The following is a 72089-nucleotide window of genomic DNA, read 5'->3' as shown; positions in this document are numbered from 1 at the left end:
CTGCAAAGAGATATACACTGGTTAAGTGAGTGGGAAACAAAGGAGCAGGTGGATTATAATGTGAAGTGTGAGTTTATTCACTTTGTTCTTAAGAATAGAAAAAGAAAATATCTTTTTAAAAGCATGAAACTTGTAAATGTTGATGTTCAGAGACTTTGGCATACTTGTACAAGGAACACAAAAAGTCAGGTACAGCACTAGCCATTAGGAAAGAAAATGGTATGCTGGCCTTTATTACAAGGAGATTTGAATACAGGTACAAGGAAGGCTTGCTATGATTGTTCCAGGCTTTGGTGAGACCACATCTGGAATACCATGTGCAATTTTGGGCTCCATATGTAAGGAATGATAAATTTTCATTGGTGGTGGCACAGCGAAGGTTCACTAGGTTGGCCCCTGGAATGAGACGATTGTCCTATGATGAGAGGCTGAGTAAATTGAGTCTATATTCTCTGGAGTTTAGAAGAATGAGAGGTGATCTCATTGAAACATTCAAGGATATCAAACAGTGTAGATACTGAGACATTGGGCTGAATTTTTCCGTAAGTGAGAAGGGGGCGGGGCCTGCTCGCTGGCGCAGGATGATGTTGGGGGCCAATTAAGGCCATTGACAGGATAATTAAAACAATTAAAGGACCTGCCCGTCCAACCTTAAGGCTGGCGGGCAGGCCAGGAGCCCCAGCGAGCTTCTGAAAAAACATGAAACCTCATCCACCGGCGGGATGAGGTTTCATGTCGGTTTTAAAAAAATTTAATAAAGTTTTTGTGCATTTTATTAACATGTCCCATCTCAGGTGACATTGTCACATGAGGGAGACATGTTAATGATATTTTTATTTTTCTATTTTTAGGCTTTGAAAACCTTTCAGCGATCGCTCTGAGGGACCACTTAGCCTCAGGGAAATGTGCGCTCTTTCGCGCACTCTCGCTTTTGGGGAATCCCCCCGCCTGCACAGGAAGCGCATAGCGCTTCCCGTTGGGCATCATGCTGGGTGGGCTTAATTGGCCTGCCCACTTAAAATGGCGGCAGGGCCCGTTTCGGTGGCGGCGATCAGCTGCCCACCTGACGCCGAGTCGGTCGGGCCCGTCTGCCCGTCAAGGGCAAAATTCAACCCATCGTTTTTCCCTGGTTGGGGAATCTGAAACAAGGCACAGTTTCAGCATAAGGGGCTGATCACTTAGGACTGAGATGAGAAATTTCTTCATTCAAAGAGTTGTAAATCTTTGGAACTCTCTGTCTCAGAGGGTTATAGATGCTCCATCATTGAATATATTTAAGACATGATTTTGGTCTCTCAGGGAATCAAGGGAAATGGACAGTGGGTAGGAAAGTGGCGTTTGTTGCAATCCCCCTAGAGACCAATGACATTTAAAAAGAAATTTGAACTTCCGGTTAATCGCTGGAAATGATGTCACAACAAGATTTCATGTTTTAAGATTTTTACTGTACTGAGTGTCAATGCTGCAACACTGGAATCTACCCAGCAATTTGGAAAATTGCCCAGGTATGTCCTGTCCACAAAAAGCAGAATAAATCCAACCCAGTCCATTACCGCCCCATCAGTCTACTCTTGATCATCAGCAAAGTGAAGGAAGGGATCATCAACAATACTATCAAGCAGCATTTGCTCAGGAACAACCTGCTCACTGACGCTCAATTTGTGTTCTGTCAGGGACACTCAGCTCCCGACCTCATTACAGCCTTGGACCAAACATGGACAAAAGAGCTGAATTTTAGAATTGGTTAGCTAACAGGAAACAGAGAGTAGTCATAAATGTGTCCTTTTTGGGTTGGTTAGATGTAACGAGTAGAGTGCCACAGGGATCAGTTTTGAGGCCTTAACAATTTACAATTTATATTAATGACTTGGATGACAGGATCAAAGGTATGGTTGCTAAACTTGTTGATGACACAAAGATAGATAGGAAAGTAAGTTGTGAAGAGGACGTAAGAAGTGTGCAAAATGATATAGATAGATTAAGTGAGTGGGCACAAATTTGGCAGATGGAGTATAATATGGGAAAATATGAACTTGTCCACTTTGATAGGAAGAATTGTCACGAACACTAAGGACTAAGAGCATTCTGGAAGAATTTGTATTTTAAAAAACACTCCTTCTTAAAGGGTTAATGCAGGACCCTGACTGCCATTCTTGGAAAAAGCAGCCATTTACAAGAACTTTATTAAGCGATTTTAAAGAAGCTGGAAACATTTTGGCCCTGGCAGACAGTATGCAAAAGGGGTCACATGGTAGTTTGTGGCTCTGAAAAAAACCATGCCTGGAAAAATTGTGTTTAAAAGTTGGTTTGGCTTTGCTTTGAAAAGAGAAAGGACTAACTGCTTGTAAAAGGAAGATAGCAGCCTTTTTGCAGTCCACAGCTGGAAGCTATAAGCTGCTCCTAAGTTGCTACATGCTGGAATAGAGTACCTGCAAATGTTCCTCGAGTCCGCCTGAAAAGCAGTGCAAGAGTCATTGACTGTTTCACAAATCAACGCTAAGAGACCAACCGTATAATCCAGATGTAATTTCAAGGACACCACCATCTTAACCTTTCCCTTCAACCATTGACTTTTAACCTTTGACAGAGTCCATCTATTTTTATTTATTTATTTTTGTATGTGTGACATAGGGTTTCTCAAAAGTTTAATTTAGCGTGTTTTCATATTCCATACTGTATGTTAATAAGCATTATCTTTCTATTCAACAAGACTGGTTTTATAATAAACTGATTGAAAGAAGCCTGGTTAAAGTCTAATTTATTCTGGGCAACAGAAGTGAAGGTAAATGATTGGCCATTTTGGTGAGTGAATCAAACTTTTAAATCAATGGTGTGACCTGTGGAGTAGTGGGGCTAGATTAACTGCGCACTCCTCCCATCCAAGTCGTAACAGAATAAAAAAGCAGTATGTTATTTAAATGAAGATAGAATGCAGGACTTGGTCATATAGAGGGATTTGGGTGTCCTGGTACATGAGTCTCAAAAAGTTAGCATGCAGGTATGGCAAGTGATTAGGAAGGCAAATGGAATTTTGGTGTTTACTGCAAGGAGAATGGAATATAAAAATAGCGATAAAAATACCTGGAAAAATTCAGCAGGTCTCGCATCATCTGTGGAGAGGAACACAGTTAACGTTTCGAGTCCATATGACTCTTCAACAGAACTAAGGAAAAGTAGAAGAGAGATGGAATATAAGCTGGTTTAAGTGGGGGGGTGGGGGGTGGGGTGGGGTGGGAAACAAGTAGAGCTGGATAGAGGGCCAGTGATAGGTGGAGATAGCCAAAAGATGTCATGGACAAAAGGACAAAGAGGTGTTGAAGGTGGTGATGTTATCTAAGGAATGTGCTAATAAGGGTAGAAAGCAGGACAAGCAATGTACAGATAGCCCTAGTAGGGCTGAGGTGAAGGAATCGAAATAGGCGAAAAGGTAGAGATAAAACAATGAATGGAAATACATTTAAAAATAATGGAAATAGGTGGGAAAAGAAAAATCTATATAAGTTATTGAAAAAACAGGGGGGATTTGAAAGGGGGTGGGGGTGGAAGAGAGAGTTCATGATCTAAAATTGTTGAACTCAATATTTCCAATCCCCCCTGTTTTTTCAATGATTTATATAGATTTTTCTTTTCCCACCTATTTCCATTATTTTTAATGTATTTCCATCCATTGTTTTATCTCTAGCTTTTAGCCTATTTCAATTCCTTCACCCCACCCCACCCCCAATAGGGCTATCTGTACCTTGCTTGTCCTGCTTTCTACCCTTAATTAGCACATTCCTTAGATAATATCACCACCTTCAACACCTCTGTCCTTTTGTCTGTGACATCTTTTGGCTATCTCCACCTATTACTGGCCCTCTATCCTGCTCTACTTGTCGGCCCCCTCCCCCCCCCCTCCCCCCACCGTCCTCCCCACTTAAAACATCTTATATTTTACCTCTCTTCTATTTTTACTTAGTTCTGTTGAAGAGTCATACGGACTCGAAACGTCAACTGTGTTCCTCTCCACAGATGCTGCCAGACCTGCTGAGTTTTTCCAGGTATTTTTATTTTTATTTTTGTTTTGGATTTCCAGCATCCGGAGTTTTTTGCTTTTATATAAAAGTAGGGATGTTTTGCCACAGTTGTCCAGGGTATTGGTGAGACCATATCTGGAGTATTGTGTACACTTTTGGTCTTCTTATTTAAGAAAGGATATAATTGCATTAGAAACAGTTCAGAGAAGGTTCACGACTGATTCCTGAAATGAGGGGCTTGTCCTATGAGGAAAGATTGGATAGTTTAAAAGAATGAGAGGCAATTTTATTGAAACATATAAGATTCAGAAGGGAATTGACAGGGTGGATGTTGAAAGGATATTTCGCCTTGTGGGAGAGACTAGAACCAGGGGACACAGTTTCAAAATAAGGGATCTCCCATTTAAGGGATGAGGAGGTTTTTTTTTTCACTTAGAGGATTGTGGGTCTGTGATTCTCTTCCCCAGAGAGTGGTGGAGGCAAGGTCATTGAATTTTTTTTAAGGCTGAGTCAGATAGATTATTGATTAACAAGGGAATTAAAGTGTAGAGGGGGTAGACAGGAAAATGGAGGTTAGGCCACAATCAGATCACCCATAATCTTAATGAATAGCAGAGCAGGCTTGAGGGGCTGAATGGCCTACTCCTCCTAATTCATATGTTTGTATGCATGTTCATAGGCGAGGTGAGAGCGACTGCCCTTGACACCAAGGCAACACTTGACTGAGTGTGACATCAAGAAGCCCTAACAAAACTGAAGGCAGTTCAAATCTCCACTGGTTGGAGCCATTCCTAGCACAAAGGAAGATGGTCGTGGCTATTGGAGGTCAAGCATCTCAGTCCCAGGGCATCGCTGCAGGAGTTCCTCTGGGTAATGTCCTCGACCCAACCATCTTCAGTTACTTCATCAATGACTTTCCTTTCATCCTAAGCTCAAAAGTGGGAATGTTGATGATTGCTGATGATTGGGCAATATTCACCATTTTTGATTCCTCAGATACTGAAGCAGTCCAGGTCCAAATGCAGCAAGACCTGGACAATATTCAGGCTTGGGCTGATAAGTGGCAAGTAACATTCGCACCACACAAGTGTCAGGCAATGACCAACTCCAACAAGAAAATTCTAACTATCTTCCCTTGACATTAAATGGGATTAACATTGTTGAATCTCCTACTGTCAACATTCTGGGGTTTACCATTAACTCCGACCAGCCATATAAATAGTGTGACTACAAGAGGAGGTCAGAGGCTAGGAATTCTGCGGCAAGTAGCTCACCCCCTAACTCCCCAAAGCCTGTCCACATCTACAAGATAAAAGCTAGGATTGTGATGGATTATTCCCCACTTATCTAGATTAGTGCAGCTCCAACAACACTCAAGAAACTCAATACCGTCCAGCCCAAAGCAACCTGCTTGATTGGCACCCCATCCACCACCTTAATCATTGGCACTGACCTCTACCACTGACACACAGTGGCAGCAGTTTGTGCCATTTACAAGATGCATTGCAGCAACTCACCAAGGCTCCTATGACAGCACCTTCCAAACCCGTGACGTCTGTCACCTCAAGAAAAGAGTGGCAGATGCATGGGAACATGACCACCTTCAAGTTTCCCCTCCAAGCCACACATCATCCTGACTTGCAACTATATTGTCGTTCCTTCACTGTTGCTGAGTCAAAACCCTGGAACTCACTTCCTAACAGCACTGTGGGTGTGCCTACATCACAGGAACTGCAGCAATTCAAGGTGGCAGCTTACCACCACCTTCTCAAGGACCATTAGGGGTAGGCAATAAATGCTGGCCTAGCCAGCAATGCCCACAACCTGTGAATGAATAAATTAAAAAATGACTAAAGACACTATTAATTAAACCCTATTTTTGTAGCCAACTTATACTTTAAACTACAGAAAGGAATGGTCTTTTATATTTATCCCCACAGAATTGCAGTCCTTATAGTAAACAGTTTACAGTCACTTTCAATGGGTTCACATTTTTCCCATTTCATCAGCAGTAACTTTGAGTGGCCATCCTCAGGTATTTCCCTCAGTTTTTGGACAGCTTCCACTCCCAGAAGTAAAGCCCACTTTGATAATTCTTCTATGCCCCCCTGCCACCGCACCCCCCCGCCACCCGATTCTCACCCATCACACCCCACCCCCACTTCCCAGCCATACCAAGAGGAAAACTAACATGCAGCTGCAGCAAGCAATTAGGAAGGCAAATGGTATGCTGGCCTTTATTGCCAGAATATTTGAGTGCTGGAGTAAAAATGTCTTTGCTGCAATTGTATAGAGCCTTAGTGAGTCTGCACCTGGAGTTTTGGTTTCCTTGCCCAAGGAAGGGTATACTTGCCACAGAGCGAGTGCAGCAAAGGTTCACCAGACTGATCCCTGGGTTGGTGGGATTGTCCCAAGAGGAGAGATTGAGGACACTGGGCCTATCTTCTCCAGAAGAATGAAAGGTGATCTCATTGAAGTATATAAAATTCTTACTGAGCTTGACAGGGTAGTTGGAGGAAGGATGCTTCCCCTGGCTCGGGTTTTGGTTGGGGGGGAGGGGGATGGTGGTGGGGAGTGGAGGTCTAGTACCATGGGACACAGCCTCAGAATAAGTGGTTGGCCATTTAGGACTGAAATGAGGAATTTCTTCACTCAGAGGATGGTGGATCTTTGGGATTCTCTACCCCAGAGGGCTGTGGAGGCTAAGTCATTGAGCATATTCAAGACAGCGATCGATAGATTTCTAGATATTAAAGGTATGAGGGGATATGGGGATAGTGCGGGAAAATGGCATTGAGGTAGAAGACCAGCCATGATCTAGTTGAATGGTGGAGCAGATCTGTGGGGCCATGTGGCCTACTCATGCTTCTATTTCCTATGTTCCTATGAATCTCCTGGATTCCTGAGAAAGCTGTGGAATGTGTTTCTTCAACTGAAGGCTGCCTCCTTCCCACATCCAGCTATGGTAACTAGCAAAAAACCTCTTCTCCCTGACCACACCAACTGATGTTCTTTTCCTTCATCTCTTCCCTTTTTACCCCAAAAGCTTGGAGCTGGCAAGTCTATTTACTGTTAGCACATCTGCCCTTGCCTTTTGTTCCCAGGGATGAGAACTTCGCACGAGGTGTTGCCAATTGATAGGCTACTTCACCAACGTCCAGACTTGGATGAGCTTTACTTTCCTTCAGTTAAATATTAGGCTAAATCCATTATCACTATAAAGTCAGTTTCTCGCTACCAAATCCATGCCATCCCCGATCACTTTTCACCATACAATTTACAAACTTAATGTCTCACATGACTGAGCTTCTGATCCCAAATCATCTCCATCACAAAGTCCATCTACTTCCACCTCCAAATTACTGCCCATTTCTACCTCTAACTCACTCTATCTACTGCTATAACTCTCTTTCTTGCCTGTAACACTTTAATATTTGATCAATCTGCTGTCCTTTTGACTCCCATCCATCACCTATCATAATTTCCAGCTTGTCAGAAACTGTGCTGCTTATATCCCATCCAGAGCCAAGTTTTGCTCACTCATCAATCCCATTCCCACTGATTTACATAGACGCTTGGTCATCCAATGCCCCAAACTTAAAATTCTATCCTTAAATGTATTCATGTCCTTGCCCCTTCTTATGACTGGTAATCCCTCAGCCTGAGCACTTGCCTGACTCCTGCTTCTTGTGCATCTTCCTAATTTTGTCCCATTATTTTAAACTGTGACTTCAACTACCTTGGTTCCACTGTCTCAAATTCTCTTCCAAACTCCTAATCTTTCCATCTCCTCTCCTATTCAAAGAAGGGCAAGGAATTTTCCAGTTGCCTTATCCAATATTCCTCCCTCAGCCACCATAAAAGATAGATTATCTGGTAATTTATCTAATTTGCTACCTGTGGGACTGCTGTTTTTTCTGCATTCAGCTATGTAATAACAATTACACTTTGAAAGCAACTCAATGTACGTGAAATACTTTGGAATGTACCTACAATATGATGAAGTACTGTTTAACTACAAGCCTTTCAATCTATTGGTGCCCCTGACAGTGCAGCATCCATTCTTAGTGCAGAATATGAATTTGTAACTTTTTGGCCCAGAGGATACAAATTGAGTAATGCAGAATGAATTTTCAATAAAATGGAGGAACATTTTTTTCTGTAGATAACATTTCTTCTCTTAAGGTAACAATTAAAATTCTAGTAAAACCTTTGTGCATCTTTACTCGAGCTTTCTCAAGGTGTGAGATGGTTTAGGTAGGCCTGGGTAATTAGGATTTAGTTTCACTTGACCATTCTTATACAATATTTGCTGTAACAACTAACAAGGTCATGGAAGCCACTTTAACACTAGCATGTGGCCATTTTTTAACTTCATCCACGGGATGCGTGCTTCGCTGGCTGGGCCAGCACTTATTGCCCACCCCTAGTTGCCCTTGAGAAAGTGGTAGTGAGCTGCCTTCTTGAACTGCTGCAGTCCATGTGGTGTAGGTAAACTCACAGTGTTGTTAGGAAAGGACTTCCAGGATTTTGACCCAGCAACGGTTAAAGAAAGGCGATATATTTCTAAGTCAGGATGGTGACTGACTGGAGGGGAACTTCCAGATGGTGGCGTTCCCATGTATCTGCTGCCCTTGTCCTTCTAGATGGTAGTGGTCATGGGTTTGGAAGATGCTGTTGAAGCAGCCTTGGTGAATTCCTGCAATGCATCTTGTAGATGGTACACACTGCTGCTACTGTGTGTCAGTGGTGGAGGGAGTGAATGTTTGTGGATGTGATGCCAATCTAGCAGGCTGCTTTGTCCTAGCCATTTTGTATCCTGAATTTTGTATCTTGTATTAACCAAATGTGTTGATAACATTACTGCATTGAGTAGTAGCCAGTTATGAAACATGATTCAAAAAGTAATGAGCCTTGATTATGTTATAATTAATTAATCAATGTAATTAATAACTATATTCTAAACTATCGTTTAGAATATTAATATATAACAACTGTATAAGTTGAAGTCTTGAGAAAGTGCAGTTTCAGCCAGCACAGACATGATGGGCTGCATGTCCTCTTTCTATGCTGTAACTTTTCTATGGTTCTGTGGTTTCAGCTAAATACCGTTTAAACAAATGAATCTTTCTGAGGTACATTACACCATGGCCTTGTAAGAGTCTATCTTAATTAAAAGAGAGTTGCTCAAAATCAGCTTAAAACTGAGAGAGTAAAGAAGCCAATGTTCTTCATGGATGATACATTGCCCCCCTTTTGAACCAAGTGTTATCAACCTGAAGCTGTAATTGAGAACCAATTAAATTTACCTAACAACAGCAAGAATGAATCATTAAGTCAACAATAGCGTGACTCTGATATAGTGTGATGGTCATCTGGAGGTTAAAAGCAGGGTTTCCAAAGGTTTCAATAAAAACAGAAAATGCTGGACAAACTCAGCAGGCCTGGCAACATCTATGGAGAGAGAAACAGAGTTAATGTTTCAATTCTCTTCTTCAGGGCTTTATTTCATATTTCTAGCCTCCGAAGTAATTTGCTTTTACCATAGGTTTCAATGCTAGCCAGTATTTGGAAATTCCAAAGTACGAACCACAGGTCAATCTCCACAGGAGGGTTTGAGAGTGAGACCAGATACCTGAGAGGGTGAACGTGATGTATACTTCAACGGACTGCACAACTGGCTGAAGCTGTAGAAGTTATTGTCCTGAGCTTGTTGAGTTTACCTGTCATGAAGCTATTAATGCATATAATATTTTGGAAAATATTTTTCTTTTAAAATAGAGACTTAGTTTGCAGGTATGTCTTAATTGGATTAAAGCCAGTCGGTCTGGGGGCTTTGATGCACTAGTTTGAGATGTAACCATGGAGATAGTGTGCATTTGCATTTTTGAATAAAGCATTCAAGAAGCGGGGTGAAAACTTGACACCTTCCTAGCAGATCCAAGCCCTATGTCTATATTACTAATAAAATTGGTATTGTGAAAGGGGTTTCATTGTTTAAAGGTAACGTTCAAAGAGGTTGTTTATACAATGAGAATTTGAATTCATTCAGTGGTGGTAGGTATAACTTTAGCAGTTTTCAGGTGTGCAGGCAGAGGCAATGTAAGATCAAAAAGCAGCTGTAAGCCTCTAACTAGTCCAACTGGTTCCAAAGTGAAAAGAACCTTGGTCTGAATTCATAAGGTGAAAATGCTTTGCCTGGTGTGTGGGTAAGTCTATGGGTTGCTGTTGCCTTAATGGAGATTAGTTTGGGAATTTGTTAAAAGTTATGATAGTAGTAATTTGTAGCCATGTGTACATGTATTTTAACCTGTGTAAATTAATAAAATGTTTCATTTAGTCTTATGTAAAACCTTGAAAACTAGTGGTCTGATTCCTGAGTTTCGAGTCGCATCTCAAACATAACACTTAAAATTATTGATTATGGCAGTTGTTTAAAGTTTCCCTCTGGGATTTTTAAATAACTCCACTTTACCAACTGGATCGCTCATAACAATACCTTTCCTTTAAAGCCTCGTCTGAGCAAAATAGTTTTATTAAGTCACTTACAAATTACTGGCACATTGGAGTGGCTGAAATTAATGACAAATCAAGTTTTCTTTCATATTTGAGTTTTTCACAGCTGTGTGATGGTGAAAGAGCTGTGCATGAAAAGTGAGGCCATTTCCTGACTCTTTCATTTTGGCTGTATTAACCTTCCCTGATATTGGAAAGCCAGCAGACTTTGTGGTGTATTACAAACTTTATTAATATTTGAAGTTTATTCAAGATCTGATGTACCTTCTGTTTAATTCCCTTCAACTTCAGTCAGAGGGAGCCAGACCCAAAGACACATAATTGGGTTATGAGCCCTGCTTGACCTCTGAATGAAGGAGTGAAATCAACCAGAATTATTACATTCTCCTTGTCAGACTTCTTACAACTATTTCTTAAATAGATCATAATTTCCTGGATGTTATCAGGATCCGGGCAAAGCTCCTTAGTAAATCTTCTCCCACCACAAGAGGACTGGTGTGGGGGTTCCTGAGTCTTTGATACAGAAGTCTAAATGAGACAATTGAAGTTTTAAGCATGTACAAATTTATTATAATAAAAAAGCATGCAATTACAGTGGTTATACAAAAGGTATAAATAGCAAGTTAGATAAATCCTGAAAAGTAAAGATAACTCATTCTTATTTCTACAAGAGAATCCTACGTTTATACTTTACTTGTTACAGATACAACAAGTATATATTTCAAAAGATAAACTTTCTTTTGTAAAGTTTCAAAATAAAGTAAGAATATCCATTAAATATTAAAATAATATTACCTTAACCCCCTAATATGTGAGATTCGCTAAATTCAAAACAGGTCTGCAGTCAATCTACGAGAATCTATCGAATCTAAAAATTCGAGTTTGGGCTGAGATATTTATAATGAATTTTGGGGTTGTATAATAAATGATTATTTAGAAGATGATCATTTGATCAACAATAGAACGCCCCTAATTAGTATCCTATATTTGATGAAAGGACAACCTATTATAATGAGAGTGCATGTTCAATTCCTATGAAATGTTATTTGAATTTATTCCTGAAAACTGTGATGTTGCTTAGTATTAGTGTCCAGTAAGATAATCAGACTTGAGGCCTAGCATTCTTTTATCTGATTGTGGTTTTAATTATCAGGGGTAGCATTGTATGTGCTAATGTAATGGCAGAACCATAGAATACCGTTTTTAGGTCTGTGTATTTCTTATTGGTGAACTCGCATTGTTGCGAGGGGAGTTAACCTCACTGTTTTGGCAAACTAGTTTTGACTTCTGTTGACATATGTTTTACTGTGAGTTTACCCAAAGTAATTTTTAACCTAATATTCAGGTATTAATTCCATATTATTTGACCTCATTTTCCTTCACAATTTCACACCTTAATATTGGTAACTTTCCTTCTTTCTCCAGACACTATCGGTCAGTGGGTAACTGCTGTGCTGAGCTACATAGACCAAAGGATGCCAGTCTGAATTGCCCAACCTGTGCTAACTTAGATGCTCTCAGGATGGGAAGCAGTTCAGGTAAAACAACCGACCACAACATGGATGGTTGAAAGAAGAGGGACCAAATTCAGCCATAGTTCCCAATCCTGCTAAATAGAATGTTGAGCTGGACTGTGATGCCTCCCCTACCCACCACCACCACCACCCCCCACCCCCACCCTGCACCCCCAATCCCATGAGATCAGCTAAATCAACATGGAAGAATGATTAAGTCTGAGCTCTACATCTAGATTTCCTACTTTACTATAGTCACTATACTTCACTGGCTGTAAAGCGCTTTGGCACATCCTGAGGTTGAGAGGTGCTACATAAATGCAATTCTTTTTTCCCTCTGGATTAATCTCAACAGGCAGTGTATTTACCCAATGAGCCATCAACAGAGCCATTCCAATGGTTTGTGATATAAAAACTTTTGATTCTGCTGTGTTATAACCTACAAATATTGATCTGCTTTACTGGGAGCAGATTGCTGGGCAGCAAGTGAAGTTGGGGAACATTAAATGGAAAAACAGAAGTGAGCGTTTTTTTATCTGTATCTTAGTTTCACTTCCGCAGGTTTGTGTACGTGTGTGTTTGTGTCTCTATATATACTTCCTCTTTTTTGAAGGGACCAGCAGTAAACTATTTTTCTTACCACTGTGACAAGTTGGGAGCCTATGAATGATTTATAACCAATGTGGAGCTGAACCAGCCAAAGTCCCACATGAGCATTATCTGAACCGACAGCTTGGCAGCTTCCAGAGCAGTTAACCAAAGGCAAGTTTTTAAAATCCCTTTAAAGTTAGAAAGTACTAGAAATATTCAGCAGCTCTGAAAAAAAACATGCAGGTTTTCGGTGGAAATCTGAAGGGTTCTGATGTGTAATTGCAGCATTTTATATTTTTATTTTGGAATTTGAAGCTTTACTAATTTTCTGACATTTTAAAAAATTTCAGTTAGTTATTTTCAGATTCCTTGCCTATTGTAATTAGAATGGAGTGCTGTTTAATAATGAACGTGCAATTCTCATTGCTTAGGAGTGACACGTTCCTCGTTTTCAATGGCTCATTTGTACTTCTTGAACATTTGTAGTATAGTGGCTGTAGATTGTTACCTAGAGAATCTGTCAGACTCCAGGATCAGTTAATTACTAATGTTCTTGTCTGTGCTGATGCTGACTCTTGAGCTGAATCTCATTTCTCTCCCCTTCCCTGTGCATGCACCCTTTTATATTATTCCTTTGTGAATACGTATCCCATTACCTTTTAAATGGTCCTAGCCTTTGTATGAATAGCGAGTCCTTACAAAGCAGGATTCTAATCGCAATATGTGTGGAAAAATAATTCTTCTAACTTCCCCCTTCATTTTGCCAAGAGTGCCTAATTCAACAATCAATGGAAGTAGTCTTTCCCTGTTCTTTTTTTCCATCTTTTGTAGTTTGAATTGGATCCCAGTTAGAGGACTGATTATTCCTACTCAGGCTGTGCTTCAAGTTTCTTTCTCTCCCCCTTACTCATTGTTTGCTTGGCGACACAGCTACCCCCATTGCCCATCTGCAATGCACTTCCAGCAATACTCGGCATGATTTTGAAAAGTTGAAGGAGAAACTATGGACCACTGGAGTTTGCCTTTAAATAATCTTGGGGAAGCAACACTAAGGAAGCTTGGTGTATTTCTGGATAACTGCACCAAGAAGGGATGGCGGAAACTGGCTGAAGTTATTGGCACAGACAGACGGTTTAAGTGCAGGTGAGCACACATTTACTATCCCACCACAGGACTGTTAGAAATGGTGACACAAATCCCCAATTTAAATATAATTTTACAAACTAACATTTTCTCCTGAAGGTGTGAGCCTTTAGTGGAAAGTGGGCACCAACAGCCGCATTCTGTAAATTACCTAAAGTGACCATTCTTCATGTGTGAACCAGATCATGAATTAATAGCAAAAACAGAACTACCTGGAAAAACTCAGCAGGTCTGGCAGCATCGGCGGAGAAGAAAAGAGTTGACGTTTCGAATCCTCATGACCGACTCGAAATGTCAACTCTTTTCTTCTCCGCCGATGCTGCCAGACCTGCTGAGTTTGTCCAGGTAATTCTGTTTTTGTTTTGGATTTCCAGCATCTGCAGTTTTTTGTTTTTATCTCATGAATTAATAGGTTGTTTTGCCAATGTGGAATCATCACAACTGAGCCCAAATCTGTCTGTCCAACATGAAGGAAATTCCTAGCAAATGTCACTGGAGAGTAGTCAGAAATAGGAACCATGGTTAATTTAGCCCAGGGATATTTAAGGCCAATTGTATTCGTTACCACCACCCTGTTCCAAGAACAACGAACTCAGTACAGATTGAGATTGGAGTTGTACAGGGTGCCACATTTAGCCATTGAGGATGACCACACAATTTACTTTTATAATCCCACAATAACTTAGGTCCTTATTAAATTGTCCCTCACCCTCATTGTAACTCACTTCCAGCTACCTATTGCAAACTATGTAACTCACACACAGGTATTCATTACAAACCATGTGACTCACTCTCCAGGTAAGTTGCTTGAGTATCTTTAACTTTTCATGTAGCTCACTTTTCAGTACCCCTCACTTTCATTACAATCCACTCCAAGATATGTGTTATTCTTGGAGTCACTTACTCCTAAGGCTCAGCTATTCTTGGTGATTGTGGAAAAGTGTCGGAAAGATTCAGGCAGTCGATGAAAAGATTCTCTGTCCTGTGTCAGCTTTGTTTAGTTGGTAATCTGACTTTGACTCAGAACATTGCAGGTTCAAATCCCATTCCTGGTCATAATCTAGACTGATAGTTCAGTGTGGTACAGAGAGTGTGATGCATTATCAGTGGTACGTACCAACCTTCGGATAAGATGTTAATTTAAGGCCACATCCATCTCGTCAAGAGGATACTAAAAATTCAATGGAGTTTTCCTATTGTGCCAGCCCTTCCTCAACCAACAGTACCTAACACAAGTGCTTCTCATTGCTGTTTGTGGCTATTTACAAGATGTCTGCTGTGTTTGTGCAAGACATTGACTGTATGTCTAAATAACTAATTATTTGAGTGTGTTGGGGTGTGGTGACAGGCATTACAAGGTAGTGCACAAATGTAGGCTCCTTGATTCATCAGTTGGAACGAGAGATCTCAGTGGTAAACAGCAGATGTGCTTGTGATCTTGAGGTTCTCCCTGCCGTCATGTATGTGAACAGCAAATCTAGCGCAGGATTCTGTCCACATCATTAGCACTTCATCCCTGGGTGTTCATCAAATACAGTAAATTCACAACATGGCTGCCTCAATAATAACAAACAACGCTTATTAACATCCCACAGCACAAAAACAGCAGTGTTGGAAGAAGGGTGAAGGGTGCTGACTGAAAACATGGTCAAAGAGGTTGATCTTGAGGCTTATGAAGGAGTGGAGAGAATTATCAAGGAGAAGGGTTAGGGAAATGAATGTAGAGTATGGGTTGTTACAGCTGAATGCTCTGCCCATGTCAACCACTTCCCCTGGCCACCAATGTCATTCACCCCCAACAAAGTAGATCATCAGTATGTTGAAAGAATCAAATCCCTGCACACAGACTAAACAATGTGAAAGTTAAAAGTAAGGGAAGTTTTTCACACAAAAGGTAACAAAATTTATCAGTAAGAACATGAAATGGACAATCTTAATAGGGATAGAGGAGGAGAGAGAGAGAGAAGACATTGAGGAATTATGGTAGGTATATAGGCCTAAGGAACATGGTGGGAAGGTGGGTTAACGGATGAGGTGGGTAGATGGGATTCATATCTAGATAAGGGATAGTTTTGTTGGGCTCAATAGCCTTTTCCTATCCTAAAAGTTCTCTGGTTGTATTTAGATCATAGAATGTTACAATACAGAAACAGACCACCTGGCCCATAATTTGTGTGAAAATCTATTGACAGTGAGAAGGAGTTGGAGACTTGCTCGCTGAAGGTTCTGGAACCAGATGGAAGCTCGGGCCGATATTTTATCCAGTTAATGGCAGAGCGTGGCTGCACAGTGAACCATCTAATCAGCTGTCTGCATAAGATGGGACATACAGAGGCATTGAAGTGCCTGTTGTCAGTGGGTGAGTAAGATAATGGAGATAACAGAGGATGAATCATTTGGAGGAGAGTCTGGAAACTTAGGGTACAGCAGTAATCAGGATGCTGCAGTTCATTTTTACCTCACTGTTTATTTCAAGAATGTCGAACAATGACACCTTGCACCCTAAAAAGGAAACCTGCCTAGCAGAATAATATATTGTATTTAACATATCTGCCCTTATAGAACAAAGGATCTTCTGATTTATATTGAATAATGCCACAAGATATTTACTCACAATCTTAAAAAAGTGTTATATTTGGGCGGTGGGGGAGTTGTGGGGGTGGGAGGGGGGGGCGTGGGGGGTTGGTGGAGTACTCCTGCATCCTGGCCCACAAGCTGTGCTGGAAAAGCATTTACCTATTTCACGCAACTGACCTCACCTTTTAATTGCTGTGTTCCCTGAAGCACTAGAACAGGTCAGGCAAGATTTAATTAAATAGCAGCAGAAGCTCAAGGAACTGAATGGCCTACTCCTGTTCCAGAGTGAGATTCAAATTCCTCAGCAGAGGAATACAATCCTGTCCTTACGTAATACATACTAGATCAATATTATAAACAGCTTCTCTTTGGGATTGACGTGCCTCCAAGACAGTAATTGAAATTTGAGACCAAACAATTCACCTGTGACAGACATGTTAATCTGTCACCTAAACCTAGGCAGGTCCATAGGACTCCAGGGTATACAAATGGTGAGTAGTATGGAATTGTAGAACTGGTACCGAGGATGCTCGCCATTCATCTGCCGATAACCTTACTGGCCAAAGCCTTATTGGATTGCGTTGGAAAAGCAGCAGGAAACCTAGCAATAATTAATTTCTTAGCCTGTTGAATCCCAGCAGTAGCCCAATGCATACATGCACCCCTAAACCTTGGTTGTGTGGACCTGTGCCTATTCTCTGTGCAAATTATCTGGTCATTATCACATTCCTCTTTGTGGGACCTTGTGCTCAAATTGGTGCATTTCCTGCATCACAACAGTGACCACATTTATAAAAAATAGTGCTTAACTGGCTGTGAAGTGCTATGGCAATCTGAGGTCATGAAGGGTGCTGTATAGCTCCAAGTTTTTCTTCATTTCGATAAGTGGAGAGAGATGTGTGCACCAGGCAAACAGAAACGCTACCTGAGTAGATTTCTCAGGAGTCTAGTTCAGAGACCAACACATGACCTGCTGGGTTGCTCCATGTGCTACACATCATCATCCTCGTGAGTTCTCTGCCTGAAGGCAGGTCCTTGGCGATTAATCAATGAACCGCAGCTCTATATATAATATATATATTCCACATTATATGCTGTGATTTTTGTTATAGTTATGGCAAGGAGACAGACTACCTCAGCTAGAATGGGGATCGAGTTGATGTTAATCTGAACTACGTTCTAACCATCTCGACAACTGAGCTAACCAGCCCCAACAACCCCCTGCCAGACATACGGCATACAAAAATAAATTACAAATAGAAAGTTAAAGACACTCAGAGGAATTGAAATAACGTCAAGAATGTGTCCAGAGAGTTTGTAAGTTTTTCCATTGAAAATAGGAATTGAAACTTTGCTCATGGGCATACATTGAACTATGTACTGTACAGTTAAAGTAAGTCAGGAAAGTATAGTCGGAGCACAGTGTGAGATCAACTCGGCTGAAAGCCTTTAAGCCTATTTGGTCCCACCTCCTAGAATACCCGCTATTCCGTCTTCCTTACAGGATGGAACTGTTTCTTAAATGACTGGAACTTTGGCCTCAGCTACCCTGCCTGATAACATATTCTAGCTGCTGAACACTTGTTGGGGCTTTTGCCTTCACCCTGCCTTTCATCTGGCTCCCATCTAGCGTTGCTCCCAAACTGTCATATTGGGCTTGAAGCTCTGGCTCTGTTTCTCTCTCCACAGATGCTGCCAGACCTGCTGAGTTTTTCCAGCACTTCCTCTTTTCAATTCAGATTTCCAGCATCTGCAGTATTTTTCTTTTATTACTATTAAGTGTGGTTGTTATGTGGACTAATAATACAGGGGTAAAAGCAAAATATTGCGGATGTTGGAAATCTGAAACAAAAACAGAAAATGCTGGAAAAACTCAGCAGGTCTGGCAGCATCTGTGGAGAGAGAAACAGAGTTAACGTTTTGACTCTGTATGGCTGTTCTTCAGAGCAATAATACAGGGTACTGGGCTACCAATCCAAGAAATGAAGAGTCCAAATCCTACAATGGCATTTTGGGAATTGGAATCAGATTTTTAGAAATCTGGAAATAAAAGTTTGATATCTGTAAAAGTGGCTTTGAAATTGTTGGATTGCTGCAAGACTACAATTGGTTCACTTTTCCTGGGAAAGAAACCTGCCATCCTTTCCTGGTCTGGCCTATATGTAAATCTCGACTCCTAATTGGCCCATGTGGTCAAGAAAACCACTCAGTTTTATCAAAAGTGATGCTAGAAGGGAGCCCACAACCACCCTCCCTGCAAATAACAATGAGAAAGAAATGAAGACTTGCCATGATGCCTGCATTTCAAGAATGGAAAAAATATGATACAGATCTGTCAGCCAAAGAGTAAGAAACATATGGAATAATCTGTCAACCAGGGGAGCAGAGGCAGAATGTTGGGGGTACTCAGAATAGAATTATAGGGCTTAATTATCCCCCCATTGGGGAGGAAGTTGATGGGTGGGTGCATGCGGGCGCAGTTCTGATCGGCAACCCCAATTGGAGGCGCGGCGCCATTTTACATGGGTGGGCCAATTAAGGCCCGCCCAGTGTGATGTCTGCAGGGAAGCCCTATGCGCTCCATTTGCGGGCAGAGGTGAGGGGGGGGGTGGGTGGGGTGGGGGCGATTCCTAAAATCGAGAGTGTGCTGTTTCGTGCATGCGCACGAAAGAGTGCACTCATCTACCTGAGGCTAAGTGCAGCCTCAGGGAGATCGGCTCAAAATGTGAAAAAGCTCAAAACAGAAAAATAAAATTTCTCTTACATGTCCCCTCATGTGACAATGTTGCATGAGTTGGGACATGTTCATAATTTCTAAAAAACTTTATTCAAAATTTTAAAGCCCTACATGAAAACTCATCCCGCCCGTGGATGAGGTTTCATGTTTTTTCTATTTCCCGCTGGGGCTCCTGGCCTGCCTGCCAACCTAAAGGTTGGACGGGCAGGTCCACTAATTACTTTAATTTCTCTGTCAATGGCCTCAATTGGCCATTGATAGGTCAGCAGGTGTGCAGCTGATTTTGCTGCTCCCCTGCCTTCCTGAAAATTTAAATGGAGCGTGGTGACGTCAGGAGTTCCGCCTAACGTCACCGCCCATCATTTTACGCATTGGCGAGCGCCCCCCCCCCCCGCTCGCCGACCGGGAAATCCTGGCCTTGGTTTACTTGAAGTCAAGAGAGTAAAATCCAGCCCATATAGTGCTAATAGCTTGATGCTTGATGGGAAGAAGGTGGTTAAGGGGGATCTCATTGAAGTAGATAGTATATTGTTATGGTGAGGTCTACTTCTTGATATCTCCGTTCTTGCTTTGTTAGGGTTGCTGATGTCTGGCTTTCCCTCAACCCCGGATACTATACGTATCATTGTGCAGCCCAAACAACAAGATGCTACTGTTGGAGATAGGGTCTCTCTCTGCTGCCAGGCCATTGGGCCCCCAGGTCTCGGCTATCAGTGGTTTCGAGGAAAGCAGGAGGTAAGAGTGGTGACTTCAGCCATCCTCTTATCATGGTAGACATTCACAGGACATTTGTTTAAAATAAGTCTTTTATATTGTCTGGAATGCCCGATGAATGCCTGGTCCCTTTAATAAATATTGGGACAGAGGTACATCTCATTAAAGTGGGACAGGTAAGGCAACCAAAATTCTGGACTTGCGAAGGGCCAGCTGCGGATAATCTACAATGAGCATTATTGTGAGACATTTGGCCTATTTTCTACAGGCTGGTAGAAAGTTACTGGCTGAAGGTGATGTAGGTGGGATAAAGGCCATGGTAAGGGGGTTCATGTTTGAATCCTCGCATTCAGGTTTCAGCCTTGCCATGTATTGAAATTGACCTATCCAAAGTCACAAATGACATTCAATGTGACTGTAACATGTGAACAATCCCTCCTCTTGACCTAAGTGCAGTCTTTGACAGGATTGGTCACACCATCCTCCTCCAACACCTCTCCATTGTCATCCAGTTGGGACTGCATTCACCTGATTCCATTCTTATTTAATTGAATCCATTAATTGAACTGCACTGACTTCTCTTCCTGTTCTTACCATTGGGCCAACTCCCATTTCTCATTTACATGCTGCCCCGTCGGCGACAACATCCGAAAACACAGTATTAGTTTCCACGTGTACACTGACCACACCCAGTTCTACTTCACCACCACCACCTCCTTCACTGCCTCTAAATGATCAGACTGCTTCTCCAACATCCAGCACCAGATGAACAGAAATTTCCTCCAATTAAATATTGGGAAGACTGAAGCCATTGTCTTTGGTTCTTGCCACAAACTCCATTTCCTAGCCACTGACTCCATCCCTCTCCCTGGCAACTGCCTGAGAATAAACCAGACTTTGCTAAATTGCTGTAATATCTGACCCTGGACTTCCATTTGAACCATCGCTAAGGCCGTCTATTTCAACCTTTCCACTTTTCTACATCGCTTTCTTCCTTTAAGATGCTTCTCAAAACCTACCTGTTTAATCAAGCTTTTGGTCATCTTCCTTAATATCTCCTTGTGTAGCTTGGTGTCATATTTAATTTTATATCGCCCCATGAAGCACGTTGGGATTTTTTATTACATTCATAACTAAATAACTGCAAGTTGTTGCTTGTATTTTGACTGTGGATAGGATAAAGGGTATTGTACATGAACTGCGTGTGGGGGCTGGTGAGGGCGTTTAAATGGGTGGGGTAGAGTCAGTGATGGGATAGATTATATGTAGGTTATGGGAGGAACAGGATTGATCAGCAAAAGATTGTTTCTCATGCCTTTTCTTCATGGACTGTTTGTTAAGCGGCATTGTCACCCCATTCAATCTCGCTACGAACTTTCTTTTGTCTAGGTCAAGGGTGGAGACTCCTCGGAGCTTCTCTTCAACTCTGTTGACCTTGATGATGGTGACTGGTATGTCTGTAGGGTTCACTGTGGAGCCCACTATTTGTTTTCCAAATGGGTCCGGCTCCGAGTTGCCAGCAGCTCAACAACAAGTAAGTTAAAAATTTTGTAAGAGTTGAGTTTCCAGAATCAGGAAATTGCTCTGGTTAGGTTTCACTTCAAATTTCCACTAAAATTCATTTCCACAAGCACAAGAGCAAAACCTTCCATCAACCAGGGCACTTAGGCAGTGTAACAGAACATATTTTTTCATTAGACTATGCCTTAATGCATTTAACTGTGGAAACTTGGTACAATGGGTTTATCAGCATTGAAAAATGTTTAAAAATTAAACATTTTAGTCCAGGTTCTCAATTCTCCACCTGTGAGTAATCAATACAAAATCACTAAAAATGAATTTAGAAGATTAAATTGAACCTTTTACTGCTTTCATTGGTGTGCATTAGTCAGTTTCTTAGTAAATGAACTATCATTTTACAGGAAGAACTTTTAAGATGTGCCTCCCAGTGTCTGTGTGCCTAAGAAAATGAGCACAATTGGTGTTCTTTTACTCTTTCATGAGACGTGGGTGTCGCTGATTAGGCCAGAATTTTTATTGCCCTTTGCTAATTGTCCTTGACAAAATGGGGGTGAGCTGCTTTTTTGAACCGCTGCAGTCCATGTGGTGTAGGTACACCCACAGTGCTGTTAGGGAGGGAGTTCCAGGATTTTGACCCAGTGACAGTGAAGGAGCAACGATATATTTCCAAGTCAGGATGGTGTGTGACTTGGAGGGGAACTTGCAGGTGGTGGTGTTCCCATGCATCCTCTGCTCTTGTCCTTCTAGGTGGTAGGTGTTGCTGGTTTGGAAGGTGCTGCCGGTGTAAGCTTGTAAATTTAGTCAAGCATAGTCAGTTTTGTGCACGGGGCCTGATTCATTCAAATTTGAATCTTGAACCAATGTAAAAGATCATGGAAAACACAAGCGTGAGTAGTTGTCAGGGTAACCCACCCACATTTAACATTCCCAAGACTTCTGCATTGGTTTGCCTGATCCCCTCCAGATTGCATTGGAATCTGATTGCAAGGGTGGTAGAAAGCTCCCCCCATGATTTATAAGCATAGCAAGAAAGCTACACATTACTGTACCTGATGTACATGGAGGGTCCTGGGTTTGATGCCTGCTCTTTGCTGAGTTAATTGACCTTGGTTGGCATAAAGGGCCAATATTGCTTTAAGAAGCCATGAAGTGTAGATTGACTACAGCACCTGTGATAGCTGCTCGATATTCTTAGCTCTGCTGGTTCCTTCCTCTTTTCTGTATCCTGTATCTTGGTGCGGTCATTTTCCATTAGAGTTGCTACCTACTGATTTAACCTTAAAACCCACTCCTTCCTGCACACGCAGCATGGCTGCCAGAAATTGAGGCTTGTTTCAAAGCCGCCTGTGTCTGCATGTCCATAACTCTCACTTTCTAAATCTTACAAGATTTGTCTGTTCAAGATGAATGAGATTGTGGAGTAAAAATGAGTTCTGCTGAAGGCTCATTAGGACTCGAAATGTCAACTCTTTTCTTCTCCGCCGATGCTGCCAGACCTGCTGAGTTTTTCCAGGTAATTCTGTTTTTGGTTGAGATTGTGGAGTTGTTAGGTTAGTGTTGGTCAGTGGTTCATCAAGGGCCACACTCCCAGCCATTCTCCACAATACTGCACTCTGCTGATCTCCCAGTCATTTCCTGTTTTCACTCACATTCTTCTGAGTAGGTGCCAAGAACAAGACAATTGCTGAGTTGGCTTATCACAGTCAGGTGTTATCATAGGTTTCAGCACCTGAGGAGTTCAAAGTGGGTCAGAGTTCCTGATGCCGATTACCATCCAGTGATCATGCCCAATAGGGGCATTTCTGTGAAATTCGGTGAGGCTGGGATTGGATATCCTGCAAACACACATCGAATGCATGGTTTAGTGAGATATTAGAGGAGAGCACAGGAACTGCCAGAGCCTGCACCCCAGCCAGGCCCACACTTTTCTCAGCTGATGGCCACAGGGCACATTCCAGCAGGGCTCATTTGATGCTGATCAGGAGCAGGCAGAATGAACTTCACCTCACTCAGCGACATTGAGGCCAATTGCAGCAGCTCCTGCTCCTCCCACTAGTGCAAACTTGGGAAAACTCAACTAATATAGCACTGGCCAGGGATCAAAGCCAGGACCTTCTGACATGTATGTCTCAGTAGCACAATGAGTGCTCCTTCTCCCCACTACCCCAGTAGGGTTGACCTGCTCTGGTGATGTCTGATTTAGCTGAGGTCGAGCACAGTTGATCTCGCATTTCCCATTACAATGGAATCTTTGTTTTGTTTCACCAGGAGAGAGTGGGTTTGGTCTGACTTTGAACAGGGTGCACATTTTGGTGCATCCGAACTCACTGACCCTGAAGGAGGGTGATAGCTTGGTACTTCCTTGTTATGCTGTGGGTGATCCTCCGCCAAAGTACCAGTGGTTTCAGAACAACCGAATGTTGCCCGAAGCAAATGAACCGTATCTAAAGGTTTGTGACCATTTCTGGCTCAAGTGATTGGCTATGCCTTCAGTATTTGGCTCAAATAGAGGCCAGTTCTTTCTTGAATGTTAGAAGTAATATCCCTTCTGCTGTCACACTGCCTGGGCTGGGCAGTTTTTTAACTCATTCACTCATGTTGAAACAACAACTTGTTTTTCTTGAGCAGCTTTAATGTAGTAAATCGTCACAAAGTACTACACAGGACTGTTAGCAAGCAAGATTTGACACCGAGCCACATAGAATTATTAATGGCCCAAAGATTGGTCAAATAGGGAGGTTTTAAGAAGTGTCTTAAAAGAGGAAAGTGAAGTAGAGAGGTGGAGAGGTTTAGGGAGGGAATTTCAGAGCTGAAGGCACAACCGCCAGTGGTAAAACAATTATAATCAGGGATGCTAAAGAGGCCAGAGTTCAGAGTGCAGATACCTTGGAAGATTGTAAGGCTGGAGGAGGTTACAGAGACAGGGAGGGCCAAGGCCAGGGCCAGATCTGAAAACAAGGATGAGAATTTCAAAAATCAAGACATCGCTTAACAAAGAGCCAAAGCAGGACAGTGAGGACAAAAAAGGTGGCTAAATGGGACTTGATGTAGGTTGGATGCCCTCAATTTACAAAGGATAGAAAATAGGTGGCTAGCCAGGAGTGTATTGGAGTAATCAAGTCTAGAAGTAACAAAGGCAAGAATGAGGATTTCAGCTACCATGGTGTTGAGACAGGAGTAGAGCTGAGTGATGTCAACGTACTGATGCTGTGTCACTGAGGAGCAGCATGTAGATGAGAATAAGGTTAGAGCCAAGGATAGATCCTTGGGGGACACCAGAGGTAATGGTACAGGAGTAAGAAGTGAAGCCTTTGCAGGTGATTCTCATGCTATGGCTGGATAGACAGTTGAGTGCAGTCTCCACCTGGCTGGATGACAATGAAGAGGCATAGTGGATGAGGATGGTATGGTCAGCCATGAAAAAGGCTGCAGACAGGTCTGGAAGGATGAGGGGAGATAGTTTATCATTGTTACAGTCACAAACAATGCCATCTGTAACTTTGGTAAGTGTACAATTGTAGGGTTGGAAACCTAAATGGCGAGATTCAAAAGTTGAGTCCACGGTAAGGTGGGAATGGATTTGGAAGATTGATAGTATGTTTATTTAAGAACTTTTGAGCAGAAAGAGAGGTTCACAAGGACGGAGAGATCAAGTGTTGTTTTTTGAGGAGACGTGCACTAATATTATACTAATTATGCAAGCTCATTTAAGAACAAGAAATGTCCATTAGATCCAATGACCACATTCCCTCAGTATAATTGATCAGCCTGACCTACAGCAACTTTCACCAGATTCCTCTGCACCACCTTCTCAGCAGCTCCCCCAATCTCCTCCCGTCTCAGAAATGCATCTAATTATATTGCGCCTACCTTCTATTTATATAGCCCTCTTCAGATTCTTCCATGGTAACTTATTTCACTGTATGATTCTCTTTTGGGTGAAGAATTCACTGAATTCCCTTTGTTGCTTATCTCTAATTGGTGTCTGCGTCACCGTAATATTAAACCAATAGAATGCAAACAAAATTTAACAAGTAGTTAATTTACTTAAAGATGAAGTGTCCCAAGTCTGGAGTTGTTGATGATTTTAGCAGGCAAATGTTTGTCTGACATTCCTCCATCACTATTTAAGCAGGGGTTAAGCTTTTGGTCCTAAATAATAACTATCTTAGAAATCTTTTACTTTCCTTCTTAAAATGCTGAGATGTGCCTTCAGACTTGTAGGCTACAAGTCTATGGAGGCTATTGTGTAGTTTACGATCCACTGGCCCCTGGACTTTCAGCCCTGACTGTTGGGCCACAGGAAGAATATGTACACTTGAAAGGGTGCAAAGAAGAGCAAAGAGACTGAATCCAGCAAAAAGAGTATGAGGCAGCTCTGGTTGAGAAAGAACAAACCAAAAACAGAAATACCTGGAAAAACTCAGCAGGTCTGGCAGCATCAGCGGAGAAGAGCACAGTTGACGTTTCGAGTCCTCATGACCCTGTGGTGTTGAAGGGTCATGAGGACTCGAACGTCAACTGTGCCCTTCGCCGATGCTGCCAGACCTGCTGTGTTTTTCCAGGTATTTCTGTTTTTGTTTTGGATTTCCAGCATCCGCAGTTCTTTGCTTTTATCTCTGGTTGAGAAAGATGTTGATTAAGATGCAGGTCTCACTAAGAGTTATATAACATCAAATTATCAAGTGATAGTGGTGGGTGAAACCCAGAATATTCTGATTAACCCAGAAAAGTAGGACACAAACAGAAATTGGGGAAAAGTAAGTTTCAATAATCTATCTGGAAAAAATTCTTTGACCAAAGTGTACAGAATATTTGGAATAATCAGCCAATTAGAGAAATAGAAGCGGCAGCAGGATTATTCAAATTACAGTTCAACGCTAGGATGGGAGAGTTAATATACAAAGGGCTGCAATAAGGTACCAGAAGGGCAGGTTTTGTTTAGAGAGCTATTGTATGATAGGCTTCAATGAAAAATTGAATGAGCTCAGTGTGCTTCAGTGTGAGTAAAATACAATAGGAATGGACTTCAATAAGTTTAATTTGTGATCTTTATCCTGTTTATGATCCTCTGGGATCACACCCTGAAATTTGGAGATTGGTGCAGATTTTGAAGAACTTAGTTTTAATTGCCTTCAATCAGTCTTGAAATGCAAATTTGTTTCTAGCCAAGATTTCAAAATTCATGTGGTCATATTATAGATATGTCTTTAGGTCTCATGACAGAGAGAGGCTCCACTGAGTGTCCCGTAGTCTGACATTGCCTGGATGTGTAAGCTGAAGACACTAAAGCTGGACGATGATAAATATTACAATGCACTGTATTTGAGGATTGTGTTTTTCAAGGTGGAGAATGGGAGTGCTGGGTTCATGGGATGAAGCAATTGTCTTACGAGGAAAGATTGGACAGATTGGGTCTGTATCTATTGATGTTTAGAAGAATGAGAGGTGATCATATTGACACATACAAGATCCTGAAGGGACTTGACAGGGTGGTTGCTGAAGGGATGTCTCCCCTTATGGGAGAGACTAAAACTAGGGGACATATCTTAAAAATAAGATGTTTCCCATTTAAGATGGAGATGAGAAATTTCTTCTCTCACAGGGTCACTAGTCCCTTCTGCAGAGAGCACTGGAGGCAGGGTCATTGAATATTTTTAAGGCTGAGCTAGATAGATTCTTGACTGACAAGGGAGCAAAGGGTATAGCGGTAGACAGGAAGATAAGAGGCCATAATCAGATTAGCCAGGATCTTATCAAAAGAAGAACAGGCTCGAGGGGCCAAATGGCCTACAACTGCTCCTAATTCATACGTTTGTATCAGGAGTCCTGCTTTTGCCTCTCTGTCAGCATTAAGCACACCCAGTTCAGGTCCAGCAGATGTTAGATGTAAGTTTGGATTTCCTGATTACCACACTCAATCACCTGACAAACACTTTCACTTTCTGCTCAAGAGATTTGGTGAATTTAATTTGTTTTGTTTCTGAATGTTGGGTGTAATTCCTCGGGCACTAGCAGTACTCCCATGAAATATAGAGAAAGGACTTGCATTTGTCTAGCACCTTTCACTACCTCAGAATAGCCAAATGCACTTTACAGCAAAAAGAAGTACTTTTGAAATGTGGAAACGTGGCAGTCAATTTTCAGACAGAAAGTTCCCACAAATGAAATAGGCAGACACCTGATTAAGGTGTTGGTTGAAGGATAAATATTGGGATACCAGAACTCCCCTGCTCTTTCTCAAATATTGCCCTGGAATCTTTTATGTTGGCCTGACGGGACACAGGTAGCCTTGGTTTAAATGTTTTATTTGAAAAAAGAGTCCTCTGACAATGCAGCGCTCCCTCATTACTGAACTGAACAGCCAGCTAGGATTATACGCTCAATTCTCTGGAGATGGGCTGAACCCATGATCTTCTAATTCAGAGGCAAGAGAGACACCATTGAGCCATGGCTATCCTCCTTTACTTTATGACTGATCATTCTTGAGAGCGTCAGTAGGATGATGAACCATGAAGAACGAGGAAGCCTGGTCCTCTCCTTACCTGATGCTCATGTGCATGCAATTCCAGCAGGGATCCCCAGAGAACCAACAAGAGCAGGGTTCCTGCTGATTGGCCCCTCCTAGACCTAGAGGCACTGAGATCAAATGCAACATTCTACCTCCCCCCTCTTCCTGCTGGGATGAGATCAACCAACTTGAACGCAGAACCAAAGACCTTCTAAGCACCTGGGGCCTCCCTATTGATTGCCACTGAAGCCCTAGGGCAAGTTGTAAGTTGTTGTTGGAGACCTTGATGTCTTGTGCCTCAGCATTGTAAGCTTCATTGTAAGACCAACTCCATGTTAAAGGACAATGAGTAGACGTGGGCCATACTCTTCCTTCTATGGAAAGGAGTCAAAGGAAAACTTGTTGGTTTAACCGAGCTGGTTCTCTGTTCTTACAACCAACTTACTGCCTGAAAGAACATTATCAAATGGTGGCATGAATTATCTCATCAGGAAAGGTGTACTTATTTCCCTGTTATCAATTTTAAACCCAGATCAATGGAGTCACGACTGCTGATCGTGGGCACTATTGTTGTCATGTGTTCAATCTTTATCATGAGGTCTGGAGCAAGATTGTAGCTGTGGAGATCGGTATGTTCAATGTAATTATCATATATCTCGGTGTGTAATTTAACCCAGTGCATAAGACAACCCCATTGTTTTGATCCCAAAAATTATGATTTTGCATACACTTGGCATGTAAGTCAACCCCTCTTTTCAACCATGACATGCTATACTCACATTAGTAGTCAGCCTCAATTTTTCACCTCATAAATGCATGTTTTGCTTATCGATACCTTACAACTAGGCACAAGAGATCAAGCAGGTGATACGGGCTGTGTTGCGAAGATGCATGGAAGCTTTAGATACGCCCACTCTTTTTGTCGGATGCTGATGACATTTCAAAAAGGCAACTACCCACTCCCACTCCAGCAGTTCACTTTTATACTTGGTGTATACATCAAACCCCATTGTTGGAAAAATTTTTTGAGTCTTCAAAGGTTGACATATACACCAATGTCTATGCTAATTGTCCCTCTGGAAAATTTTCTACTCTGTTTTCTCCTCTCATCTCCTTAAAAACTGACTCGTACTGAGGTATGGTTTTATTATTGCCCAAAATTATGTTTCTTCTTTATCCTTTAATAACCCAATCAATACCTTCTTCAATGAAGCTTTTCTTGTGGGCACTGATGAAGGTAATGTTTTCAGAATGGCTTCGCTCATCCAACACGCTGTTGCTCAAATCCTATGTCACATCATCTATTTATTGCTATCGACTGCCAGGTACCTCTTCAATGAGAACAGTCTATTTGACCATGTCTGCCTGATGAGGCCTGTCTTATCCTCACCTACTATCAACACAAATGGCAGAGATCACTGGATAAATACAGGAACCCTGGTTGTTTTTTTCATTTCCCTAGTCTAGAGGCACTGAGGCTAATTGTAGCATCCCTACTGCTAACCTGGCTATGGTTAGCTGATGGAATACTCTCCTCTTGCCTGGATGAGTACAATTCCAACAACACTCAAGAATTTCAATACTATCAAGGTCAAAGCAGCAGCTAGATAGGCACCCCATCGACCACCTTAAACATTCACTCCTTCCACCTCTGGAGTACAGTGTACCGTCGCCAAGCCTTTGTTGACTGCACCTTCCAAACCCACAACTTCTGCCACCTAGAAGGACAAGGGCAGCAGCTGTATGGGAACACCACCACCTGCAAGTTCCCCTTCAAGCTACACACCATCCTGATTTGGAAATATATCCCTGTTCCTTCACTATCCTGGAACTCCCTTCCTAACAGCACTGTAGGTGTACCTACACCACATGGACTGCAGTGGTTCAAGAAGGCAACTCACCACCACCTTCTCAAGGGCGATTATGGATGGACAACAAATGCTGGCCTTGCCAGCAACACCCACGTCCCGTGAATGAATAAAAAATCTGTTGATGTGATGAGATTGGCAACTTGGAGCTTGCGAGCTCAACCCCTCCTTTGGCAAGTTGTGAAACTCAACTCAAAATAAATTTTGATAATTTGTGGGCTGCCGACGCTAATCAATATGCTTCTAAAAAAAACCCAGCTACTTTGCCAGTGCCCATCAGAAAATTGAGCCCGCCAATGTCCCCAGTCTGATGACCACATTGTTGACTCTTCATGTTCTCTAGTGTGGCTGAGCAAATCACTCATTTTATAAACAAATGCTGCCAAGTTCAATGATAAACATCATCGTTACTCCTCAGAGCAGTCAGAGCAGTAAAAGTGGCCTTGCCAGTGTAAACCACATCCTGAGAACTAATTATATGTATTTTTTTTAAAAAGCACAGACTGGGTGATTGACCTTTGGATCTTTGGGTCCTATATAATTCAGTTTAATATTTGGTGTTGCACTTATTGCAGAAATAATAAAACTTAAACCCTGATTGAAAAAATACAAATCTTTTACTATCAACTTAGCACCTAAGTGAAATGTGAGGCATTGAGATGTGTTCTAGCTGCTGTGTTTTTTCCTGCATTGCAATGTCAATATCAACTTGAGGACTTTTTATTTTAACAAACCTCCACTGTTGTCATGGTTACCGCTGTCACAAGTTCATATTTCTTCTTTATCCTTTCAGGACCCAATACCTCCTTTAATGAGGCATTCCTCGTGGGCACTGATGAAGGTAATGGTTTCTGAATGGTTTAGCTTATCCAACACACTTGCCCATATTCTATTTCATGTCATGTGGCAATCACCCAAAACCTCCATGCTCACTGACCGATATTGGTTCCCAGTCTCCCAGAGTCTCCAATTTAAATATTTTACTCTCATGTATAATTCCCTGCATTGCGTCTCACCTCCCTATCTCTGTTTCCTGTTCCAGCCCTTTAGCCTGCTGAGGACTCTGCGTTTCTTCAACTCTGGCTCTTGTAAACTGACACTCCTTCGCCCAACCATTGGTGGATGTGCCTTCAGACTTTCATGCCATAAGCTCTGGAATTTCCTCTTTAAATCTTCGCACCTCCCCCTTCAGCTTAAAACTAAGCACTTTGACCAGTTTTTTAGTCACCAGTCCTAATATCTTTCTTTGCCTTGGTGTCTGAATAAACTTCTGTGAAATATCTTTGAGCGATCTTGTGATGGGTCAGAATCCTGGTCAGTGAGGGTCAGAATCCCGGTCAGTGAGGGTCAGAATCCCAGTCAGTGAGGGTCAGAATCCCGGTCAGTGAGGGTCAGAATCCCGGTCAGTGAGGGTCAGAATCCCGGTCAGTGGGGGTCTGAATCCAGTGGGTGAGGGTCAGAATCCTGGTCAGTGGGGTCAGAATCCGGTCGGTGAGGGTCAGAATCCAGTCAGTGAGGATCTGAATCCCAGTCAGTGAGGATCTGAATCCCAGTCAGTGAGGGTCTGAATCCCAGCCAGTGAAGGTCTGAAACCCAGTCAGTGAGCGTCTGAATCCAAGTCAGCGAGGGTCAGAATCCCAGTCAGTTGCGGTCTGAATCCAGTCGGTGGGATCAGAATCCTGGTCAGTGAGGGTCTGAATCCCGACCAGCGAGGGTCTGAACCTGGAGGATCTAAACTCTGGTCAGTGATGATCCCTTTTGCTTGCTCTGTCTCTGATGAAAGATCAGTTGATGTTTTGCTGTGCTTTCCTACAGATTCCAGCCTTGGACCACTGCTGAAAACTCTCCATCGACCTGAGGATTTCTATGGTAAATTTGCACAGTTTTCAAATCACTTTGTATTTTCTTTCCAAAAAGGACACTGTGTGTTAGTTATAGGGTGAAGCTGGACAGTGTGTGTCAGCAGAATATTTGATCTTGTCCACATTGATCCTGCTGTCCAGATGGGCACTCGCCCATGGGTCACTGGGTAAAGATTTGAGTCACACTGCAGATCCTGGAGATTGGCTACAATGGGCAATGTCTACACTGGGAACAGTCTCAGGTTAGATGGATGAAGAAATGTGATAATAGAGAAAAAACAGAAAAGGGTTAACACTAGCACCCCCGACATCCTCACCAACCCCTCCACTGCTACATAAATACAAGGACCAAAGTATAGTGATTTTTACAACATCAAGGTGTTTCAAAGCACCTTACAGCCAATGAATACTTTTTTCTTTGAAGTGTTATCACTGTGGTGAGGTTAGAAACATGGCAATCAATTTATGCACAGCAAGATTCCACAAACAGTAATGTGATAATGACCAAATCATGTTTTTTTACTGATGTTGATTGGGGAATAAATATTGACCAGGGCACTAGAGAGAACTTACTTGCTCTTCTGCAGAATAGCGCCATGGGATCTCGATTTATCATCTGACCTGGCAGACACCACCTCTGATAGTGCAGCACTCTCTGTGTCAGCTTAGATTTTTGTGTTTAAGTCTCTGGAGTAGATCCACATGAATAAATGAATTTATCCTTTTATATTCACTAGTAGTTCATGATAAGCTTTAGGAGCATCAGACATCAGATTCGTCATATGCTTCAATGTAATAATCCTGACCTGAGTGGCTTGATGATGGGGTGACCGATGGATTAGACTCTTTGCATTAGGGGCTTTGGTACAATGTAAACCAACAACAGGTGGGGCTTTTCCTGTGTGAAATAAGTTTGACCAGTTTCAACCCTTATTTAGTGGGCTAGGACCCACATTTGAAAACTACCCCCAATTCACACGAAGTGCCCCTGAGGTAGGAAAAGTTGCATGTGTGCATTCCCTGAGCTTGGGGCTGAGATATGTAATTGGGAATAGTAGCATGAATGTCACTATGAACTCTGACCTATGCTACCTATACCTGCTCTAAAAATGTTTGATGCTGACACTGAAATCTGACATGCTCTGTTGCTCTGATTTCAGACAATACAGAGGGGACTTGCAATGCTGGTCCCAATTGCTCACTCAGTCCTTGTTTCTTTCAGCAACAGACAAGGTGGCTCTGCTAATGGGGAACATGAATTATTTACACCACAAGCAGCTGAAGGCTCCAATGGTAGATGTGCATGAGCTCACAAACCTCCTTCGCCAGCTCGACTTCAAGGTTGTGTCCCTGCTCGACCTCACCAGACTCGAGATGCACAGAGCTGTGTATGAATTCCTGCTGCTTCTTGACAAGGGAGTGTATGGTACTTACAAGTTAACTTTTCCAGCCCAGGTTTAAACAGGCTACCTCCCCGCAAATTTCTGGTTCCTCCCCTCTTCTGAATCTGGGCTGAGTTCCATGGGCTCCAGCAGCCATCTGCCAGCTCTACTTTTCTGGAGTGTTGTTGAGGTATTTGACCATAGGAGCATTGCAGTCCTACTGATCCTGTTCTCGACCTGCATTCCTTGCAAGGATTACCGGATAGTGATCAGGAACAGTAAATCGGCCTGATTCTCCACTCACTAACCTAGGGTGCTGAAACCAACTGGAACACCATTTATTGCAACTTGATTTCAGATGAGCTAGTTTAGCAGAGTCTGAGATTTGAATCTCAGAGCCAGGTGAGGCAGGGACTCTATGTTATTGAGGAAAGTTAAGTGTGAATGCTGGGTATCTGTATTGTTGGGGGCGGTTGGGATGTAGGTCGATGTGAGTTAATGTGTCTGTGCTGTTGGGGAGAGGATTTGATATGATGCAGGGATTTTGTGTTGTTATGGAGGCTGTTGGGCGCGGGCATTGGAAGTCTAGGATGTTGGATGAGTTTTGGATGTGACACAGGGGGTCTGTATTGTTCGGGGACTGTTGGGTGTGACACAGAGTGTCATGGTTGGGTTGGGTGTTGGATGTGGCACAGGGCATCTGTTGTTGGCAGGGGTGGTTTTGCGTGACACAGGGTTTCTTGGTCGGGAGGTATTGGGTGTGATACAGGGTGAAGGGGGGGAGGTGGCTGTGAGTTCAGGGTCTCTCTTTTTATTAAAGGTAGCTGAACATTCACTTTTTCCTCAGGTTTGCTTTACTACGCCGGCCATGGATATGAAAACTATGGGAACAGCTTCATGGTTCCCATTGATGCTCCAGGTTCCTACACATCCAAACACTGCCTGTGTGTCCAAAACATTCTGCAGTTGATGCAGGAGAAACAAACTGGGCTGAATATCTTCCTCCTTGACATGTGTCGCAAAAGGTGTGGAAAAAGAGAATTTCATTCTTAAACTCTCTTTCTGTGTTCAGTATTGGGGAATGGTGCAGGCATCATCAAACACACCCAGGGCACTGAGGGCAGATACAGCATGGGTTAGATGTGGAGTGAAACTCTCTCTACACTGTCCCATGATAACACTTCCAGGGCAGGTGTGGTCTGGGTCAGATCATTGCTTCCCAAACTTTTTCCCATTGTGGCCCCATTTAAATGCCTCAGACTTTGTGTGACCCCCAAAGCTGTTGAGCAGGGGAGAAGTTGCTGAACACCCACCTTTTCACATGTTTTCTTTTGCAGCAGCAATCAGGCCTCAAACAGCAGTCCATTAGGTCATGTCCACCAATAGAAAAAAACACAAACATTTAAGGGCCCTTACAGTGTCAAAAATCAGCCGAGCTCCATGGGAGCCCAAAATCTCATCTCGCGACCCCACTGGGGGTCACAACCCACAGTCTGGGAAGCTCCGGGTTAGATACAGAACAGAGCTCCCTCTGCAGTTGATGCATCAAACATTTCCTGTGCAGGCACAGCACAGATCAGATGTAGAGTAAATGTCCCTCTATGCTGTGCCACAGTGCAGCCAGGTCAGAGAATGATAAGCTGCAGAATTCATAGGTAATTTTGGGGAGCGGTATAGTTTTCTCTCTCTCCCAACACTTGGGCTGTAAAGCTGCTTAAAGCCTCTTCTAATTTGCTCCAATACAGTCCATGTGTCCCATCCTCTGAAGAACATTACTGCTATGGTTTTTTTAAAGTCCCCACATGGGACATCCTATGGTCATTCCAAACACAGTTGTTACTTCACTCTTGGACCAGAGTCAGGGTGTAGGCCCATGCCCACTCGGAATTGGGTGGAGAGGTTGTCTGAAAGGTGAAATTTTTCATTCCCCGTCACAAACATCTCTCACCTTGATCAGCATCACTGGGGAAAACAAAGATAAACCAGCTTCAGGGAATAAAAACCAAAATTGCTGGAAATACTCAGCAGATCAGGCAGCATCCTCAGAGAGAGAAAGTTAACATTTCAGGCTGATGAACTTACATCAGAACTGGAAGATGTGAGAGAGGAGCAGCTTTTAAGCAGACTTAGAGCCAAGAAAAAGAGGTCGGGGATGGTGAGGGGTTGGGGGGGTGGGTGGGGGTGATGTTGAGGTAAAAGGAAAGAGCAAAGGCAGCGGTCTGTGTTAGGAGGGAGGGCAGAAATGATTAAATGACAAAAAGGATGATGCTACAAAAGAAAGGGCTGACAATGTGTAAACATGACTATAAGGGCTCCTTTGTAACTTTATCTTCCCAGGAACATGCATGATGAAATCATTCCACAAATGGAAGCCTTGAGAGTCACAGCAAATATTGTCTATGGTTATGCCACGTAAGGAATACAGCTGTTCTTTATCCTCTCTAACTTTAGCCAGTCTAATTTTGTAATTATTTACAGTGTCGCCTCTTAGAGGTATCCCAACTTCAGTCACTGCATTGTCATAGAACTAAATAACTTTGATAGCGCTTTTCACAACCTCAGGACATGTGAAACTGTTTCACAGCCAATTAACTATTCTTTGAAGTGTACTCACCCTTGAAATGTAGGAAATGTGCTTTTCATATTGTGCACAGCAAGCTCCCATAAACAGCAATGTGATAATGCCCAGATAACCTGTTTCATTGATGTCATGTTGGTAGTCCTGTCTCAAGTGCCAATCCAAGTGGTGGTCCAATCTCAGGCCCCAAACCAGGTGGTAGTCCTATCTCGTGTGTCAGTCCAGATGGTGGTCTTATCTCAGGCATTAGTCCAAATGGTGGTCTTATTTCAGGCATCAATCCAGAAGGTGGTCCTATCTCATGCACCAGTCCAGGTGGTGGTCGTTTTTCATGCGCCAATCCAGTTTGTGGTGCTATTTCATGCACCAGTTCAGGTGGAAGTCCTATCTCGGATCCCATTCTAGGTAGGGATCCTATCTTAGGTGCCAATCCAGGTAATGGTCCTATTTCATGCACCAGTACAGGTGATGGCCCTATCTCAGGTGCTGGTCCAGATGATAGTACTACTTTAGGTACTAGCCCGTCAGTGGTCCTATCTCAGGTGCTAGTCCTATCTCATGCATCAGTCCAAGTGCTGGTCCTCTCGGGTGCCAATCCAGATGGTGGTCCTAACTTGGATGCCAGTCCAGGTGGTGGTCCTATCTCATGCGCCAGTCCAGGTGGTGGTCCTATTTCAGGTGCCAGTCCAGGTGGTGGTCCTATTTCAGGTGCCAGTCCAGGTGCTGGTCCTACTTCTGGTGCCAGTCCAGGTGATATTACTACCTTAGGCACTGGTCCAGGTGGTGGTGGTCCTCAGGGCGAGCTGTAATGTAAATGGAGAGTGGGAGGCTGATTGATGGGCATTAATCAGCCCCTGACCATGTGGTTGACTCGTTTCAGAGAGTGTTAATGATCCATGGGCTTGTCAATTATTGAACTTTTCCAGTTGCCCGGATGCAGAGGCATATGAAATCAGCCAAGGGGAGCTTTCAAATGGGATTTTCATCAGCTTCCTGAAGAAACGTTTATTGGAGGATGAAAAAATCACTGTCTTGCTGGATAAAGTTGCAGAAGGTGAATTAAATTTTACACAAAGAATAAAGCTGTCCTCAGTGGGTTAAGACCATGCTCACTTCAGGCACTGGGTCACAAAGGGCTGGAAACATTGCACATTAAAAAAGGAATTCAATTTTTCCCCCTTTTTATGCAAACCCGTTAATGTTCTTTACGATCATGTTGTACTAATCCAATCTGGTATATCCCATCTCCCTGTTGGCCTGGGGCAATCTGGCTGCCTGTCCATTTCTGGGCACTGTACCCATCTCACTGTACTCATTCCTCCCTCCCAGAAGCATGATAATGTCCCCCTTGTCCTCACTTTTCACCCCACCAGCCTCCGCATTCAAAGGATCATCCTCTGTCATTTCCACCAACTCCAGCAACTACCGACTGTCACTGACCTCATCTCCTCTGGAGATCTTCCCTCTATAGCTTTCAACCTCAGTCTCCCAACCCCGAACAGCCTGCTTCTATTTCCTCCCCAAAATCTACAAACAGGACTGTCTCGATAGACTGATCATGTCAGCCTGTTCCTGCCCCACGGAACTCATTTCTTCCTATCTTGACTGTGTTCTCTCTCCCCTTGTTCAGTCTCTCCCCATGTACATCCGTGATTCCTTTGATGCCCTATGTCATATCAACAATTTCCAGTTCCCTGGACCCAACCGCCTCCTCTTCACCACGGACATCCAATCCCTCTACACCTCCATTCCCCACCGGGATGGTCTGAGCGCTCTCTGCTTCTTCCTTGAACAGAGGCCCGAGCAATCCCCATCTACCGCTACTCTCCTCTGTCTGGCTGAACTTGTTCTCTCACTGAACAATTTCGCCCTAAACTTGTCTCATTTCCTCCAAATAAAAGGTGTGGCTATGGGTACCCACATGGGCCCCAGTTATGCCTGTTTCTTTATGGGGTATGTGGAACATTCCTTGTTTCAGTCCTAATCAGGCCACCTCCCACAACTACTTTCGGTACATCGATGACTGCTTCGGTGCTGCTTCATGTTCTTGCCCGGACCTGGAAAAATTTATCAATTTTGCTTCCAATTTCCACCCCTCTATTACCTTCATATGGTCCATCTTCGACACTTGCCATTCCTTCCTTGACCTCTCTGTCTCCATTTCTGGTGATAGACTATCCACCAATATTCATTACAAGCCCCACAGCTACCTCAACTACAGCTCCTCACACCCTGCTTCCTATAATTCTCTCAGTTCCTTTGCCTCTGTCACATCTGTTCTGATGATGCCACCTTCCAAAATGGTGCTTCTGACATCTCTTCCTTCTTCTTTAACTGAGGTTTACCCCCCACTGTGGTTGACAGGGCCCTCAACCATGTCCAACCCATCTCCCGTGCTTCTGCCCTCACACCTTCTCCTTCGTCCCAGAACCATGATAGGGTCCCCCTTGTCCTCAACTTTTCACCTCACCAGCCTCCGCATTCAAAGAATCACCCTCCACCATTTCCACCAACTCCAGCATGATGCCATCGCCAAACATATCTTCCCCTCACCTCCCTATCAGCGTAGTCCAATCCTTCATCACCTCCAACACCTCATCTTCTTCCCACGGCACTTTCCCATACAATCGCAGAAGGTGCAACACCTGCCCTTTTACCTCCTCCCTCCTCACCATCCAAGGGCCCAAACACTCCTTTCTGGTGAAGCAGAATGAGTGACCGCTTTGCAGAACACCTCCCGTCTGTCCGCAAACATGACCCAGACCTTCCTGTCGCTTGCAATTTCAACACATCATCCTGTTCTCATGCCCACACATCCGTCCTTGGCCTGCTGCAATGTTCCAGTGAAGTCCAAGGCAAACTGGAGGAACAGCACCTCATCTTCTGATTAGGCACTTTACAGCCTTCTGGACTTAACATTGAGTTCAACAACTTCAGATCATGAACTCTCTCTTCCATCCTCACCACCTTTTTAAAAACCCCTTTCTTCTACATTCATTTCTATTTTTTATCAATTTATTTTTAATTTTATTCATTTATTCTTGTTTTTTATCCCCCCTTCTATCCCATTTTCTATCCTTTCTTTTCCCCACAACTGCCCCTCTCCCCACCCCATCCCCTACAGGGCCATCTGTTACTTTTTACATGTTGTTCTTTCACACAATGCTACCCTTGTTCTGTTATTATCACAATCTGCTTTCTTACCTTTATGCCACTATCAGCTCCGTTTTTTAGCACTAACCATGACCATTAACACTCCCTTTGTCCATTAGTTTATGGCATCTTTGTCAATCCCTCCTTTGTCCCCACCTAGCGCTGGCCTTCTATCCAGCTCCACCTACCCCACCCCCCTTACACAGTATAAATTTCATCACATTTCCACTTCTCTTCAGCTCTGAAGAAGGGTCATATAGACTCGAAACATTAACTCTGTTTCTCTTTCCACAGATACTGCTAGACCTGCTGAGTTTTTCCAGCATCTTCTGTTTTTATTCCACCTCATTGGTGTTTATTTGGGGGAGGGTGAACCGTAACCCCTGATTATCTACTGACCCTACTTCCCAACTGGATTTAGAATTGGATTTGGCCTATTCAAACAGAAAAGAAAGAGTTTTTCCTGCTTCACTCAGTGTGTCCCTGAGGGCACTGACGCAGTAGAGATGAAGCAGTTCCTTCCTGTCTAGCAGTTTGCATATCCTCCCCCACAGGTGCCAACCCATGTCTGGGCACAATTTCATGGGCACTAGCTGCTCTTCATTGTCTTGTTCAAATGGTCATTCTTAATTTGGATTGCACCTGGGGTTTGCTGCTGTGCACAGTTCAGCAGCATGAGTGGAGCATTTAAACATTGGGCTGTCTACACAGCTTTTAGGTTCCATGTTTTCAAAGCATTAAATGACGTTTTGTTCCAAAAATCATGTTTTAAAAAGTGTATCACTACACTGGGATTTCCTGTCCCAATAGGAAGTGCTTGTGACGTGCCTCAACTGTCACAATGGTAATGATGCTTTATTTAGACTGCTTCACTATTTCATTTACTCTAACCTTCCCATCTTATCCTCTTTTCCTATATCTCAAAGTTTCAATTTGCTGTCTGTTTTGAGTCTCTGAATGACATCAGTCGCTTCTTGCCTACTGCACATTCTTCCTCCTGTCAGCCTCATTCTCTCTCTCCCTTAACCTAGGATGTGAAGTGTCTCACTCTCCTGTTCATGTTGCCATGCAGTCATGCAGTGCATCCCTAAGAGAGCGACAATTTGCTTTCAGACCTTGTATAATTCCAGCATTTAGCTGCAGATAATTAATAATGGTTTTCCTCTTTCCCTCTTTCTCCCTCCCTCAGTTGACCTTCTCCTTGTGTATTCTTTTCTCTCCTATCCTGCTTAATGTCTCTATTATCCCACTGGTTTCTTCTCTTATCCTCTCCCTGTTGTTCTCCCTGCTTCTTTCTCTAAGCCCTGCTTCTGCCAGCTCTGCCTCCATTTTTCCAGCCTTGGTTCTTCATCTCCCTGATTTACCTTTGTCCCCAGGAATTGAACGTTAATCTCTTGGGTAATTATTGTTCACAACCCTGGAGGAAAATAATAGGGGCATTGAAAAATTATTGTTTTTTTTCATTATTTTTTGAATACTTCTGTTTATTATTGTTTATAGAAATTAGGAAAAAGATTGGTTGACAATGTGTGACCGTTGTAGACAAGAGATCATGTGACAAAACCTCCCAGGAGTATGTCCAATTAGAGTTAGCGACCCTGTTGTGATCTGTCCCCCTCCTTCTCACTGCCAGCCTGTTATTCCTATCCAGAGTGTTTGATGTAATTTAACAAAACCAGGAGTGGTTGCTAAGGGCTGCGGTTGCTGATTTACCTTTGAGGTGATAGTACCTAAAGCCAACATTGCTGACCAGGCATATTTTGGAAAGGGTACAGCCATGTGTTGAGTTGACACTAGTTTCTAACTGTGCAATAGGTTTATTTAGAAGAGCTTTAAAATATCTCTGCAATCACAAAATGTTTACACTCATGATTACAGCTCAGCTTCTAGAAGCTTCAGTGGTATGTGTTTACTCTTGAGTCCACACCCGGGCTTAATCAATCAAATACAGTGAGCATAGATCAATTACCAGATTCTCATAATCAAACACAGAACAATTAAACCATTGAACACTACGCCATGGATTCTGCCTTCTCTTTCTCCTCCCTTCAAACCTTTAGCTCCCTGACAAACAGAGCCCCTCTCCCTCTACCCTTGCCATCAGTTTCTACTTGAAACAACTCCTCTTCCCCTCACTCTCCTTATGCAACCCTCAATTCCTCTAGTACTTCAGTTTAATTTCAATTTTGATTGATTCTGAAAATGTCCCTTAAATTCCAATGATAGTTTAACAAGATGTGATTTCTCTTTTTTTTGCTTTCGTTTGCTTTATGATCTTGCACCCTTATCTTGTGACTGATTTCCTTGCCTGGCATTACATAACAGTCCACACACAGAAGGTTTGTTCCTGCAGTGCAGAACAGCCCATTCAAGAATGGATGGATAGGGCAGCTTCCAGCAAAAAGTGACAAGGGTGTAGGTAGGCTTGACCTAATGGTCCTAGAGACCTGGTGTTGTGTATGACAGGTTATTTCTTCAGCTTTTTATCAAAGGTTCTTATCTAAGTCCAAAATGACATCCTATGTGACTGTGACAAAGATAAAATATTCCTCTTCAACAATTTCAACCTATCTGCAGCATTTGACATGGTTGACCACACTATCTTCCTCCAATGTCTCTCCACCATCATCTCTCTTTTCTAATCTAGCAATGGCTTCTCTTCTTGTAAACAAAGAGCAGGAGAAATGAAGATCTACACACAAAGCCATGAGGCTGTGGAATTCACTTCCAGGGTTAGTGGTTGAGGCAGATAATATGTCATCATTCAAAGTGAAATTAGATAGGTGCATGAAAGAAAATGGATGAAGAGCAAGAGAACAGGGAGTACTCTAGTTGTGGCCTAACTGGTGTTTTTGCAGTTCAAGCATAAACTCCCTACTCTTCTATTTTATCCCTCGGCTGATAAAATCATCTGGGATACTTTTCTTTTTAACCACCTTATACTTGCTACTTTCAGGGATCAGTGGACATGCACTGTGGACATCCAATAACCCTCAGTTCCTCTACACTCTTCAGTATCTGACCATTTATTGTATGTTCCCTGGTCTTGTTTGCCTTCCCCAAATGCATTACCTCACACTCCTCCGGATGAATTGCATTTTCCACTTTTCTGTCCAACTGACCAGTCCATTGAATTATTCCTGCAGTCTAAAGCTTTTCTTCCTGGCTTTCAATCACATGATCAATTTTTGTATTATCTGCAAGCTTCTTAATTATGGCTCCTACATTTAAATCTAAATTATTGATGTATACCATGAAAAGCAAAAGACCTTGTTCTGAACCCTGCAGATCCTCATTGGAAACAGCCTTCCAGTCACAAAAAACTAGTCAACTGTTACCCTTTGCTTCTTGCCACTGAACCAATTTTCAGTCCAACTTACCATTTTACCCATGAGCTGTTACATTTCTGAGACCTTGTCAAAAGCCTTGCTAAAATCCTCATCAATCATTGTACCATCGTTGACCTTCAATGGTATCTTCTCAAAAAGTTCAATCATGTTAGTCAGACATGACCTTCCCTTTACTTCACTTCAAGACACTTTTTTAGATTTAAATAAAAGCAAAAAACTGTGGATGCTGGAAATCCAAAACAAAAACAAAAATGCAAAAATACCTGGAAAAACTCAGCAGGTCTGGCAGCATCTGTGCAGAGGGACCCATTTAACATTTCGAGTCCATATGACCCTTCAACAGAACTAAGTAAAAATAGAAGAGAGGTGAAATATAAATGGGTTTAAGGGGAGGGTGGGACAAGTAGATCTGGATAGAGGGCCAGTGATAGGTGGAGATAACCAAAAGATGTTACAGACAAAAGGACAAAGAGGTGTTGAAGGTGGTGATATTATCTAAAGAATGTGCTAATTAAGGGTAGGTATGTGGAACATTCCTTGTTCCAGTCCTACTCTGGCCCCCTCCCACAACTCTTTCTCTGGTACATCGATGATTACTTCGGTGCTGCTTCATGCTCTCGTCTGGACCTGGAAAAATTTGTTAAATTTGCTTCCAATTTCCCCCCATCCATCATTTTCACATGGTCCATCTCTGACACTTCCCTTCCCTTCCTTGACCTCTCTGTTTCAATTTCTGGTGATAGACTGTCCATCAATATCCATTAAAAGCCTACCAACTCCCACAGTTACCTTGACTACAGCTCCTCACAACCCGCTTCCTGTAAGGACTCCATCCCATTCTCTCAGTTCCTTCGCCTCTGTCACATCTGTTCTGATGATGCCACTTTCAAAAACAGTTCCTCTGACATGTCTTCCTTCTTCCTTAACTGAGGTTTTCCACCCAAGGTGGTTGACAGGGCCCTCAACCGTGTCCGGCCCATCTCCCATGCATCCGCCTTCACACCTTCCTCTCCCTTCCAGAAACATGATAGGGTCCCCCTTGTCCTCACTTATCACCCCACCAGCGTCCGCATTCAAAGGATCATCCTCCGCCATTTCCGCCAACTTCAGCATGATGCCACCACCAATCACATCTTCCCTTCACCCCCCAGCGGCATTCCGCAGGGATCATTCCCTCTGTGACACCCTGGTCCACTCCTCCATCACCCCCTACACCTCAACCCCCTCCCACAGCACCTTCCCATGCAACCGCAGAAGATGCAACACCTGCCCCTTTACTTCCCCTCTCCTCACCATCCAAGGGCCCAAACACTCATTTCAAGTGAAGCAGCATTTCACTTGCACTTCCCTCAATTTAGTCTACTGCATTCGTTGCTCCCAATGCGGTTTCCTCTACATTGGAGAGACCAAACACAGAATGGGTGACCGCTTTGCAGAACACCTTTGGTCTGTCCGCAAGCATTACCCAGACCACCTTGTCGCTGGCCATTTCAACACTCCATCCTGCTCTCTTGCCCACATGTCTGTCCTTGGCCTGCTGCATTGTTCCAGTGAAGCTCAACGTAAACTGGAGGAACAGCATCTCATCTTCCGACTAGGCACTTTACAGCCTTCCGGACTAAATATTGAGTTCAACAATTTTAGATCATGAACTCTCTCCTCCATCCCCACCTCCTTTCCGATTTCTCCCCCCTTTTTTTTCCAATAATTTATATAGATTTTTCTTTTCCCACCTATTTCCATTATTTTTAAATGTATTTCCATTCATTGTTTTATCTCTACCTTTTAGCCTTTTTCGATTCCTTCATCCCACCCCACCCCCACTAGGGCTATCTGTACCTTGCTTGTCCTGCTTTCGACCCTTAATTAGCACATTCTTTAGATAATATCACCACCTTCAACACCTCTTTGTCCTTTTGTCTGTGACATCTTTTGGTTATCTCCACCTATCACTGGCCCTCTATCCAGCTCTACTTGTCCCATCCTCCCCTTAAATCAACTTATATTTCACCCCTCTTCTATTTTTACTTAGTTCTGTTGAAGGTTCATTCGGACTCGAAACGTTAACTGTTGCTGCCAGACCTGCTGAGTTTTTCCAGGTATTTTTGCACTTTTTAAAACTTATCTGTTTGACCAAACTTTTAGTCATCTATCCTAACATCCCCTTGCCTGTCTAGGTGCCAGTTTTGTTTGATAGCCCTCCTGTGAAGCATCTTGGATGTTTAAGACACTGTTGTTGTTATTGTAATTGCTTACTTAGGAGCAGATTAAAATGCCATTGGTGTCCTGTGTATGTCATGTGATCATGATTTAAGGCTCTTGACAAAACCTGTGGCATTAAAACGGACAATCATCAGAACTGAGTGGAAATTAGAAATGCTCCATTTTAAGTGCTTGCCTGCTCCATTCAAGCTAAAGGGGGAAGAGTTAGAATTCCCTGAGACATGCAGTTGAAGGGGTCAGCAAGCTGAATAAATGATTTAAGAAACATAATACTTTCTCCCATACAGCCTCTCTTCCTCTTGTGATTTCAGATATGGGGAAGTGCGAACTTACAAGGGGAAGACAAGCTTTGGAGATCCGGAGCAGCCTGTCAGAGAGACGATCATTGACAGATCACATTAAACCACCCAACTATTACGATGAGTATTCAGCCAGGAACCTGCAGTGGGCCAAAGCCCACGGTATGAGAGAGTGTTCTCTACTTTTAATGCTCCAACTTGTGTCATATGTTTTTCTGTTCATAGAACTGAACATTTTATAGAAGAGCATAATTCTCCTAGGTTTGGCGTCAATATGTGTTTCCATAAATTTCCATGAATGTCTCCGCAGTGGGATGGTCCCTTAAACAGCACGTGTGCTCCCATGTCATACTCCAGTGGCTACTGTTCATGTTGGATACGATTAGTATCAGCAGCCTGTTTGAAGGGTATCAGAACCATGCCTGTTGTCCATGCCAGGCCGAAACCCCAGTACACTTATTCCTTTGTAACCCCAGGAGCTGGGGCAATTGTAGCCCTGCCTGCTGCCCCTGGCTGAAATCTGACAATCTGTCATAGAGTGGGAATCAAACCTGGAAGTTTTCTGTTCTGTGTGGCTCAAAACCACACTGGGATGGTGCTTTTAAAAAGTGAGCCACAGGCTCCCTGAAACATTAGAAGCAAACCAGTAATTGGTGTCTAAGTGGTGAAGCCTTCTTATTGCAAGCATTGATTCAGCAAATCCAGGAACTGAATCATGGAAAGGAAATAACTCCCCTGAGAGCGGACAGTGAAGTTTGTTCCTGGAATGAGGAATTCAAGAAAGGTTCAGGAAGTTGGTTCTGTTGTTTTATTCCGAGGAAAGGAACCTTTGAGATGAAATCCTGTAGGTTCATGAGGCATTAAATGGAATTGATTGAGAAAGATTATTCACTGTGTTGAGTGCTCACAAACCCAGGGGACAAAGAGGTTACAAGTAAGAAAGAAAATCAGAGGGAACTTTTACATCAAAGATCAAGTGAATGGAAGAGAAACAGTGGAGCTCTGGAAGCAGTGGTTAGATGATAATAGGTTTTAAAAGCCTACTGAGGGGCCTATGATGGTTATGGTAGCATAGTGGATATATACTAGACTAGTGATCCAGAGGCTTGGACTAATATTCCAGAGATGTGAGTTCAAATCCAACCATGGCAGCTGGGGACTTTAAATTCAGTTAATTAAATAAATTTGTAATAAAAAACTAGCATCAGCAATGGTGACCATTTTTTTTAAAAGCCCATCTGCTTCACTAATATTCTATAGGGAAGAAAATCTGTTATCTTTACCCTTTCTGGTCTGCATGTGACTCCAGATCCAAAGTAATGTGGTTGATTCTTAAATAGTGCCTGAAATACCTAGCAAGCTACTGCAAAAAAGTCTAATAAGAATAAAACCAGATGTGGCAACAGGCATTGATGTAGGTACTGGACACCACAAATGCACTCCACCCAGCCCAGTCAACCTTGTAAAGTCTTCCTTACTAATATCAGTGCAGTTGTGTTGAAATTTGGAGAGCTAATCAAGAACAGCCTGTCATAGTCATATTCACTGAATCATATGTCCCAGACCTCTCCATCACCATCCCAAACTTATGTTCTGTTGAAACAGCAGAACAGATCCACCAGAGATGGTGGCACAGTGGTATACAATGGCAGGGAGTAGCCTTGGCAATCTTCAACATTGACTCCGGACCCCATGAAATCTAATGGAATCAGGTCAGACATGGGCAAGGAAACCTCCTGCTGTTTACCACCTACTGCCCTCCATCAGCTGATGAATCAGCACTCCTCATGTTGAACAGCACTCAAAAGAAGCACTGAAGGTAGCAAGTGCACAGAGTGTACTCTGGATGGGGGACTTCAATGTCCAGCATCAAAAGTGGCTCAGCAGTGTCACTACAAGGTCTTTTCTGTCAAAGTGGACCTGCAGCAGGTGTTGAGAAAACCAACATGAGGGAAAAACTTATTTGACCATCACTCAAGATGGTCAGTAGCACCACTACTAATTGAAGTGGCTGAGTCTTGAAGGACAAAGCTTTCAATACGGACTGTGCCTGCAGCAGGTGGTGAGAGAACTGACCAGAAGGCAAAACCTGCTTGCTAAGCAGCAGTAGCAGCAAGCAATACATGGAGCTAAACAATCATACAATCAACAGATCAGAACAAATCTCTTGTCTACACCAATCTACTCATCACCGATGCATTTGTCCATGACAGTATTGGTAGGAATGACCATCACACAGTCCTGGTAAAGACTAAGTCCCTTCTTCACACTGAGGAAGCCCTCCATCATGTTACTACCACTGTTCTAGATTTAGAACAGATTTAGCAACTTAAAACTGGGCATCTATGAGGTGCTGTGGGCCATTAGCAGCAGCAGAATTATATATTCAACCGCAAGCTGTAACCTCATGGTCAGACATATTATCCTTCATTCCATCGAGCCAGCTGATCAACCCTGGTTCAATGAGGAGTATTAAAGGGCATGCCAGAACGGCAACAGGAATACCTCAAAATGAGGTGTCACTCTGGTGAAACTACAACACCGGATTACTTATGCATGCTAAGCAGCAGAAGCAGCAAGCAATGTATGGAGCTAAACAATCATGTAATCAACAGATCAGAACAAAGCTCTACACTCCTGCCACATCTGATTGTCAATGATGTTGGACAATTAAACACCCTCATTGATGGTGGAGTCCAGCAAGTGAGTGTAAAAGGCAAGGCTTAAGCATTTACAACTATTTTCAGCCAGAAGTGTGGACTGGATGATCCATCTCAGCCACCTCCTGAGGCCTCCAGCATCAAAGATGACAATTTGATATCCCCCCCCCCCACAAAAATAGCTGCACACACAGCCTACATTCAAGGTTATGGGTCCCAAGAATATTCTGGATATTGTGCTGAAGATTTGTGCTCCTGAACTGGCCCCGCATCTAGCTAAGATGTTCCAGTATAATTGCAACACTGGCATCTCCCCGACATTGTGCAACCATTTTCCATGTATGTCCTGTCCACAAGGCAGGCCAAATCCAATCTAGCCAATTACTGCCCCACAAGTCTTCTCCCAATTATCAGCATAATAATGGAAGGTGTCATCAGTAGTGCTATCAAGGGACACTGCTCACCAATAGCTTGTCCTCTAATGCTTAGTGTGGGATAGGTGAGGAGTTCTACAGTTTTGGGGTGCTTGCAAAGAAGTCTCAATTTCAGGGGAATTGGTGGTAATGTTGGGGGTTTAAGAGATGTGAATTTCATCTAAATTGCTCACTGTCCAATGGGTCTGTTCTTTCTAGCCCTTCCAGAGAGCAGGTATATCCATTTTGAATGTGGAGTCACAGTTCGTCTGGGATTTGCAGCTGAGTTTTCAAACATTATGATTATTTATACCAGGATAGAACAAACTCAGAAGGACATCACTAAATGTGAAGCCAGACTGGCTGATTTTTCAGAGGTAAGGAACCATGCAAAAAGCTGCTTCTCAGTCTTTTTAAGGATCATTCACAATACAATGTTGGTGCGAAATGGCTTGTTTCTCATTGACTTGGCAGTAATAATGTAACTCCGGCCTGAGTCCACCATGAAGACCCGACCTGGTATCAGAGTGGAGGCAGACTCCAAGAGTTGGGAGGCTCACTCCACTTTGTTTCAGAGTCAGTTCAATCCGTCACACCAAATGGAAGCTCCAAGTTTAACATTGGTGCAAAGCTTTGCACTGATACCGAACTTGTGGATTTTAAGTGTACCCCGCAACAGTAAAGGAATTTTCACAGGGACAGTTTACAATGATCCCCATTTACATTACATTGGTGTCTTTGGAGGCTGGGGCCACCAGTTCTGGAGAGGGAGTTAATATGTTGCTGGGTGTACCCAAGTATGGGCCCTCCTCAGTATTGAGGATCATCATGTTGCATTCACGATTTGTGACAGCAGCAGGTGTCCAACCTTCAGGCATGGTAGTAATTCTTTGGTGATTTCCAGGTTTTCTCAGTGGCCCCAAGACTCAGCACAAATGCCCATCAGAAAATTTACGCTAGGTCTTGTCATTCTTAGGCAGCTTGCACTTTCTCCATTCTCCCAGTAGCCTAACAGGTAATTAATGCCAGGCCACACAGATATCTGCATTCAGAATTGATGCCCGCTCTATCCTGAGGTAGCTGCTCTCAGTTGGAGGAGTCATTGAGATTATAGTTGGCTTCAATGCTTCTGGGTTAAGCAGAGGAAAATGAGACAGAGTTTCAGCTCCTCATTGCTTTCCACTGACCCCTGTTAGAATATGTTGCCTGAGGTCATGAAGATTGGCCGTGAGGTATTAGAGGGTTAACTGCACCCCAGCAAGAAAGTCAGCACTCTTAGGAAAAGCAGTGGAGGGGGTGGGGGGGGGGGGGGGGGGGGGGGGGGAAGTAAAATGCAATAAAGAACTAATCTGGAATGTTGCTGTATGTATGTTTTGGTGCTACATTGGTGGGGCAATCCCATTTATGGCAGAATTCTGGTTCTGAAAGTGATTTTCCTCTTTAACTATCTGATTTATAGGACCTGGACATAGACCTGAAGCACACAAACAAAGGCTGCCCTGAGGAAACAGGCAGCATCCTCTTCACTGTCAGGAACTTTGACTATCCAGATAAGTGTCTCTACACAAGGCTTAGTGGCCTACAGAAGCTAAGGGTAAGCACCCACTCTCGGAACCATTGCCAACTCCTAATTACCAGCTTGTGTTTATGTGGCACCAAACTGCCTCACAGTGCTTTACATACCTTGTGCTGTGTATTGTATAGGTGAATGCAGCAGCTACTTTGTAAGTAGTAATGTCTCACAAACAGCAATGAGAAGAGTGACTCATTAAGCTGTTTTTGGTTGAGGGATGAGTGATTTCCAGGACTTGCTCATGTCCTTTGGGATGTTTAATGTCCACTTGAAACACTGGCAGAACATCAGTTTAGTATCTTATCCAAAGGACAACAATTAAGCACTCCGACATGTCAGCCTGTATTATACTTAACTTTAAATCCGAGAGTAGGTCTTGAGCCTCTAACCGTCTGACTCAAAGACAGGACTGCTATCAACTGAGCCAAGCTTATGCATCAGTTTACCACACTATAAGACCAATAATTTTACAGGCCCCATGGCTCAGCAAGTAAATGCACCAGTGATTGGTCAGAAAGGTTCCAGTTTTGATCATGTGGTTGATAGTGAGGAAGAAAGCTGCAGACATAGGGAAATTGTTCGAAGCTATTATTAAAAATGTTATAGCTGGGCACTTAGAAAAATTCAAGGCAATCAGACAGAGTCATTGTGGTTTTGTGAAGGGGAAACCATGTTTAGCCAATTTATTGGAGTTCTTTGAGGGAGTCACATGTGCTGTAGGTAAAGGGGAACAGGTAGATGTACCGTATTTAGATTTCCAGAAGGCATTTGATAAGGTGCCACATCAAAGGTTATTGGAGAAAATAAAAGCTCATGATGTAGGGGGTAACATATTGGCATGGATAGAAGATTGGCTAGCTAACATGAAACAGAAGGTAGCCATAAATGGGTCTTTTTGTGGTTGGCAGGATGTAACTAGTGGTGTGCCACAGTGCTGGGTCCTTAACCTTTTACAATTTATCTTTTTACAAAGATGGGTAGGAAAGTAATTTGTCAAGGGGAAATAAGGAGGCTACAAGGGGACATAATTAAGTTGTGAGTGGGCAAAGATCTGGCAAATGGTGTATAATGTGGGAAAATGTGAGCTTGTCTATTTTGGCAGGATTAATAAAAAAGAAGCATATTATCTAAATGGTGAGAAATTGTGGTTCAAAGGGATCTGGGTGTCCTAGTGCACGAATCACAAAAGGCTAGTATGCAGGTAAAGCGAGTGATTAGGAAAGCTAATAGAATGTTATAATTTATTGCAAGGGGAACTGAATGCATAATTAGGGAGGTTATGCTTTATTCATACAGGATGGTGGTGAGATCGCATCTGGAATACTGTATACAGTATTGGTCTCCTAATTTAAGGAAGAATGTAAATGCATTTGAAGCATTTCAGAGAAGGTTTACTAGACTAATACCAGCAATGGGAAGATTGGACAGGCTAGGCTTGTATCTGCTGATGTTTAGACGAGTAAGAGGCGACTTGATTGAAACATATAAGATTCTGAGGGGTCTTGACAGGGTCGATGCGGAAAGGATGTTTCTTTTTGTGGGAGAATCTAGAACTAAGGGTCACTGTTTAAAAATAAAGGGTCGCCCATTTAAGACAGAGAGTAGAAGATTTTTTTTTACTCTTAGAGGGTAGTGAGTCTTTGGAACTCCCTTCCTCAAAAGGCAGTTGAATATTTTCAAAGCAGAGGCAGATAGATTCTTGATAAACAAGGAGGGGTAAGGTTAGCAGGGGCATTCTTATTGCAGGCTTGAAAGGCCAAGTGGCCTACTCCTGGTTCATTTTTTTTTGGGATATGGATGCCAGCATTTATTACCCTTTGAGAGTCAACCACATTGCTATGGGTCTGGAGTCACATGTAGGCCAGACCAGGTAAGGATAGCAGATCCCTTTCCCTAATGGGCATTAGTGAACCAGATGGGTTTTTCCGACAATCGACAATGGTCATGGTCCAGATTTTTATTGAATTCAAATTCCACCATCTGCTCTGGTGCGATTCAAACCCAGGTCCCCAGAGCATCACTCTGGGTCTCTGGATTACCAGTCCAGTGACAATACCACTATGCCACCACCACCCCTATGTTCAACTTCAGGAAGGTATAAATGGACTGGTCAGGTGGGCAGAAAAGTGGCAAGTGGAATTCAATCTGGAAAGGTGTGAAGTAATTTATTTGGGAATGGCAAACAAGGCAAGGGAATAAATGGTAGAATACCGAGAAGTGTAAAACAGAGGGACCTTGGAGTGCTTGTCCAAGATTCCTGAAGGTAGCAGGACAGGTTAAAAAGGTAATTAAGAAGGCATATAGGATAGTTTCATTTATTAGCCAAGGCCATAGAATAGAAAAGCAGGGAGGTTATGTTAGAACTGTATAAACTACTAGTTGGGCCACAGCTGGAGTATTGCATACAGCTCTGATCGCTGCATTACAGGAAGGATGGGATTGTATTAGATAGGGTACAGAGGAGATTAAAGAGGACATTGTCCAGACTGGAAAATTTTAGCCTTGAGGAAAGATAAATAGGCTGGGGTTGACTTCTTTGGAGGGAAGAGGTTGAGGAGAAATTAATTTAGTTGTGGTGTCCAAAATTATGAGGGGCCTAATGGAGTAGATAGCGGAGTGTTAAATAATCAGATTTAAAGTGATTGGTAGAAGGATTAGAGGGGAGTTGGAAAGGGAACTTTCTTCACCAAGAGGGTGCTCAGCGTCTGGAACTCATTGCCTAAAAGCGTGGCAGAGGCATTTAAAAAATACTTGGACCTAGTAGGCTATAGATCAAGAATTGGAAAATGGGATTAGGCTAGATAGCTCTGGCATAGACATGATGGGTTGTATGGCCTCTGTGCTGTAAATTTCTGATTCTGTGGTATGTGCTGAATTAGCTAATCTCAGTTGGTGTGTTGTAATTGCCTTTACTGTCCTTGAGTTATGGTTAGGAATAATATGGACATAGGTTCCTGCTCCTGACACTGCCCACTGACATTTCCCAGAAAGTCTGTGTATCTCTCATAAGGGATTGGTTAAAGAGGAAGCTTATGAAAATGAAGGCAAATTATTGACTTGTCAGGAAATTGGCTGAGCAGCAGGAGACAAAAAAATGGGATAATGGGCAGATACTCAATTGACAGGACGTGACTAGTGATGTTCCGCAGGGATCTGTGTTGGAACTTCTACTATTCACTGTACTTTTTTAATGACATGGATGACAGCATAAATAACCACATAGCAAAGTTTGTTGATGGCAAAAGATAGATGGCATTGTAAGCAGTGTCAATGGAACAGAAAATTACTAAGAGATATTAATAAATAAGTGAATGGGTAAAACTTTGGAAAATGAATTTCAATATAGGTAAGTGCAAGGTCATCCACTTTGAACCTAAAAAGGATAGAACAGAACCCTTTCTAAATAGTGACAAATCTAAAGCCAGTGGAGGCCCAAAAAGACTTAAGGGTCCATGCATATAGATTATTAAAGTGTTATGGGCAGATACAGAAACTAATTAGAAAGGCTGATGGAGTGCTGGGCTTTATATCTAGAAGCCTTAGAATACAAGAAGCCTTAGAATACAAGAAGTTAGAAATCATGCTACAGCTATACAAAGTCCTGGCTAGGCCACATCTGGAGTACTGTGTTCAGCTCTGGACACCACACCTTGGGAAGGATATATTAGTCTTAGAAGACCTGCAGTGTAGCTTTACCAGAATGATACCTAGATTCCATGGGTTAAATTATGAGGATGGATTGCACAAGCTAAGGTTGTATTCCCTGGAATTTGCACGGTTAAAGGATGATTTGATTAAAGCTTTAAAGATTTTTTGAGGAACTGATAGGGTAGAGAGAGAGAAACCATTTCCACTGGTTGGGAAGTTTAGGACTAGGGTACCTAGCCTAGAAATCAGTACCTAGACCTTTCAGAAGTGAAATTAGGAAACACTTCTACATGCAAAGGTAGTAGAAATTTGGAACTCTTTTCTGCAAATGGCAGTTAGCTCAATTGTTAATTTTAAATCTGAGATTGATAGATTTTTATTAACCAAAGGTATGGAAGGCTATGGGCAAATTTGAGTTAAGTCACAGATCAGCTATGATCTGACTGAACAATGGAATAAGCTCAAGGGACTTAATGGCCCACTATGTTCCTAGATGTGTGGAGTCAGGCATGGATCCTATCAAGCCAATTAGCAATTGTCACACAGAGAAAGGCAGCTTGGATACAGTACTGTACTCGAGGGTGAAACTTAATCCCAACAAGTTGATGGGGAAAAGGAAATTGGGGACAAAATCACATAAATTAATGATTTTCTGTGTTTTATCTCCCTGTTATATAGAAAGAGCTGAGCTTTTCCATTTGCCTCCAGTATCAGTATAAAGAAATGGAGGAATTCATAGAGGAGAAGAAAATAGTCAATGTTGGAAAACCCCTTGTATCTAAACTCAACCTGCATGGACCAGAGCACCAGAGTGAATACATCTCAATTTACGACTCATTGCAAAGTTCCTTAAGTGAGCCTTTACAGCTGTCGACCCAAGACTCGAGCCTCACTTATTCCTCTTTACCAGCCTCTTTAAGTTCTTGCAATAGCTTGAATGACCTTGAGGGTTATACTAATTTACTCCAACACAACTCCACCAATCTGCACTACAGCACCCAGGAGCGACAGAACCAGGGCCGAATGTCAGCGGGAGCTACAGCTGGGCTAATGACCAAAGAGGTCATTGAGGGGATTACCGCTCAGTTTAAGTCTCTGAGTTCCTCCCAATGATCAAGACTTTCTGTTCACACAGAGGCATCAGAACGGACAACAGCATAATATTGGAGAACTTCATACCACAATGCAAAATACTTCAACACTTATTAATTAGAGGGGTAGAAGACTCTTTGTGGAATCCAGAGACAATAAGGAAAAATTTAGTTTTCTTGTGATACTGTATACCATGTACCCAGCATTTAACCACTTTTTCATTTTAGCCAGTCCTTCTCGACAATCAGCTTGTAGTAGTTCTACCTGTTCTTTTCCTTCTTCAGGATACAATAGGCCAATCTTGAGGTATGAAGCTATTGGAAATAAAGGGAAGGGCAATGTTAACTAAGGGCGGAATTGTCCCAGATTTACACTAAGTCCGGTAGTGGGTGGGAAAAAGAACGTTTTATCCCCCGGCTGCAGTGGTGGCTTTTCACGTTGTATCATCCCAATCCTGCCTCATTAATCATGCATTCCTGGGAAACATGCTGTCTCGCTCCAATTTATCTACCACGCCGTCACCTCACTGCTTCCTCATGCTGGGCGCTGTATTTAAAGGGTAGCTGCATGCGCTCCTCTCATTGCTTCCAGCCCAGGACTGCTGCACAGAAGACATGGTCCCAAAAAGCAAGAAGACTGCAGGCCCCGAATCAGTGATGCATACCTGGAACGCCTTTGGAGCCCGCCACAATGTCCTCTACCCCCCCCTCCCACCCCAGTCTGGCCGCCCGCAGGAGGTCCATCAGCGTCACCACTCTGGCTTGGGAGGTGGTGGCAGAGGTGGTCAGTGCCAATGCTCCACAGAAGAAGTTGGCCATCCAGTGCAGAAAACAGATGAATGATCTCATCCAAACCACCAAGCATCCATCTCATCACTCTAAACTCACACACTCACAAGCCCATCAAACATTCACTGGCATCTCACTCACTGTCAGCTCAAGGGGCATCACCACTCACTCTCTCATACAAACCTTCACGTCTCCATCTGGCCTCATCTCCTATGGAGACTGCGTCCTCAGCCCTCACCATCTTGAGATAAACCTGTGCCCGACACACACTCTGGGATACCCCCCTTCCCCAGTACAGCCCTCACCCTGCAGCCACTTCCCTTACCCGAGGTCAATTTTCCCCCTTCCCCAAGCAAGCCCTAGCTCTGCAGCCATTGAAAAGCCACCACCACCTTACGGCTGATCTCATAAGTAGAGACGTGCCCATGAACTTCCCTAAAAGTCACGTGGTGCTGCCTGTGAAGCCTGGCGCTGATGACCGTGAGTGCTCCCAAAGCAAGGTAGGCAAACAAACCTCAAAGCCCCAAGCGAAGTGCAGTTTGCCACGTGCATGTCACTTATGTTCAGTTGTGTAACACGTTGGCGTGCAATCACGCTGACATGCCCAGATGATCTAGCATGGGGAGATCATTCCAGTGAGCTGGGCATATAATAATATACAGATGTATTACAATGAAATTCCTGATGTGTGGAGGCAGGAAACGCGGCCCGCCATTGATGGGCAGAGCGGACAATTGCAAACTGGTTTCGCTACGTCATGAATCCATTTTTTGGCCTTCTCACCATATTGTCTGCTCAATATTCCCAGCCAACAGGCACACCTACTGCCAACGGACATGGAAAATTCTGCCCTAAGTCTAACAGAACACCACCGTGCACTGACTGAATTCATCACATGTGGCTCACTGATTCAAATATAAATCCACTTCAGGGCAAGCACTTCAGCCAATGACAGAGTGTAAAATATAATTTTACTTCCACTCTTTCCCACCTTTAAGTCTAATAATTTCCTTCATTTTTTTGAAGCCTTTTAAAGTAGCAAAACCCCTTGCTGCTCCGACTGTTTACTATGCTTATTGAGCAAGTCAAATTTTGTAGTTTTAATCTGCAGTTTGTGTTGAGTAAGCCAACCTCTGCGAGGGTACCACTGGGACATTGAGGTTTATCTCATCACCCTGGGCTTGGAAAGAGTAATGTCAGTTGGAGTTCTTTTTCACGAATGCTGTCAAGAGATCCTAGTATGAAGGATATGTGAGTGGATGTTGGCTAAGGATAGGTCCTGTGCTATAATCCCCCCACAATTGCATTGCCATCCCACCCTCACTATCTGGGCTATCACATGAAGAGCAGTCATTTGGATAAGTGGGAGGGTGGCAATGCCTGAACTCCAGCAAGTCGGAACTCCTAGGACAGAAGGGAAGAAAATAGTTGTACGAAGAAAAAGAAGTGGAGAGAATATTCTTTTGTAAGTCAGTGTACTTCTAGGACTCAGGTTATTGCTTTTGTGATGGCTACTAGGTGTAATATTTCCTTTTAACTGCCCTTGATCTTGATGTACATTAATTCTCATATTATGGGATGTTAGTATCATTGTGTGTGAGGGACATTTGCCAAAACAAATAATTAAAATAAAATTATGACAAAGTACTTGTGTTTTTCACCTTTGATTTTTCATAACTTTCTAATGCTAAAAGAACCCTACTGTATATTATGAAATCACCCAATACCAATAACAACTACTTATATTGATATACAAGGCCCATTTTACATTGTAAAACACTCCAAGGCGTTTAACAAGAGTGATAACAATAAAAATGTTTTTTGATACCGAGCCACCAAAGGAGAAATCAGGACAAATGACCAAAAGCTTGATCAAAGAGGTAGGTTTTAATGAGCAAATTTAAAGAGGAGAGAGGTAGGAGATGTTTGTAGAGAGAATTGTAGACTTTAAGGTCAAGGTAGTTGAAAACACAGCCACCAATTGTGGGATGATTTAATTCAGGGATGCACAAGATGCCAGATTTGGAGGAGGTCCGAGATTTCAGAGGCTGGTAAGGCTGGAGAAGGTTACAAAGATGAGGAGGGGGGAAGGTCATGAAGGGATTTGTATCACAATTGTGACTTTGTTGGGCAGAGAGGCAGTGAAGGTCAGCTAGCTCAGGGATGATGGATGAATGATATCTGGAGTGTTTAGATATGGGCGACAGAATTTCAGATGAGCAAAGGTTAATGTAGGATGGAAGATGGGACACCAGCCAGGAGGGCATTAGAGTAATTAAGTCTAGAACTAACAAAGGCAGGATGACGGTTTCAGCAGCAGATGAGCTGAGGCAGGGTCTAAGTCAAGCAAAGTTACTGAGATGGAAGTAGGTAGTCCTGGTAATGATGTAGATATGCGGTTGGAAAATCAACTCAGAGTTAAATGAACACCAAGGTTACAAATGGTCTTGCTCAGCTTAAGATAGTTACCAAAGCAGGGAATGGACACGGTCAGGACAATGTAAGACAATGGCCTCAGCTTTACCGAGCCAGGTGATTTCATAATGCCTTTGCAGCTGAATATATGCATAAACAGCTGTGTTTCCCACATTATGACAGTAACTACACTTCAAAGGTACTTTATTAGTTTTAAAGCAGCTTTTGACCTGAGGTCTTGAAAGGCAATATATAAACATAAGTCTTCATTCCTTTAATACAAGCCTTTGTTACTTTTTGCAAGTTTAAACCTCTACTTGTGCTGTGCATGTGTACATATACACCGATCCTCAAACACATATCCATGCACCCCAAATGTAATGCATTCACATGCAAAAGGACATGCATGTGCATACAAACCTTGCTCTCTTTCTCCCTATTTTTTTATATTTATATATATATATAAAATATATATAAACAATGTACAGATCTGCAGAAATACTGAAACAGAGACATGGATACACAAAGACACCAGCCCTTGTATACAAGCAAACACTCATAAAGACACACAAACATGCCTAGATATACCCAAACATACTCACAGGTACACAGGAAGATGCACAATGTAACAAGACTACTATTTTGTTGTGAGCTGCTGCAACACACCGTGATATGGAGCAACAGAATAGTAGCCTGTAGCTGTGATTCTTCACACAGTGAGCTCCTAATTTCTGTTAACTCCCTGTGGGCATCTACCAGATAGAGGCTGAACCATTATCCACAAGCGAGGTCACAAAAACAACAGACGCAGTAGTTTTCCGAGGGGTTCCTTTCACTATGTGTGCAGGACGTGGGACCTCTCTGGTATGTTTAATATCATGCTCTTCCCTTTTACTGGAGAGTTGACAATACTGAATCTTAGCTTGGTAGGCACACCGCACTATGGAAGTGAATAAGTATTCTTGCAATAAAAGTTTCACTGCAGCTTAGAATTTTTCACTGATTGATCACAATAAATTAAAAAATGAGAACTATGGGGTTCTTGTATGTTCATGAAAGGTCATTGACCTGAAGCCTTCACTCTATTTCTCTCTCAACAGATGCTGCCAGACCTGCTGAGTATTTTCTGCATTTCCTGTTTTTATTTCTTATTTTTATTGTATTCCATTCTCACTCACATTGAATTATTTATGACACAATACTAGCAGAATAAATAGCTTAGTATGAAGAATACATTGAGGAACGAGCCTTTGTATAATGGTAGCCTGTGGTTCAGGAACTGGTCCTGGTCAGTGTGGTGGCTGTAGTGTGGTGGGGGAGCATTTTAGCGATAGCAACCACAACATGGTACAGTTTAAGTTTGTTATGGACAAGGAAATCGACAAGTTGCAAAAAAATGTTTTTGACTGGGGGACAGTGGATTTTAGTAAAATAAGGCAGGATCTGGCCAAGGTAGATTAGGAACAGTTACTTGTGGGGAAATCTACAGAGGAACAGTGGGAGGTATTCAAAAAGGAAATGGGGATGGTGCAGGCTCAACATGTTCCCTCTAGGGTGATAGGAAGGAGTAACAAGCCCAGAGAACCTTGGATGACCAGAGATATTCAGGTTATGATGAGAAGGAAAGGAGAGGCTTTTAGCGGGTACAAGGGAAGCAAATCAGCAGAGGCGTTAGTGGAGTACAGACAGTGCAGGGTGGAGCTTAAGAAAGTAATTAGGAGAGCAAAGAGGGGATATGAGAAAGCTCTGGCTGGTAAAAGTAGGGAAAATCCCAAGATATTCTATAAGTATATCAATGGGAAGAGGATAACCAAGGAAAGAGTGGGGCCCATAAGGGACCAAGGGGGCAATCTATGGTTGGAGCCAAAGGACATCGCTAGAGTGTTGAATGAATACTTCACATATGTCTTCACCCAAGAGAATGAGGATGAAGGTATCGAACTCGGGGAGAGAGACTGCGAGTTTCTTAAGCAAATTGATTTAGGGAGTGATAAGTTATTGGAGGTGTTGGCAGGCTTAAAAGTGGACAAATATCCAGGTCTGGATGATTTTGTCCCAGACTGCTGAGGGAGGCAAGGGAGGAGATCTGACCCAAATTTTTAATTCCTCTCTGGCCATAGGAAAGGTGCCAGAGGACTAGAGAACAGCTAATGTGGTTCTGCTTTTTAAGAAAGTTGAAGAGATAAGCCAGGGAACTACAGGCCAGTGAGTCTCATGTCAGTGGTGGGGAAACAATTGAAGAAAATTCTGAAGGAGGGTATCTATCTCCACTTGGAGAGGCAAGGTTTGATCAGGGATAGTCAACATGGCTTTGTCAGAGGGAGGTCATGCCTAACAAATTTGATTGAATTTTTTGAGGAGGTGACCAGGTGTGTAGATGAGGGTAGTGCAGTTGATGTAGTTTATATGGATTTCAGCAAAGCCTTTGACAGGGCCCCACATTGGAGACTTATAAAGAAGACAAATGCACTTGGGATACAGGGTAATTTGATAAGGTGAATTCAAAATTGGCTTAGTTGTAGGAGGCAGAGGGTGATAACAGAAGGATGCTTTAGTGACTGGAAGCCAGTGTCCAGTGGCGTACCACAGGAATCTGTGCTCGGTCCCCTATTATTTGTCATTTATATCAATGAAATAGATGACTATGTTGAGGGTAGGATTAGTAAGTTTGCGGATGACACAAAGATTGGCCGGGTGGTTAACAGTGAGGTTGAGTGTCTTGGGCTACAGGAAAATATAGACGGGATGGTCAAATGGGCAGATAAGTGGCAAATGGAATTTAACCCTGAAAAGTGTGAGGTGATACTCTTTAGAAGGAGTACTTTGACAAGGAAGTATTCAATGAACGGCATGGCACTAGGAAATTCTGAGGAACAAAGGGACCTTGGTGTGTGTGTCCATAGATCTCTGAAGGTGGAGGGCCACGTTGGTGGGCTGGTGAAAAAGGTATATGGGACACTTGCCTTTATCAATCGAGGCATAGATTACAAAAGTAGGGAGGTCATTTTGGAGTTGTATAGAACCTTGGTGAGGCCACAGCTGGAGTAGTGTGTGCAGTTCTGGTCACCACATTATAGGAAGGATATGATTGCACTGGAGGGGGTGCAGAGGAGATTCACCAGGGTGTTGCCTGGGATGAAACATTTAAGTTATGAAGAGAGGTTGGATAGACTTGGATTGTTTTCTTTGGAGTAGAGAAGACTGAGGGGCAACCTGATTGAGGTGTACAAGATTATGAGGGGCATGGACAGAGTGGATGGGGTGCATCTGTTTCACTTAGTTGAAGGGTAAGTCACAAGTGGGCATAAGTTCAAGGTGAGGGGCAGGAGGTTTAGGGGGGATGTGAGGAAAAGCTTTTTTACCCAGAGGGTGGTGATGGTCTGGGATGCACTGCCTGGGAGGGTGGTGGAGGTAGGTTGCCTCACATCCTTTAAAAAGTACCTGGATGAGCACTTGGCACGTCATAACACTCAAGGCTATGGACCAAGTGCTGGTAAATGGGATTAGGTAGGTAGATCAGGTGTTTTTCACGTGTCAGTGCAGACTCGATGGGCTGAAGGGCTTCTTCTGCACTGTGATTCTGTGATTCTGGTCATAGTACAGTTAGTGCACAACCAGTGTGGTCATAGTGTGCAGTCATTGTGTTCAATATAGTTAATGTGTGGTCAGCATATTTGACCACCTGGCCACAATGGTCCAAACGCTGTCATAATTTGAGAGTTTCACCAAATTTAACCTCAATTAACATGGGCCAGACAATTTGTTGAAACCCCCCAACCAAATTATGAGGGGACAAGATGGAATCACTGGGCTACATTTGGAAGGAATTGCAGGAATTTGAGCCATTTAGGTCCAAACGTTCTTAATGGAGAAAAGTATTGGATTGTCAGTCATTTCCTAGATGAAATCAGCTACCCTCACAATTGCATGATGTTGCAAGGCACAGATAGAGCAGAATTTCCTGATGACTTAGCTGTCAAGTGGGAGTAAATATAAAACTAGAATCTAATTATACCTCTTGTAATTGTACCATTTACCACTGTAAAGTATTCTGGAGACAGAAAAGAGAGGAAATGAATATTGTTTAATCATTATATGGCTCTGAGGATTACGTTTTTCTTCAACTATCTCATTGGACTAGGAACAATTATTAGAGTATATGAACTGTCAGGAAGGGCAACTTCATTAAAAAGCTTCCATTTATATAGCACATCACAACCAGTGAATTACTTTTGAACTATAGTTGCTGTTCTTAAGCAGGCATTAGAGCCAATTTATGAAGATTCCACAAGCAGCAAAGTTTTTTTATTTTTTCACAGGATTTTGGCTTTTTAAAAATGTTTTCTTTCATGCGATGTAGATGTAGTTGGCTGGGCCAGCACTTGTTGCCCATCCTAATTGCCCTTCAGAATGTGGTGGTGAGCTGCCTTTTTGAATCACTGCAGTCCATGTGTTGTAGGAACACGCACAGTGCTGTTAAGGAGGTAATGTATTGGTTAAGAGAGGGTTGTTGGCCAGGATATCAGGCAAATTCATGTTAATGGGTGTGTTACGTCCAGCCAAACTGGGGGTCTCATCTGAAAGAAAGCATGACAATGCAGAACTCCCTCAATATTGCTTGGTAAGACCCAACCTTGATTACATGCTGAAGACCTAGACTGGACCTTGAACCCATGACCTTCTTATGTGACAGTGCTACCAACTGAGCCAAGCTGACACTTAAAAAGCAACTGTTTGTAGATTAGATGAAGCCCGTGGAGAATACAAAGAAAGTAGGAAGAAACTTAAGCAAGGAGTCAGGAGGGCTAAAATGGGTCATGAAAAGTCACTGGCAACCAGGATTAAGGAAAATCCCAAGGCCTTTTATACATATGTAAAGGGCAACAGGGTAGCCAGGGAAAGGGTGGGCCCACTCAGGGACAGAGGTGGGAATCTGTGTGTGGAGCCAGAAGAAATGGGAGAGATACTGAATGAATACTTCTCATCAGTATTCACCAAAGAGAAGGACTTAGCGGTTGAGTTGTCTAGGAAAAAGTGTGTAGATAGCCTGGATCATGTTGAGATCAAAAAAGAGGAGCTGTTAGGTGTCTTGAAGAATATAAGGTGGATAAGTCCCCTGGTCCAGATGGGATCTACCTCAGAGTACTGAAGGAGGCAAGGGAGGAGATTGCTGGGGCCTTGACAGAAATCTTTGTATCCTCGCTGGCTACTTGTGAGGTCCCAGAGGACTGGAGAATGGCCAATGTTGTTCCATTGTTTAAGAAGGGTAGCAGGGATAATCCAGGGAATTATAGGCCGGTGAGCCTTACGTCAGTGGTAGGGAAATTATTGGAGAAGATTCTTCATGACAGAATTTACTACCATTTGGAAGCAAATGGGCATATTAGTGAGAAGCAGCATGGTTTTGTGAAGGGGAGGTCGTGTCTCATGAACTTGATCGAGATTTTCAAAGAAGTGACAAAGGTGATCGATGATGGAAGAGCAGTGGATGTTATATACATGGATTTCAGTAAGGCCTTTGACAAGGTCCCTCATGGCAGACTGGTACAGAAGATAAAGTCGCACGGGATCAGAGGTGAGGTGGCAGGATGGATACAGAATTGGCTTGGTCATAAAAGACAGAGGGTAGCAGTGGAAAGGTGCTTTTCTGAATGGAGAGCTGTGACTAGTGGAGTTCCACAGGGATCAGTGCTGGGACCTTTGCTGTTCGTGGTATACAAAAATGATTTGGAGGAAAATGTAACTGGGCTAATTAGTAAGTTTGCAGATGACACTAAGGTTGGAGGAGATGCAGATAGTGAAGAGGATTGTCAAAGGATAAATCGGTTGGAGACTTGGGTGGAGAAATGGAAGATGGAGCTTAATCCGGACAAATGTGAGGTATTGCATTTAGGAAGGTCTAATACAGGCAGGAATTACACTGTAAATGGCAGAACCCTTAAGGGCATTGAGGGGCAGAGGGATCTGGGTGTACAGGTCCATAGGTCACTGTTTGTGGCAACGCAGGTGGATAAGGTAGTCAGGAAAGCATATGGCATGCTTGCCTTAATTGGCAGGGGTATTGAGTACAAAAGCTGGGAAGTCATGCTGCAGCTGTATAGAACCTTGGTTAGGCCACACTTGGAATATTGTGTGCAATTCTGGTCACCACATTACCAGAAGGATATGGAGGCATTGGAGAGGGTGCAGAGGAGGTTTACCAGGATGCTGCCTGGTCTGGAGGTTATTAGGAATGAGGAGAGGTTGGAGAAACTCGGATTGTTCTCACTAGAGCGACGGAGATTGAGGGGCGACTTGATAGAAGTTTACAAAATTATGAGTGACATGGACAGAGTAGCTAGCCAGAAGCTTTTTCCCAGAGTGGAAGAGTCAATTACTAGGGGACATAGATTTAAGGTGAGAGGAGAAACCTATAAAGGTGATGTGCGGGGCAAGTTTTTTACGCAGGGGGTAGTGAGTGTCTGGAATTCGCTGCCAGAGGAGGTGGTGGAAGCAGGTACCATAGTGTTGTTTAAGAGGCAGCTTGAAAAATACATAAATAGGATGGGAATAGAGGGATACAGACCCCAGAAGTGCAAAATATTTTAGTTGATGGGCAATATGATCGGCGCAGGATTGGACGGCCGAAGGGCCTGTTCCTGTGCTGTACTTTCCTTTGTTCTCTGTTCTTTGTTCTTTGTATTATTTGACCTATGATCTAAATGAAACATTTCACCAGTGATATTTCCCAGTCTGGAAATGAACAACATGGCCCAAAGCATGCTGTGATTGTATCCCTCATAATAACCAAGAAAAAAGAAAGGTTTGTATTTATATAGTGCCTCTCACAACCTCAGGACAAAGTGCTTTAAAGCCAGTGAAGGACCTTTTGAAGCATAGTCAATGTTGTAATGTTTGATATGTGGCAGCCAATTTGCACACATGAAGATACCGCCAATAGCCACGTGGTAACAAAAGCAAAAAACTGCAGATGCTGGAAATCTAAAACAAAAACAGAAACAGAAATACCTGGAAAAACTCAGCAGGTCTGGCAGCATCGACAGAGGAGAGCACAATTGATGTTTCGAGTCCTCATGACCCTTCAACAGAACTAAGTAAAAATAGGAAAGGGGTGAAATATAAGCTGGTTTAAGGGGAGGTGGTTGTTGGGACAAGCAGCAAGTAATAGGCCGAGATAACCAAAAGAAGTCACAGACAAAAGGACAAAGAGGTGTTGAAGGTGGTGATATTATCTAAAGGAATGTGCTAATTAAGAGTGGAAAGCAGGACAGATAAGGTACAGGTAGCTCTAGTGGGAGTGGGGGAATACTAAAAGTGCTAAAAGGTAGAGGTAAACAATGGGTGGAAATACATTTAAAAATAATGGAAATAGGTGGGAAAGAAAAATCTATATAAATTATTGGAAAAAACAAAAAGGAGGGGGAAGAAACAGAAAGGGGGTGGGGATGGAGGAGAGAGTTCAAGATCTAAAATTGTTGAACTCAATATTCAGTCCGGAAGGCTGTAAAGTGCCTAGTTGGAAGATGAGGTGCTGTTCCTCCAGTTTACGTTGAGCTTCACTGGAACAATGCAGCAAGCCAAGGACAGACATGTGGGCAAGAGAGCAGGGTGGAGTGTTGAAATGGCAAGCGAAAGGGCGGTCTGGGTAATGCTTGCGGACAGACCTAAGGTGTTCTGCAAAGCAGTCACCCAGTCTGCGTTTGGTCTCTCCAATGTAGAGGAAACCGCATTGGGAGCAACGAATGCAGTAGACTTGGTTGAGGGAAGTGCAAGTGAAATGCTGCTTCACTTGAAATGAGTGTTTGGGCCCTTGGATGGTGAGGAGAGAGGAAGTGAAGGGACAGGTGTTGCATCTTCTGTGGTTGCATGGGAAGGTGCTGTGGGAGGGGGTTGAGGAGTAGGGGGTGATGGAGGAGTGGACAAGGGTGTCACGGAGGGAATGATTCCTACGGAATGCCACCAGGGAGGGTGAAGGGAAGATGTGTTTGGTGGTGGGATCATGCTGGAGGTGGCGGAAATGGCGGAGGATGACCCTTTGAATGCGGAGGCTGGTGGGGTGATAAGTGAGGACAAGGGGGACCCTATCATATTTCTGGAAGGGAGGAGAAGGTGTGAGGGCGGATGTGCGGGAGATGGGCCGGACACGGTTGAGGGCGCTGTCAACCACCATGGGTGGAAAACCTCAGTTAAGGAAGAAAGAAGACATGTCAGAGGAACTGTTTTTGAAAGTGGCATCAGCAGAACTGATGCGACGGAGGCGAAGGAACTGAGAGAATGGGATGGAGTCCTTACAGGAAGCGGGGTGTGAGGAGCTGTAGTTGAGGTAGCTGTGGGAGTCGGTAGGCTTTTAATGGATATTGGTGGACTCTCTATCACCAGAAATTGAGACAGAGAGGTTAAGGAAGGGAAGGGAAGTGTCAGAGATGGACCATGTGAAGATGATGGAGGTGGGGAGATTGGAAGCAAAGTTAATAAATTTTTCCAGGTCCCGACGTGAACATGAAGCAGCACCGAAGTAATCATCGATGTACCGGAGAAAGAGTTGTGGGAGGGGGCCAGAGTAGGACTGGAACAAGGAATGTTCCACATACCCCATAAAGAGACAGGCATAGCTGGGGTCTATGCGGGTACCCATAGCCACACCTTTTATTTGGAGGAAGTGAGAGGAGTTAAAGGAGAAATTGTTCAGTGTGAGAGCAAGTTCAGCCAGACGGAGGAGAGTAGTGGTGGATGGGGATTGTTCGAGCCTCTGTTCGAGGAAGAAGCTGAGAGCCCTCAGACCATCCTGGTGGGGGATGGTGGTGTAGAGGGATTTGACGTCCATGGTGAAGAGGAGGCCGTAGGGGCCAGGGAACTTGAAATTGTTGATGTGACGTAAGGTGTCAGAGGAATCAGGGATGTAGGTGGGAAGGGACTGGACAAGGGGAGAGAGAAGGGAATCAAGATAGCGAGAAATGAGTTCCGTGAGGCAGGAACAGGCTGACACGATCGGTCTGCTGGGACAGTCCTGTTTGTGGATTTTGGATTTTGAAACACTCCTTTCAAGTGAAGCAGCATTTCACTTGCACTTCCCTCAACCAAGTCTACTGCATTCGTTGCTCCCAATGCGGTTTCCTCTACATTGGAGAGACCAAACGCAGACTGGGTGACCGCTTTGCAGAACACCTTAGGTCTGTCCACAAGCATTACCCAGACCGCCCTTTCGCTTGCCATTTCAACACTCCACCCTGCTCTCTTGCCCACATGTCTGTCCTTGGCTTGCTGCATTGTTCCAGTGAAGCTCAACGTAAACTGAAGGAACAGCATCTCATCTTCCGACTAGGCACTTTACAGCCTTCCAGACTGAATATTGAGTTCAACAATTTTAGATCTTGAACTGTCTCCTCCATCCCCACCCCCTTTCCGTTTCTTCCCCCTCCTTTTTGTTTTTTCCAATAATTTATATAGATTTTTCTTTTCCCACCTATTTCCATTATTTTTAAATGTATTTCCACCCATTGTTTACCTCTACCTTTTAGCACTTTTAGTATTCCCCCACCCCCACTAGAGCTACCTGTACCTTATCTATCCTGCTTTCCACTCTTAATTAGCACATTCCTTTAGATAATATCACCATCTTCAACACCTCTTTGTCCTTTTGTCTGTGACTTCTTTTGGTTATCTCGGCCTATTACTTGCTGCTTGTCCCAACAACACCACCCCCCCCCGCCTTAAACCAGCTTATATTTCAACCCTTTCCTATTTTTACTTAGTTCTGTTGAAGGGTCATGAGGATTCAAAACGTCAATTGTGCTCTTCTCCGCCGATGCTGCCAGACCTGCTGAGTTTTTCCAGGTATTTCAGCCACATGGTAATGTTTAGCTCACCTGCTGTGGCAGTACTAGAAAAATGGGGAGTTGTCCTGGCCAAAATTCCTTCCTCAACGATCACAATCATAAAATAAATTGGCTATGTGACCCCTGCATTAGTCACCGTAACAAACAGTGACTATACTTCAAATATAGTTCATTGTATATATCTCAGTCTTTGGGTGGAAATTTCCATGCCAGTTAGCATCGGCTGTCATGGTAGACGTGAGCGGACAATATGGCAGGAAGGCCAAAAATCAGTTTCATGACCTTGTGAAACAAGTTTGCAATTGTCCATCCAGCTCGTCAATGGCGGGCCGCGTTTTCCACTGCCGCGCATCAGTAATACATCTGCATACCATTATAAACCCAGCTTACCAGAATCATCCCCCCCCCGGATCAAATTTATTATCCGTGCCACTGGGAAAACACGCCAGTGCAGAACACGTCTTGGTAACTGTGACATACAGAAATCGGGACTTACCGTCAGGGCCTTGCTCACATCATGGACATCCGAGGAACAGAAGACGCTGGAGCCTGACAGCAACAGGACCCTGAAGCAATGTGCATCACATGCTGGGTGGATCCTCATGGACCTGGCTCCACCGTAAGCAGCTCATGGAAGGTGGAAGTTGGAAGGTCACCGTTGAGGGTCTGCTTCGGGACTTTGGTGTCTTGGTCTTGATCTGCAGTGGATGATTGTCGAGGGGTGGAGAGGAAGATATAGGTCTGACTGGGAGAGGAATGTGGGTCAGCGGGGTGAGATTGGGAGAGGGGAATGAAGGTGTCAGAGGGTGTGAGGTTGGGAGGTAGGACCAAAACGATCAGTGCAGGGGTGAGATTGAAGGTATCGGGGGGAGTGTTGAGGTTGGGAGGGGGAATGGAGCACCCGGGATGAGGGTGTAATGGGGGAGAATATGGCAACTGGGGAGGAAGGTGTAAGGGAAGGAGTTTGGAAGGGGGAGGAGGCAGGATGGACTTCAGGTGGGAGAAGGAGTTCCGAGGGGTCAGGACTTTGGGGGGAGGAAGTAGTTCCGAGGGGGGAAGGGGTCCGGGGGAGGAAAGAGTAAGGGGGGGAGATCCAGGTGAATGTGCAAGGGAGGGGTCTGTGGAGTCGATGACTGCCTCCTGGGGAGTGAACTGAGGGTGGGTGTGGTAGGAGGGAAACGTGAGAATGAGAAAGGGCAGACTGAGCTGTTAGGGTGGGGGGGAGTGGTGAGGGTGCGACAGTATCGGTAAAAGGGACAGCGAGGGCGGTTGGTGGAGACTTAGAGGCAGAGGCGAACCCTGGGGGTGGGAAAGAGGAGTTCGGGGTGGCGAATGTGGATGGGGTGGGATTTTTGGAAAGGTTTCACATTCACCTGGACACCTCTGAAAGTAAAGGGTTGTGGCTGGTAGGTGACGGTGGGGAGGTGGAATGTGATGCTGGGGGGGTCGACAGTGATGGGGGGAAGGACATGAGTGACTGGTGCGGTGCACCTGGGTGCAGTGCCGGAATCACTTCAATGATCTGCTGCGCTCAGGAAGGGTGAGTACAGTGTTGGCATGGGTCAGTGTGCAGGTGTATTAAGGTATGGCCGTCCCGCTGTGGTCTGAGTATCAACTGTCAATCTCTCCGGAGCTGGCCAAGGGGGTGAGCCCTGGCTGCTTGGACTGAGTGCCTTGCGGCTTGAGGGCCACGACTCGGATGTGCCCCATCAGGTGCTCCTCCGCTGGGGTTGGCCAGGCTGCAATGGGGTATAGAATGGACTAATCAATGCTCCCCTGTTGTTTCAGGAGAAGACATCCCACGACAATATTGAAAGGTCATGGACCAGCGGAGGCCCCACTAGCCTCCTAATCCTTTCCAGATATGAGCACGATGTCCTGGAGTTTGAGCGACGGCATGCCCCACGTGCAACCGGTCGTGGAGAGGCGAGGGTGCCAGACAAAGGTAAGAGTCCAGTGCACAGAGGTGAGAATTTCAGCTTGTGCAACCGTCTGGTGTGGTTTTCATTGATGTGAGCCTCAAACCTGGAGTCCCCATTGATCGTTGGAAGACGAGGGCACCATGATGCAGATCTCCATTGCCTTAGCAGGGTGCCTGGCATGCACCGTGACAGTGTGATGACTTTAACTAATGACATGTCCTTCTTGTCCCTTTTAGCTTCACCAGTAAGCATTTGATCCCCAGGCCCCGAAAGGCCACCCTTGGCACCGGAGGACCACTGGGCTTCAGCTGCACCTGCATCACACCCACTCTCTGAAGCAGGCACCACTGCAGATACCAGCACCTCGGTGGGCATTAGAGCGGAAACTAGTATATCAGTGCACATTGGTGAAGGCACTTCACAATCACTTGAGGTGGAGGAGGAGGCAGAGAGTGCCTAGGGCAACGGCAGTCGGAGGATGCTGGGGACCAGGACGATGCTCAGTTGAAGGCTGATGATGAGCTTCTGGAATTGACCATTTGGTGGCAGATGCTGGATGTCCAGTTAGATGTGCAGGAGGATCTGGCGGAGATCAATGAGGGTATGCGTGCCATGGTCTCCATGATGGAGGAATCCATGCGGAGTGTGAGCACTGCGTTGACCGTCATGGCTGAGCGCACTGCCTCCTTCATTGAGAGAGTGGCAACCCTCATGGACAGGCAGCTCCAAGGATAGAATGAAGGGTTCCTGGGGTCGTGCTCTCACAAGCCCTCAACAGGCACTGACCTCAGGTGGTCAGTGTCAATGTGAGAGGTGGGTGAAGAACCCAGTATCCAGCTAGGTGCCCGTCCAGCAATGGTGTGCAGGGAGGTCCACAGCAACCTCACATCTACAGCCACCTCATGAGCTGCCTGTTGTCTCTGCAGGCTCCTCTCACAGCACTCTGGATGATGGCAGCAGCTTCTCCCCCTCTCCACCAGTGACCATGGCATCTGATGAGGCTGTGGCGACTGGGGAGCAGCTGTGGCACTGGCCACGCCGTCCCAGGCGGTGTCAGCACAGTCTCCACTGGCCAGAGGACAACCACCAAGGTCAACAAGACAGCAGAGTCAGCAGGCTGTCTCCAATGCTGGTGCCAGCGATGGGGGAGTACCTAGACATAGTACTCGCAAACATAAGTTAAAGGCACCATGAGCACAAGAGGGACAGGTCAATGGTAATTTAATGTTCATTTTTTCTTAACTTTATTTATACTGGTCCAATGCTGAATACCTGAAAAGTTTCTGTGAAGATTATTGAACTGTCAGAATTACATAAATTGTGTTTTTATCTTCATGGGCTGAATATGCTTCACCTTTTTATTTCATTGGTGCATGGAACGCAAGTATGTAATGCTGGACATAAGTGGCTCTGAACTTTATTGCAAAGGCACTGGATGTTCTTTGTGTTCAAATGAAAGGGTCCTTTCAGACAACTGGGATGGAGGCAGCCGCCCTGGCATGTGGTTGAAACTGTTCCTTGGTAACTTAGCTGAAGGAGCGTTGGATCAAGGTGTCACTGCCTCCCTGCAGGTTACTGAGGTCTGGCTCCGCGCCCTCAGTGTTCTCCTCACTGTGCTCCTCTTCGGTGGCCAGTGAAGCTGCCTCAAGACCCTCTTCCTCCAGTGGGTACCCCCTTGCCAGTTGGGATGGAGCACTGAAGAGTCTCAGCATCTGGGAGTATCTCAGGATGTGGGCGTCATGGGAGCTGCCAGGGTACCTTGCACAGACTTGCAGAATTTGCACCCTGTGGTCACACACTATCTGCACATTCATGGAGTGGAATTCTTCCCTGTTTATGAAGGCACCCAGCTGACCCACTGGTGCATTGATGGCCACATGTGTGCAGTCGATGGCACCCTGGATGTAGGGGAACCCAGCTTCTGGCTTGCTCAGCCTGACTGGCCTCGTAGTAAAGAATAAAGGTTAGTACCTGCCTGAACAGAGTTCATGTCACCAGCTTGATGCAACTGTGGACTCCACACTGATCCCCCACTGAGCCCTGGAAAAAGCCGGAGGCATAGAAGTTGAGGTCCACTGTGACCTTCGGAACAACTGGCATGGGGTGTCCACCCATACAGTCGGAGTTGACCTAAGGCCCGATCATCTGGCAAATGCAGGTCACGGTCTCCCTTGAGAGGCGAAGCCTCCTTCGGCATTGCACCTCAGGCATATTGAGATAATTGCATCGTATCCTGTAAACCCTGGCAGCAGGATAGCGGTGCCTTCTGCAGCCCCTTCTGCCTTGGACTCCCTGTTCACCCTGCGCCCCTTGTGCCTTCACCTCTCCTCCCACAGGTCCCTCCCCTGGAAGCTGAATAGGGGCAGGTGTCCTCCTCTCCCTTCTGCCCCTCTTCCTCGGAGGATGAGGTGCCTCCAGTGGAGACCACAATCCCCATTATCAGGTTAAGGGAAGGCTGTCTGACACCTGGAAGGGTCCACATTGTCTGAATTCTGCAGGGGCCTTGCCAACACCAATAAGTCCTGAATTGAAGCCTGGAAATGCTAAGAATGAAGCCCCAAACAGGGATGAAGCTGCCAAGTACTAATAAGCAACCAGCTGCGAACCATCTCCAAAACTCTCCACTACTCACACTGGCAATGCTGCTGACCCTGTTTATCCCGCCCTCGGATGAGGTTTGTGAAAATGTCAGCTGGCTGCTTGCCCGTTTTGCCTGTGTGACGAGCAGAAAATCACACAAGCAACAAAAAAAATCACAGACAATTGGACTGTTAAGGACCTTAAGTAGCCTGTTAGTTAATGGCACCCGCATACGCCCACTGAACAAAATATCACGTGAGTGCGCGATGATGTCAGGATGTTCACCCAGTGTCATCGTGCACTATTTTACTCCTGTTCAGGCAGAGCGCACGCCTGCCCGCGAGACAAAGATTTCTGCCCCATCACACATTATTCAGTGAAAGGGAATATATTTTCAGATTATAGAGTGACAAAATGTTCACCTGTACAACCAATTTTGATCAAAATTTCTTAACTATTCAAGGCCTAACACTCCTAGGTGCTACCCTGACATCCACAGCAGGGGTGGAGACAGCCATTGCAATGGTTAGCCATGTTGCCTCTGATGACTGCAGTGTGCATCCTCTGGAGAGCTGAAGCCCTGGGGACCTGGCTTGCTTTGGCTGTC

At 43.8% G+C, this 72089-nt stretch overlaps 1 protein-coding gene across 1 annotated transcript; it reads left to right on the top strand.

Annotated features, from left to right (window-relative positions):
• The first annotated feature begins 13640 nt into the window (after positions 1-13640).
• On the top strand, positions 13641-54807 carry LOC121287211 (mucosa-associated lymphoid tissue lymphoma translocation protein 1-like). Its single transcript, XM_041204884.1, has 16 exons — positions 13641-13780; positions 15973-16139; positions 19672-19829; positions 21198-21342; positions 23598-23779; positions 28373-28469; positions 30502-30549; positions 31524-31577; positions 32793-32996; positions 33800-33977; positions 35290-35364; positions 36457-36584; positions 44568-44717; positions 47848-48005; positions 49088-49222; positions 53528-54807. The coding sequence occupies exons 1-16, from the start codon at positions 13641-13643 to the stop codon at positions 53960-53962; spliced, it is 2454 nt and encodes an 817-aa protein (XP_041060818.1). The 3' UTR covers positions 53963-54807.
• Positions 54808-72089: the final 17282 nt, after the last annotated feature.

This window comes from Carcharodon carcharias, chromosome 14 (assembly GCF_017639515.1).
Source record: "Carcharodon carcharias isolate sCarCar2 chromosome 14, sCarCar2.pri, whole genome shotgun sequence".
NCBI lineage: Eukaryota > Metazoa > Chordata > Chondrichthyes > Lamniformes > Lamnidae > Carcharodon > Carcharodon carcharias.
The sequence above is the reverse complement of the archived record's forward strand: the minus strand, read 5'-3'. Positions and strand labels throughout refer to the sequence as shown.

What these genes read in the sequence shown, in the direction of transcription:
- LOC121287211 (XM_041204884.1), top strand. Translation starts at nt 13,641, where the DNA reads ATGGACCACTGGAGTTTGCCTTTAAATAATCTTGGGGAAGCAACACTA. An exon ending in GATTGTAGCTGTGGAGATCG is followed by an intron (nt 28,470 to 30,501) that starts GTATGTTCAATG and finishes TTATCCTTTCAG; the next exon opens with GACCCAATACCTCCTTTAAT. An exon ending in GCAGTGGGCCAAAGCCCACG is followed by an intron (nt 44,718 to 47,847) that starts GTATGAGAGAGT and finishes TGTTCTTTCTAG; the next exon opens with CCCTTCCAGAGAGCAGGTAT.